This window comes from Musca domestica, unplaced genomic scaffold (assembly GCF_030504385.1).
Source record: "Musca domestica strain aabys unplaced genomic scaffold, Musca_domestica.polishedcontigs.V.1.1 307, whole genome shotgun sequence".
NCBI classification, from domain to species: domain Eukaryota; kingdom Metazoa; phylum Arthropoda; class Insecta; order Diptera; family Muscidae; genus Musca; species Musca domestica.
Window position 1 is genome coordinate 377,869 of NW_026712306.1, and position 72,089 is coordinate 449,957.

At 34.1% G+C, this 72,089-nt stretch overlaps 5 protein-coding genes and 1 long non-coding RNA gene across 8 annotated transcripts in view; 4 read left to right on the forward strand and 2 right to left on the reverse strand.

The window, feature by feature from the left end:
• Window positions 1-16,119: 16,119 nt before the first annotated feature.
• LOC101900089 (mRNA export factor GLE1-like) lies at window positions 16,120-20,120 on the forward strand. Its single transcript, XM_059124892.1, has 5 exons — window positions 16,120-16,684; window positions 16,742-16,914; window positions 16,975-17,159; window positions 19,664-19,876; window positions 19,937-20,120. The coding sequence occupies exons 1-5, from the start codon at window positions 16,182-16,184 to the stop codon at window positions 20,033-20,035; spliced, it is 1,173 nt and encodes a 390-aa protein (XP_058980875.1). The 5' UTR covers window positions 16,120-16,181; the 3' UTR covers window positions 20,036-20,120.
• A 2,276-nt stretch (window positions 20,121-22,396) lies between these two features.
• Window positions 22,397-23,113, reverse strand: LOC131803543 (uncharacterized). The gene is made up of 3 exons (XR_009342643.1): window positions 22,955-23,113; window positions 22,668-22,811; window positions 22,397-22,607 (listed from the first exon to the last, which is right to left on the reverse strand). It is a non-coding gene; the product is annotated as an uncharacterized LOC131803543 (long non-coding RNA).
• A 10,024-nt stretch (window positions 23,114-33,137) lies between these two features.
• LOC101899131 (uncharacterized) lies at window positions 33,138-37,249 on the forward strand. 3 transcript variants are annotated; one of them, XM_059124893.1, is made up of 5 exons: window positions 33,138-33,296; window positions 33,420-33,512; window positions 36,758-36,796; window positions 36,895-36,933; window positions 37,011-37,249. In XM_059124893.1, exons 1-5 carry the CDS (start codon window positions 33,240-33,242, stop codon window positions 37,155-37,157), a joined length of 375 nt encoding a protein of 124 aa, XP_058980876.1. In that variant the 5' UTR covers window positions 33,138-33,239; the 3' UTR covers window positions 37,158-37,249. The 3 variants fall into 3 exon arrangements, with proteins under 3 accessions (XP_058980876.1, XP_058980877.1, XP_058980878.1); XM_059124894.1 differs by having other exon boundaries at window positions 36,895-36,924; XM_059124895.1 differs by lacking the exon at window positions 36,895-36,933.
• Window positions 37,250-46,219: 8,970 nt separating this feature from the next.
• Window positions 46,220-55,347, forward strand: LOC131803544 (coiled-coil domain-containing protein 170-like). Its single transcript, XM_059124891.1, has 6 exons — window positions 46,220-46,349; window positions 51,413-51,526; window positions 51,586-52,401; window positions 53,615-53,986; window positions 54,141-54,671; window positions 54,731-55,347. The coding sequence occupies exons 1-6, from the start codon at window positions 46,260-46,262 to the stop codon at window positions 55,247-55,249; spliced, it is 2,442 nt and encodes an 813-aa protein (XP_058980874.1). The 5' UTR covers window positions 46,220-46,259; the 3' UTR covers window positions 55,250-55,347.
• Window positions 55,348-65,109: 9,762 nt separating this feature from the next.
• Window positions 65,110-65,914, forward strand: LOC131803546 (uncharacterized). The gene is made up of 2 exons (XM_059124898.1): window positions 65,110-65,196; window positions 65,291-65,914. The coding sequence occupies exons 1-2, from the start codon at window positions 65,110-65,112 to the stop codon at window positions 65,912-65,914; spliced, it is 711 nt and encodes a 236-aa protein (XP_058980881.1).
• A 3,629-nt stretch (window positions 65,915-69,543) lies between these two features.
• LOC101900431 (cytochrome P450 6d3-like) overlaps window positions 69,544-72,089 on the reverse strand; it is a 4,906-nt gene continuing 2,360 nt past the window's right edge. The window contains exons 3-5 of the mRNA XM_005184128.4: window positions 70,404-70,852; window positions 70,098-70,346; window positions 69,544-69,762 (exon numbers count right to left, since the gene is read on the reverse strand). Of these exons, the coding sequence (XP_005184185.2) occupies window positions 69,599-69,762; window positions 70,098-70,346; window positions 70,404-70,852 (862 nt within the window). The 3' untranslated portion in view covers window positions 69,544-69,598. The remainder of the gene's footprint in view (window positions 69,763-70,097; window positions 70,347-70,403; window positions 70,853-72,089) is intronic.

Below are 72,089 nucleotides of genomic sequence, written 5' to 3' on the forward strand. Positions count from 1 at the left end.
CACTTGTTCCAGATCTTTTAGAGATAGAAAACCTGATCCAGCTCTTTTAAAGACATGAGGACTGCTTCAGGTCTTTCGGAAAATATGCTCCAGATCATCTATAGACAGCTCTTCTGTAGACAAAAGACTTGCTCCAGCTCTTCTATAGACAGAATACCTATTCTAGCTCTTCTAAAATTGAAGACCTGCACCAGTTCTTCTGGAGATAGAAGAGTTGTTCCATCTCTTCAAGAGATGGAAGACCTTTAGCTCTTCTCAAAACTCCAAGTCTTCTATAATTCGAAGACCTGCTCGAGGTCATGTATAGTCAAAAATTTTTCAATAGACTGGGGACCTGCTTCATGTCTACTATATATAAAAGATCTTCAGGTCTTCCATAGACAAAATATCTTCTCAAGGGCTTCTATAGTTGGAGAACCTGAACCTGCTGTTCTGTTGACAGAGCACTTGCTCCAGCATTTCTAGAGATAGAAAATCAGCTTGAAGTCGTCTAATGAAAGAAAACTTGATCTAGGTCTCCTTAAGTTTTTCTAGGGGTAAAATACTTGTTCCGCTCTTTTGTAGACAGGAAACCTGTTCCAGTTCTTCAGTTCTTCTGCTCAGACCTTCCGTAGACAGGACACCTGTTTCAGCTCTTCTCTTGGCAGAATACCTGTTCAATATCTTTTAGATATGGAAGGCCTGCTTCAGGTCTTCTAAACACAGAATAAATTTTCCAGTTCTTGTAAAGGCAGAAAACCTGCTCCAGGACTTTTAAATAGAGAAAACCTGATCCTGCTCTTCTATAGACAAAATACCTGGTCCAAATAGTGTATAGCGAGATAGAGAAAATGTGATCCAGGTCCTCTATAGACACAACACCTTTTCCAGACAAAAACTTGATCTAAGGACAAAAGACCTGATCCAGGTCTTCTATTGACAGAAGATCACCTCCAGGTCTTCTATAGCCAGAAGACGAACTGCAGCCCCAGTTCGCCTGTAGATAAAATACCTTCTGAAGCTTTTCTATCGGCCTGCTTCAGCTGTTTGTAGACATAAGACCTGCATTTGAATACAAAATCTTTTACAAGTTTTCTGTAAACAGAAGACCTTGACAACTCTTTTATGGGAGGAATTTACAGGTCCTCTCTGATTAAAGAGTAGAAGTAGTGGACCGATGTTGCTTATATCCGAACTCGATCTGTGTTTTATAATAACATTACGATGTACCAAGTTTGGATAAAATCGGATACTTGTCGTGGGCACCAGCCAGGAAGATGGACGGACACCCCTAGATCGACTTCAAATGTCGGATTTTAGTTCAAAAATACCTATGATCTAAAACCGAAGAGGCACGTTATTTATGATATAGTATATACCCTATGTATGTACATAACTGAGTATATAAACAGATTTCTTTCAAATTCTCTAAAAAGAACGTCACTCTGTCTATGTAGGCCATCTACACCGTGGATAAATGTATTTTTAAATCCATTCCATACCTTTTCCTTTTTTGGTCCAATTGAAAACTTATCCCTACAACGTAATGTGACACAAAGAGAAGGATGTGTGGCAGAGTCACGTATAAAATTATTCGTCATCATGCCGTGTAACATTTCAGGATATTTGAATCACAATGGAAAATAAGACATTTTACAATGAAAGGGAAATTTTTTGATGCGAAAAAGGATGCGAAGATGCAATAAACCCCAGTTTTATTAGATCAATATGTTTGGAAAATAACAATGAAAACACCCCTTCCTGTCGTCGAAGACAGGAAGAAATATCAATTTAACCCGGAGATATTCATTACAACTCACGTAGACGTTAAACGGAATAGGTGTACCATAATCGGGTTATGGTAATTTATTTCGAAGGGTTTTTGGAGATAGTGTGTGTTGATGATTTTGAAGCGGAAACGGAAAAAAACGTTCGAAGGACCGGTTAAGTCATCAACATGGGTTGTTTAAAGAATATTTTTTTTTAAGTCATCAAAGTGGATTCATAGATGTTTTCGTACAACTCTCTCAGATTTTTAAAGAATAGTTTTTTGAAATATTTTTTGTGGTTTAAATGCTGCATTTTCCAAGAATACTTTAAAGGGATGTCAAAGCCCGAATTGTGGATTTTTAAAAGTGTTTTTATGGGGCCGTAATCGGGGTTTTTAAGACTATTTCTTTTTGTTAGGGATTATCAAAGCCATAACCCTGGATTTATACATAACTCTCTTTAAGAATATTTCAAGGGATCGTAATCTCAGGTGTCTTTAAATGTTTTTATGGATTTTTGGATATGGATACTTTGGGGTTTATCAGAATAACTTTCCAAGGCAAAAATAGTGATTTTTCAAACAATGTATTTAGGAGCAATTATCGTGAGTTTTCAAGATTAGCTTTGAGAGATGTCTTTGTATCGGATTTTTTTAAGAATATTTTTAAAATACTATTGAAGAGATAATTGTGATTTTTTTTAAAATATATCGTCTTTCAAATATTCGACACAGTTTCAAATAAAAAAATAAGACTTTCTGGAGAAATATTCGTGAATTTTTTAAATATTTTAAATGTCGAGAAGGATAAATTCACTTTCGAGTCGTATTCAGGTAATTTTAATAACAAGTCATAGTGACCTGTGATTTTTAAGTAGATTTTTTGAAAATCGTTTAGGTTTGAACTAAGGAAATTTTCATGAACAATTCTAAATATCCCATAAAGGCTTGGGACCGTCAGATTATGGGGAGAACATTTTTGGAAGGACTTTTAAAAACATTTTTGGATGCGACTTGGGAGTGGCGGATTTTTAAGGAAAAAAGACCCTTTAGTCGATTTTTGATTTTTTTAATTATAAAGTTTTGAAGATTTGTGAAAGAAATTAAGAACATCTAGAGAGTTTTGGATTTTTTGCGGACTTTTAGTCAGAAATTTTTTAAGACTCTTTGTTGTGGAGATTTAAGACAAATTTTAATGGTCATTATAGACATAATGAAGGGTTTTTAGAAGAATTTTTTAACAGACCTCTGAGGACATAATGGAGAATTTAAAAAAAAATAAATTTTAAGGACATTATCTTGGATTTTTTAAAGGACCTCTGAAGGGTTAAAACACGATTTTTTAAGATTCACATAATCGTGGATTTTTTTGAATAAACTTTCGAGGGACATCTGAGGACGTAATCAAGGATTTTTAGATATATATTTTAAAGTATCTCTGAGAACATAATCGAAGATTTTCTATAGGAAATTTTCAAAGGACCTCGTGGATTTTTTTTAAATTAATTTTTAAATTCCCTTTGAAGACATAATCATAATCGAGGATTTTTAAAATTAATTTTTAAAGGAAATCTGAAGTCATAAATTGATTTCTTAATATTATTTTTTAAAAGCCCTCTGATGATATTATCTTTGATATTTTAAATAACTTTTAAAGGACTCTGAAAATATAATAGTCCATTTTTTAAAATAAAGTTTCAAAGGACCTCTGAGGACATAATCTATTAAAAGACCTCTGAATAAATGATTGCGAATTTTTTAAAAATAATTTTTGAAGGACCTCTGTAATCTTTAAAATTAAATTTGAAAGGACCTCTGAGGTCATAATCGTGGATTTTTTAAAAAAAAAATTTCAAAGGACCTCTTAGGACATAATCGTCGATTTTTTTAAATAAAACTTTCAAACGACCTCGGAGGACATAATCGTGGATTTTTTAAAAATAAACTTACAGAGGACCTCTGAGGACATAATCGTGGTTTTTTTAAAAATAATTTTTGAAGGACCTCTGTAATTTTTAAAAGTAAATTTTAAAGGACCTCTGAGGTCATAATCTTGGATTTTTTAAAATAAACTTTCAAAGGAGCTCTGAGGACATAATCGTGGATTTTTTAAAAATAAACTTTCAAAGGACCTCTAAGAACATAATCGTGGATTTTTTAAAAATAAACTTTCAAAGAAAATAATTTCTACAAGACCTCTGTATAAATGATCGTGAATTTTTTTGAAAATCAATTTTTGAGGGACCTCTGAGGACATAATCGAGTATTTTTAAAAGTATATTCTAAAGGGCCTCTGAAAACATAATCGAGAATTTTTTAAAAGTAAATTTTAAAAGACGTTTTTGATAAATTGTTGATTTTTTAAAGAAACTGTTAAAAGAGACGGTTAATTTTTGAAGGACCTCTGAAATCTTTAAAAGTAAATTTTGAAGGTCCTCTGAAGACATAATAGTTGAAAGACTTTGGTTTTTATTTTTGGAGGCATGGGTTTTTCAATGTTTTAAAGGACCTTTGAAAATATATAATTTTTTTAATACCTTTCGTGAATATTTTCAGACATATGATTTCTGGGGACATTATAGTGGGCTCTTCAAGATTTTTTTTTAAAAGGAACCTTAGAGGCATAAATATGCAAATTTAAAAAAAATATAATAAAAAATCTTAAAATATTTTTAAGAAACATTTTTGAAGGATCATAAGAGGCATGTCATGGAAAAAGATTTTGAAGAACATATCCGTAGATTTTTTAAGGTTTCTAAGGACATTGTCGTGATCTACAAAAAAAAAAAGACTTCGACAGGCATAACCGTGCATTTAAAAAATGTCTTAAGATTTCTTAATTGAAAAAAGTATAGATTTTAAGTAACATTTGAAGGAATTTTAGTTGTGGGATGGTAAGAAAAAAATTTTAAGGACCTTTAGAAATATAGTCGTGGATTTTTAAGAATCTTCATGGTCTTTAGTTTCTCTTTTTTTAATTTTGTAAGAATCTTTAGTTTTGGACCTTTAAGGATCATTTTTTGAGATTTTTTTACAAATTTTAATGGCCTTGGTAGACAAAAGAAACAAAAACTATATAGACTTTATATACACTGTTTTGGATTTTTAAAATATTTTTTGAAGGACGTTTGTGCGTAGATTGATAAGAAAAAACTTAAGGGACCTTTGAAGATATACTCCTAAATTTCTAAAAAATATTAATGTACTTTTAAACCTGCATTTTTAAGAAGGGACTTTTAGAGACATTGTCTTGAATTATAAGATGAACTAGACGTGACTTTTTATTGACAAAATAGCTTAAGTAGTGGATGCTCAATATTTTTTTTAAAGAACTATGTCTAAGTCTTTTGAAAAAAAAAAAAATGGAAGAACTTTTGGAACATACATACACATTTTTATTTTGATACCCTACTTTTAAAGGAGTTTTTAAAAAAGTTTTTTTTTTCTTTTTTACATTTCATAGGTCTGGTCATAGGTCTGAAATCACGACTTTCAATTTTTCTTAGAATATTTTCGATTTTAAAGAATAATAATAATTTTTAAGTATTTTTTTAATATTTCCGGAAGAACTATTTGATCCGCAATCCTGGGACACAGACCCCCTCTTTTATGCCACTGCTTACTGTCTTTCCCCATCGGTATTTTTTGCGGCAAGTTCTAAAGCCTATATATTAACCACAAAACCTTTCATTATCTGTTGGTAGTCTTGCGGCAGCCTCAGCAGCGGCATACAACTGCAACATGTTGAACAAAAGACAACAATGCAAGCATCTTGCAAATATTGTTTACAGTTCACACATGTTGATTAAATGGTTGGATGGATGAATGGTAGGTCGTAAAGAGACAACAATAACAACATCATAATGGTGACCCTGTCTATTAGACCTTGTTTACATCTTCTTCGTATATTCTTAAGACCACAGACGTGCCTCCAGGTTGAAATTGCGAATTTATTTTTATGGCGTAAAAAGGGATGGGGGAAAACTTTAGCTATTTAATAACATGTAATGCAATATTTTGCAGCAGCAGCAATTGAATGCAACAAAACGTGCAAAACACCCGCCATCCAGCAAACAATTGGAGATCTGAACCAGAGACTCTACTCCATGTTTTATTCACGTTTTCTTCTTGTATTCAATTCATTTCATTATTGTTCGAAGCATAACATGCTCGAAATCGGTTTGCCTGCTACACCATCCGCAACCATTCATCCATCCTGGCTGATATTTTTGCAATGATGTTGTTGTTTTTGTTTTTGGTATTCCTTTGCCAAGCAGCCACATGCTGCGGGTCTGTTCAAAGATATTCAGCCAAGTCGTCTTCATCTTCGTGGCAAAAATAACTCTGCACCAGAACTTCTTCTTCTGCATGTCCTCAACATCCTTGCAGTGTTGTTCTCTTGTCTGGCAAAAGGGTTGGTATTTCTTTCATTTCGTCTTGCTGCCATGGCTGCTGTTCTTTGTCTGTACACACATACATATTGCTCCACCGAACTTCTTTCAATTCGGACGATATAAAATAAAGAAGGGACTGCCTGCTTAAATATTATCTGGAGTATACCTACTGCCTCTTGCTGCATTCCTGCTGAAATTTCTAATCGCTGAAACCTTCAGCCCTATTGTTGCCTGTGGCAGCCAAACAAATTTCATTGTGTGTCACGAACTTGCAACATGCAGCTTAGTTGCCACACAACTTCGTACACACTCTGAATGTGGACTATCGGTTCCTAATACCGCCAACAATTATGTGCTTGCAGCAAATGTTAGCTGAAAAAATATCATCTCTTGGTCGAAAGGAAGAAAAAAAAAACTTGGCTACAAATTGGTTTCATTTTTATTCCGAAGAGGAGAGGGTGATGGTGGAAGAAGTAAGAAGAGGGTACATAAAGTAAAAGGCCACTATAAAGGACTGTCCTTATATAGATTTCCAATTTGCAGACAAGCAAGTACAGCGATGGTGTTGTAAATGGCCATGAATGTAGCTGGTATAGTTTTAGCGAGGGCAGCGAAGTAATGAGGGAATATATAGATTCCATGTAGGCACATTCTTGAGATATTTTCGAGGAAATTTTTCTTATTATCAAAATATTTATGATATTTTTATCGGCAATATTGCCGAAGTCACAACACATTTAAAATGGACGGCTTCCGAGGAATATGTTGGATTTCTGGATTACATTACAAAAACTTTATATCTTAACCACAGACACCAACAGTGACATCCATATCAAATTTCAGGATTTCTGCACTATCTCTACACCTAATATCCAATTTAGTACCACTTAGTACTTTTCGTATAATTTTTAGTACAAATATTAAAAAACACATCCAAATCCCAAGACCAAACCACCTCCATACTTTACCCCAGACACCAACAAATCTGCCAAATCTCAAACACAGATACCATCAGTAATCTAAATATCAAATTTCAGAATTTTATCCCCATCCTTTACCCAATTCACTCAATACCAAATTGTACCTAATATAGTACTATTTAGTACTTTTTGTGCATTTATAGCACACATTTCCGAAATTACCCATTTATCACAAACTTACCATCAACGTGGACCCCAAATGGAAATTTCAAAATTCCAGCTTCATCCGTTCATCCTAAACCAAACTATTTCAAATTAACATCCATTTATATTACAGATCGCACACTTAGTACACATTTCCACAACCACCCACTTATATCAAACTTTCGTTCCAACCTTGATTCTCATGTTAAATTTCAAGGTATATCCGTGCGAATAATACCAAATAGTACCATTTTGGAGGTTAAGTAACGTTTTAGAACATTTCCTAAATTCTAAGATCGAATTTCCAATAACCCTTTGGTGCATCTATCCTGCACTCCATTAGTGACTCTCATTCCAAATTTCAGAATTCCAGCTCAATCGGTTAATCAAAATTACAATTTGTACCATATTTAGTACAATTTATTACACATAAGTACGAATTGCCAAAGCTTCCTACATACTCCATTCCTAAAATCCCACAGTAATCCCAATTCTAAATTTTAGGATTCCACCCCTGTTGCTTCGCTTAAATGCAAATTGTACTTCATTTAGTTCATTTTAGTACATATAAGTACAAATTTCCAAAACTACCATAACCCAATCCTACAGGCCGACAGAAATCTTATTTCCAATTTTTAGGATACCAGCTCTTTCATCCAAGTCTATATTGTTCCAAATTTAGTACCATTTAGTACACTTAAGTACACATTTTCATAACTACCTACACAATACAGTCCAATAGAAATCTTATTTTCACATTTCAGGATTCCAACTCTCTTGGTCTCCAACAAAATTTAAATTGTACCAAATTTAGTGCCATTTAGTACACATAAGTACGAATTTCTAAAACTGCCTACCATACCCCAGTCCTACAATGCAATAGTAATCTTTTTACCAAAATTTAAGGATTTCAAATCTATTAATTTACCCAAATCTTAATTGTACCAAATTTTGTACCAATTTTAGTGCTTAAGTACAAATTTTCATAACTACCTATATCATACAGTCCAATAGAAATTCCAATTTTCAGGAATCTTACTCTACCGGTTCTCCCAAAATTTAAATTGTAAGAAATTTAGTACCATTTAGTACACAAAAGTACGAATTTCCTAAATTACCTATATTCCTCTGTCATGGAATGAAATAATCTTATTTTTCTCATTGTTTCCAAATTTCAGAATTTCAGTTCTATCGGTTCAGTCAAATTGAAATTGTACCAAAACCAGTACCATTTAGTACTTTTCGTGCACACAAGTACAAATTTCGAAAATTTCCTCCATATCCCAATCCTACACTCTGTCAGTAATGTTAATTCCAAATTTTAGGATTCCAGCTCTACCCGTTCCTCCAAATTCAAATTGGTCTAAATTTAGTACCGTTTAGTACTCTTCTTATATATGAGTACATACCTTATATATGATTACATACCTTCGACTCTACTCTTCAACCTTGATTCCATTCCAAACTCCATGTTTTTAGCACCAACCGATTAGATGGCAAGAAATAGTACCAAATGTACTAAATTTAAGTAATTTTCGTACCAAGAATAATTTGGCTGAATTTCCCAATTTTAAAGTATTTTGAAGATTCCATCTCACATTTCACATAAAACAAATAAAAAAGCTGTAAGTTCGGCCGGGCCGAACTTTGAATACCTTCCACCATTTGGAATGAATTTGGCAATTCTCAAACCAAAGGAAATCAAAATATTGGATGAATAAAAAAGGAAAAATTCAAAAATAAAAAACAGAGTTTTTTAATGACCTTAAGCCAAGCAATTAACCAAATAAGAAAAATTCTCAAAAACAATTAAATCCGTTAGAAATTCTGTTCAAATCTTAAAAATACCGAATGTAGCTGTCATATTAGGGCCTATACGACGACATGGACCTACACAGGTGACATTTGTCATAAGCCATTACAATATGCAAATGCGAAACTCAAAAAAATCGAATATCGGAAGGTACCGTTATATGGGGGCTAAAAGAAGACGTGGACCTGCACAGACAATTTTCTGTCTTAGACTGCAGTATCCATTATGAACTTCAAATACCAAATTTGAAACAATTCCGGTTAATAGTCTCGCTAAAATCATCAAAATACCGAATATCGGGAGGTACCGTTATATGGAGGCTCAACGAAGACGTGGACCTGCATAGACAATTTCCTGTCATAGGCTGTACTATCCATTACGAACTTCAAATACCAAATTTGAAACAATTCCGGTTAATAGTCTCGCTAAAATCATCAAAATACCGAATATCGGGAGGTACCGTTATATGGAGGCTCAACGAAGACGTGGACCAGCATAGACAATTTTCTGTCATAGGCTGTACTATCCATTATGAACTTCAAATACCAAATTTGAATCAATTCCGGTGAAAAAGGTCGCTAAAATCATCAAAATACCGAATATCGGGAGGTACCGTTATATGGGGGCTATACGAAGACGTGGACCTGCACAGACAATTTTCTGTCTTAGACTGTACTATCCACTACGAACTTCAAATACCAAATTTGAAACAATTCCGGTGAAAAATGTCGCTAAAATCATCAAAATACCAAATATCGGGAGGTACCGTTATATGGAGGCTATACCAAAACGTGGACCTACATGGCCCATTTAAAATACCAAACGTCCTGCAGACATAACATATATTTGACTAAAATTTTATCAATGTACTTCAATTCGTTCGGAAGCTAGAGTGATTTCCACAGACGGACATCGCTAAATCGACGTAGAATTTTATGCTGATCAAGAATATATATACTTTGTGGGATCTAAAATGTGTATTTCGAGGGTTTACAAACGTAATGACAAACTTAATATACCCTCCATACCATGGTGGAGGGTATAAAAATTATTATATATATTTTTTGGTTGTGAAATCTCTCATACTTGATTCGAAATATAAATCTGGATACGTCGTTGGCCGTATCTGGGCATTTCAGGATATCAAGGGCCTAGATTTCCTCTTTATATATTTTTTGCATTTATCTTTGGCTAATTTCATGTTAATAATTCCCCTTTAACTATTTCTTGTTCATATTTCCCGTAAAGATTCATACTCCCCTCGTTTCTTTTTCTTTCTTATGCTCTCGATAAAGCAAACAATTGTTATAGAAAAGTTCTCTTTCTCCCTCATCCAATGCTTGGATGGCCAGCCATCCAGTCAGTTGTTCTTGTTTATGCCATTCATTCGAAAAGGGCTATGTTATTCTTTCATCGTTTTTGTTTTTTTTTTTTTCAATTCTGTTCTTATTATTATGTTGTTCCCTTTAAGTACACCTTCTCCAGCTAAAAACGAAAATTGTTTCTGCCACAAAATGCTGATTGCCTGGTTGAAAATGTTTTATTAAAATCTGTGCTGCATGATGATGTCATCATTAAAAAGAGTGAAGCAACAGCAAGCGATGTCGCAAATGTTGCTTGCTCCAACTTATGGTTGAGGAAGAATGCTGCTTTGTTGGCGAACAGAGTTTGGAGGAATAGCAGAAAATAATGTGTTTTAGAAAATTTACTGTTAAAGTTTGAATCGCTGTTTGCTGTTGCATGCAACAAATGTTTGCCATCTTCCTTCCAGAACCCAAAATATGCCATAGAAGGTGGAAACTGTGCGTGGAAATATATCTTGTCAGGACACAATTAGTGTGAAATGATAAATTAGTTAAAGTCTTGTGTTAATGGCAAGGACATACCCAGCGTTTTTTTTTTGCGGGCCTAGTAATTAATGATGTGTCTCAACGTGATAATTAAGTGTTAAGACAATTAACAAATATTTTTGTAGGTGTTGATAAAACGATCAAATATGTTGGGTAAAAGGAAAGTGATGCAGTAAGAGTCCTTGAAAAAAAAAACAAGTAAAAAAAAAATAAGTTCATGCGGTCCGAACTTTTAATACCCTCCACCATTGGGTAAATAAAATGTTGAAGATTTACGTCAAATAACGTGGGCTGTATCGTGATTTCAATAGAAAGACATATGGACAGACCGACGGACATTGTTAAATCGACTTAGAATTTTATGATTATATTATTAATACATATACTTTATGGGGTCTACGACGAATATTTAGGGATGTTACAAACGACAAAAATACCTTTTCAAGTTGGAGGGTATAAAAATAGCCTTTTACATCTTTTTGGTGATAGCCCTGGTAGTGTTGAACAAATTATAGTCCTAGTAATTCTTAAAAATCTACGATTATTTCCCTGCTTGTCTCCTAAAAATAAAATGTCCTGCTTGTCCAAAAGAATATTCCATAAAATATGTAAAAATTATAAGAAAATATATTTTTATTGTCCTGATAGTCCTTAGAAAAAAATAATATAAAAAACCGAGATTACTATTCTAGGTATCGTTGAAGAATATTCAATAAAAATCCTATAATTGTCCAATATGTCCTTGAAAATCTTTTTTTAAAAATATCCAAGATTATTGACCTCCGTGGAATCCTTGGAAAAATATCCTATGAAAATTCCAAGGTAGTTGTCAAGGTTTTCCTTAACAAAGTGTTTAATAAAAAAATCTATTGAAGAATATTCTATAAAAATCCTATTACTGTCCTACATGTCGTTGAGAAAACTTCTTTAAAAAATCTAAAAAAATCCTTGTAACCTTGGAAAAATATTCTATGAGATCTGACTGATTATTGTTAAGGTTATCCTTAGACTTTTTTTTTTATAAAAAATCCACATTATAATCCCTGTTGTCCTTGACAAAATATAATTCGTACTAAAAGGGTACGAAAAGTACTAAAATAAACTAAAAATTTAATAATTTGTATTGGACCAACGGAACGAGCTAGAAAAATATGGATTGAGAGCTAATGATAAAGTGCAGCATAGATGTACCCAACGGTTTCTGGAAATTCGAACTTTGAGGTAAAAAAAGTTTTAAAATTGTACTAAACTTCTAAAATGGCACTATTTGGTATTATGTGAACGAATAGAGCCAAACACGTGAAATTTTGTATGAAAATCAAGGTTTGAAATACGAAGGTGGTTTTGGAAATATGTACTAAGGGTGCGAACTGTACTAAATGGTACTTAATAAGGAACAATTTAGTTTAGGGTGAAAGGATGAAGTTGGAGTTTTGAAATTTTGCATTGAGGTCCCTGTTGGTAGTAGGTTCGTGAGAAAGAAGTATTTTTGGAAATGTGTACTACAAGTGCACGAAAAGTACTAAATAGTACTATATTGGGTACACTATGGTATCGGGTGAATTAGGTGCCTGAAATTTGAAATGTTCGTATTAGGGTCGCTGTTTATGTGTAGCCAGGACATATGGAGGTGCTTTCGAAAATGCGTCCTATATTTGTACGAAAAGTACAAAATAGTACTAAATTTGGTATTGGGTGAAAGGATAGGGCTAGAATGCCTAAATGTGATATTGAGCTCTCTGTTGGTGTCGGTGGTTAAGATATTGCGGGGGTTTTAAAAATGTGTAAAATAATTGCTCGAATGGTACGAAGTGGTATTGTGTGAAGTGATAGTCCTGGTGATAGTCCTGGAATCCTCAAATTTGAGATTGAGGTCTCTGTAGGTATCTGGAATTGAGATATGGAGGTGGTTTTCCAAATGTGTCCAATGGTTGTTCGATAAGTACTAAATTTGGTACTTGTTAAAGGGAAATCCCAAAATTTCATATGGATGTCACAGATGGTGTATGTGGTTGAGAGAAGGAGCTGGTTTTGGATTTGCGTACTATAATTGTAAACTAAATTTGGTAATGGGGAAAATTACGGAGCTAAAATACATAAATTTGAGATTAAGGTCACTGTTGCTGTCTCGGTTGAAGTAAAAATTAAAAAAAATTATTGGTCCAAGATGACTTTTAAAAATATTCTTTAAAAATCCACGTTTGCTGGCCTAAGGGTCCCTGGGCCGAGAGGTCCTTGGAAAAGAGTATTTAAAATAATCACGTTGGTTTCTTAAAAAATTCTTAAAAACTCTAAAAAAATTTTTTTGTAAAAATCCACTTTGGTTTCTCAGAGCCCTTGAAGAATTATTCTTTAAAAAATTTGGCTGAGGGTTCTTCCAATAAATATTTTATAAAAATCCACGTTTGAATATTCTTAAAAATATCAGTTTTGTTTGTCTTTTAAAAATATCTTTAAAACATCCATGTTGATTGGCCTGATATTCCTTGAAATATAATCCTCACAAACCCACGTTGTAGACGTGAGGGTCCTTGAAAAATATTTTTTTAAGAAATCTAGTCGGCATTTTCTTTAAAAAATCCACGTTTAATGGTCTGAAGGTCCTTGAAAAAATATTGTTAAAAAATCCACGTTTATTGGTCTGTTGGTCATTGAAAAAATATTCTTTAAAAAACATGTTTCTTGGTCTGAAGTTCCTTGAACAAATATTTTTTAAAAAATCCACGTTTAATGGTCTGAAGGTCTTTAAAAAATATTTTTTAAAAAATCCACGTTTAATGGTCTGAAGGTCTTTAAAAAATATTCTTTAAAGAATCCACTTTTAATGGTCCGAAGGTCCTTGAAAAAATATTCTTTAAAAAATCCACGTTTATTGGTCTATTGGTCCTTGAAAAAATATTCTTTAAAAAATCCGCGTTTATTGGTCTATTGGTCCTTGAAAAAATATTCTTTAAAAAATCCGCGTTTATTGGTCTATTGGTCCTTGAAAAAATATTCTTTAAAAAATCCGCGTTTATTGGTCTATTGGTCCTTGAAAAAATATTCTTTAAAAAATCCGCGTTTATTGGTCTATTGGTCCTTGAAAAAATATTCTTTAAAAAATCCACGTTTATTGGTCTATCGGTCCTTGAAAAAATATTCTTTAAAAAATCCGCGTTTATTGGTCCTTGAAAAAATATTCTTTAAAAAATCCGCGTTTATTGGTCTATTGGACCTTGAAAAAATATTCTTTAAAAAATCCGCGTTTATTGGTCTATTGGTCCTTGAAAAAATATTCTATAAAAAATCCGCGTTTATTGGTTTATTGGTCCTTGAAAAATTATTCTTTAAAAACTCCACGATTATTGGAATATTGGTCCTTGAAAAAATATTCTTTAAAAAATCCGCGTTTATTGGTCTATTGGTCCTTGAAAAAATATTATTTAAAAAATCCACGTTTATTGGTCTATTGGACCTTGAAAAAATATTCTTTAAAAAATCCGCGTTTATTGGTCTATTGGTCCTTGAAAAAATATTCTTTAAAAAATCCGCGTTTATTGGTCTATTGGTCCTTGAAAAAATATTCTTTAAAAAATCCGCGTTTATTGGTCTGAAGGTCTTTGAAAATATATTCTTAAACAAATACGTTTATTGGTCTGAAGGTCCTTAAAAAAATATTCTTTAAAAAATCCACGTTTATTGGTCTGAAGGTCCTTGAAAAAATATTCTTTAAAAAATTCACGTTTATTGGTCAAACAAACAAATACGTTTATTGGTCTGAAGGTCCTTAAAAAAATATTCTTTAAAAAATCCACGTTTATTGGTCTGAAGCTCCTTGAAAAAATATTCTTTAAAAAATCCACGTTTATTGGTCTGAAGGTCTTTGAAAAAATATTCTTTAAAAAATCCAAGTTTATTGGTCTGAAGGTCTTGGAAAAAATATTCTTTAAAAAATCCACGTTTATTGGTCTGAAGGTATTTGAAAAAAATATTCTTTAAAAAATCCAAGTTTATTGGTCTGAAGGTCTTGGAAAAAATAGTTTAAAAAATACACGTTTATTGGTCTGAAGGTCCTTGAAAAAATATTCTTCAAAAAAACCCCCTCGTTGTTCCTTGAAAAAATATTCTTCAGAAAACCCCCCTCGTTGTTCCTTGAAAAAATATTCTTTAAAAATCCACGTTTATTGGTCCTTGAAAAAATATTCTTCAAAAAACCCCCCTCGTTGTTCCTTGAAAAAATATTCTTTAAAAATCCACGTTTATTGGTCCTTGAAAAAATATTCTTCAAAAAAACCCCCTCGTTGTTCCTTGAAAAATATTCTTTAAAAAATCCACGTTTGTTGGTCCTTGAAAAAATATTCTTCAAAAAACCCCCATCGTTGTTCCTTGAAAAAATATTCTTTGTAAAATCCACGTTTATTGGTCCTTGAAAAAATATTCTTCAAAAAAACCCCCCTCGTTGTTCTTTGAAAAAATATTCTTCAAAAAACCCCCCTCGTTGTTCCTTGAAAAAATATTCTTTATAAAATCCACGTTTATTGGTCCTTGAAAAAATATTCTTCAAAAAAAAACCCCCTCGTTGTTCCTTGAAAAAATATTCTTCAAAAAACCCCCCTCGTTGTTCCTTGAAAAAATATTCTTTATAAAATCCACGTTTATTGGTCCTTGAAAAAATATTCTTAAAAAAAAAACCCCCTCGTTGTTCCTTGAAAAAATATTCTTCAAAAAAACCCCCCTCGTTGTTCCTTGAAAAAATATTCTTTAAAAAATCCGCGTTTATTGGTCCTTGAAAAAAGTATTCTTTAAAAAATCCACGTTTATTGGTCCTTGAAAAAAGTATTCTTTAAAAAATCCTTGTTTATTGGTCCTTGAAAAAAGTATTCTTTAAAAAATCCACGTTTATTGGTCCTTGAAAAAAGTATTGAAAAATATTATTTAAGAATTCCACGTTGGTTGACCAGAGAGTCACTGACAAAAACATTTTTTAAATAAAAAATCCACAATGCATGGGTCCTTGAAAAAAAATCAGAAAAAAATACACGTTGGGGACTCCGAAGGTCCTTGAAAAATATCCCTAAAATATTTTTCAAAAAATCCGCGTTGGTTTAAAAATATCCTTTGATATCCACATTTCTTAATTTGAAAGTCCTTGAAATAATTTTCAATAAAAATTGAAACAATAAAAAAATCGGGATGGTGACTCGGTTTTCCTTTTTTTTTTTGTTTACTTTAGTTGTTTTGAAGTTTGTTAATTAATTTTCTTTATTTCGTAGCATGTCCTCCTCTAACGACATAAACCTAACAAGTCCCCTTGAAAAGGCGCGCTATGACCGCCAATACTACTCCGCTAAAGGAAACAAGCCACCACGTTTTGATTTCATTAATCCCAAACACATTGAACAGCTATTTGACAAACGTCCATCATTCTCTCACATCAAACAATTGGCATTGAAACGGTTGCATCAAACAATTCGGGAACAATTGAAATTTCTCACGAATATCGATTATTGTCCGGAGTACGATTTGTCCGATGTGGAAAAGATATCCCATAATGTCTTCAGTTGGTCACATCAGGATTTCCTGGAACGACGAAAATTGCCAAATTGTATTTGGGTTGATGTACTGCTAATGGAAAGCAACGCAACATGTTTGGAGAAGCAAAAGGTTGCAGCTGATGTTAGGGAAATTGAAAAATTCATTGATTTAATATTCCAAACGGCTGTAGAAACCGAAAAGGATGAATCTTTGAAGGAGGAGGATCTATGGAAGTATCTGAGGTAATTGTTCGATTTTCTTCGAAGAAAATGTAAATTTAAAATTTCAATCCTATTTAGAAATGTCCAACTATACCACAACCTCCCCGAATCTCTTGCCAGTGAGAGGGAAGAATTATTAAAAACCCTCAAGGAAACCCAGAATCGTGTCATGGTGGAAAATGTCAATGATTTTTTGGAAAAGCAGCAAAAACGTTTAACGGCCCTTGAAGAGATTTTCATGAATTCCGATGGTATTCCAGAAAAAAAAAAACATAATTTCAGTTGTAAAATTTTATATTAATTCTCCTTAGTTTTCGATCCCATTGAGGTCCGCTATGAATTGAATTGGTATCGTTCCATGGTCAAACAGAACCAATATCGCATGGACCAAGCCGTATCGGGTTATACGAATGAAATTGAAAAACTAAAGGAGAAAATATTGACGGAAAAACATTGTGGCGATAGCATAATGGATACCTACTATTCGCTGGTGGAGGTCAGTTTAGGATTTAGTTTAATGATACTTTTTATTTCTATGGACAAATTTCTTAAAAATCGAATTTGGGGGCTCTAATGGTCTTTGAAAAAATACTCTCTAAACTATCCACATTTGTGATCGCTTCGAAATATGTTCCGAAAAAAATCTTGTCCATGTATGTTGAAGGTCCTTAAAATATCCCTTAAATAGGTGCAAGTTGCTCCATGGTTCTTAAAATAATATTATTTAAAATATCCATATTGATTATCCTGAGGATGCTCGAAAAATACTCTTGAAAAATCCAGGTTTACAATTCTGATGGTCATTGAAAAAATATTTAAGAAAATAACAAAGTTGATTTTTTTTTAAATCCTCTTAGGGACTCTTCAAAAATATATTTTTACAAAATCTTAAGTCGATGCCACTGATTATCTATTCTACATTCCATAAATAGCCACGTTGATAGCCCTGATGATCGTTTAAAAAATATTTTAAAATATCCAAGGTCCAACAATCATAAGCTTTGGAAAAATATTCTAAAAAAATGCTCTTTAAAATATCCTTTAAAAAATCAACGTTGATGGTTCTAGTAGTCCTTAAAAAATCCTCGTCGATGGCTCTGATAGCCATTGAAAAATATTTTAAAAAATCCACTTTGACGTCTATGCTTCTCATTGAATATATATGTATTATAAAAAGCCACATTGATGGCTCTTATAGTCCTCAAAAGATATTCTGAAACATCCGCATTGTAGGCCCAGATATCCTTTGGGAAAATGAAAGAAATATTCTAAAAAGTCCAAGTTAATGAAAATGGAATAAAAAAACAGCAACAAAGTCAAACGCCATAGTTTTTACATTTTTTTTTTAATTTTATTGAATAAAAGCAAAAAATGTCGGAAATAGCATCAAATTTTAGAATAAGTTTAGATTTGCTCGATTTAGTTACCTTTGGCACGATTTATGGCCTTCAAACGGCCAATGAAACCGTCACACGCTGCCCGAATGTTGCCATTTCGGCGAAGCGCTTGCTTGAGGTGATCGACACTTTGGTTTTTTTTTTTTGCACCAACCTTACTTTCCAAAATACTCCAGAAACAATACGGATTGGTAGCCGGAGATGTTGGTGACCGTTTTACGCTCATTTTCGCCATTCTTGGGTGGCGCGAGCTGAGTCCTGTTGGAATGTCCAATGTATGTGGCCAAAATGTTTGCGTGGCCTCCAGAATATTTTCGCGATAATATTCGGCATTTATTCTGATGCCACGGTCGATTAATAAGAGCGTGGAGTGACCATCGGCTGTTATGGCGACCCACACTCTCACCATGGCCGGCGCTTGAGTTCTGGTGTCCAACCGAAGGTGCACATTTTCTGCTGACCTCTTTGCCAAGCGCCGATCACACGATCATTTTGTTTGTTTACAAACTGCTGGACAACGAATGTTTTCTCATCGGAGAAAACCAAATTCGGCAGTTCACCACTTTTGGCTAAGGGAAGCAACTCTTTAGCTCTTTTGAGCCTATTTTCTTTCTGTGGCGGTGAAGGTTCTTGCACTTTTGGGAATTTCAATGGCTTTACCCCAAGCTCATTTTTCAATATTTGGCGAATGAAATATTGCGATAAGTTCAGCTCACGAGCCATTTTTCGGTCACTGCGACGCGGGTTTCGATCATGTCGCTTCTTTACTTTTCGAACCATTTCTGCAGGTGTTGCTATTTTCTTCCGTCCACTTCCTTCCACGTCGGTCTACACTACCAGTATCACGGTAACGAGCGATGGTACGAGACACAAAACATATATTCACATTTAAATGCTGGAGTGCTCTAACGATAGCCACTTGTGGTTTTCCAGTCAAATATAAAGAAATCACACTATTACGCTTGAATTCCATCACGAATAACTTTTTTTCTGGAAAATTCTCACCAAAATGCTTTTGTACGCTTCTAAAAACAATATAATGAGCTGTCATGACTGACATACTTTTAACAGCTGTCCGACGAGTGGCTTAGAAATGACAGTAGTCTGAAGTTGGTTGCAGTTTTTTCATCACACCCTGTATATTCTTGTTTTAAGTCGACTTAGCGATGTCTGCCTATTATAATCAATCAGCCTTTCGATCGAATAGTTATAGAAGACTATAATATTGAACTTATACCTATTTGGTCAGTAGGCATGGGCTATGTTGGTCCTCGTTTTCGTATAGACCCTATATTTTGATGATTTTAGCCATAGTTTTTACCGGAATCGCTTCAAATTTCGTATTATATGATCTTAATGGGTACTTCAACCCATGGTAAAAAGTTACTTATGCTGGTCCACGTCTTCGTATAGCCCACATATGACGGTGTTTTGAGGATTTTAGCGAAGTTTTTCACCGAAATTGTTTCAAATCTCGTATTTGAAGTGTGTAATGGATAATTTTTTTCCATATCCAATTCCAAATCCAATTTTATCAAAAGTTCGGCCCGGCCAAACTAAGCTGCTTTTTCAATTGTTAAACTTCCAAATTCTCCATTTGTAGCAATACAAAAGACGAATCAATGAACTTCAGGAACGTTTCGATAACGAATTTGAGGTAATGGAAAATAAGAATAACTACATTCAAGCTCAAATAGATAAGCTACGAGATGCCAAGAAAATGCATCTCCAAGAAATTGAAAGATTTCATCGGGATATTGAAAAACGTCTTGAAAAGGAGGAACGTGAACGTCAGCTAGCGGAATTGAAGAGACAGGTATTTCAAACTAAAATGATTTTTATTTCTTATTTCAATTTAATGTTAATGGGGTTCTAGGAAGCTGAAGCCGAGGCCCTGGCTCTATTGGAAGCGCAAAAATTGAAAAAACGCAAGAAGGCCCAGAACAAAGGTGGACAAAAATCCAAGCCACGCTAGAAATATTTTTTTTTAATTTTTTGCTCAAATATGAATTTTTTGGATTTTTAATCGAAATAAAAATTGACATTTTTGCATCTGGAAATTATTGATTATTATTGCGCTGCTTCCATATTACAAAGGGTCACATTAGACTGGGTTTTTCGAAATTCGTACTAGAACGGTACGAAAAATATTAAAAGGTACTAAATATGGTACCCCTTGTAATTGAAGAAACAGTAGAGCTACAAATATTAAATTTAGAATGAGGATCACTGATGGAGTGTATGATAGATGTACCAAAGGGTTTTTGGAAGCGCGCACTATAAGTGTACGAAGAGTACTAAAATATACTACATTTGGTGCCATTTCGTATCATATAAAATTTGGAATGGGAATCAAGGTTGAAGAGTATATTCAATGTAAGGAGGTAGTTTTGGAAATGTGTGTGTGTATCCGAAAAGTACTAAATGGTACTAAATGTAGTACAATTTGAATTTGGAGGAACGGATGGAGCTGGGATCCTGAAATTTGAGATTTACATTACTGTCGGAGTGTAGAATTGGAATATGGAGGTGGTTTTCGAAATTTGTACTTATGTGCACGAAAAGTACTGAATGGTACTAAATTTGTACAATTTCGATTTCGGTGAACCGATAGATTGCTATTGTATTATAGGATTGATGAATTTGGGTAGTTTGGGAAATCCGTACTTTGGTGTACTTAATGGTACTAAATTTGTACAATTTAAATTTTGGGAGAACCAAAAGAGTTGTAATACTCAAAGTTGGATATAAGATTACTGTCGGAGTGTAGGATTGGAATATGTGGGTAGTTTTGAAAATTTGTACTATATGTACTAAATTTGGTACAATTAGGGTTTTAGTGAACCACTAGAGTTGATATCCTGAAAGTTGAACTTGAGATTATTCTTGGAGTGTAGGATTGGGTTATGTGAGAAGTTTTGTAAAATCTTATTTATCTGTACTATATGGTACTAAATTTAGGACAATTTAAATTTAGACGAATTGTGGTTAATGTAGGATTGGGATATGTGGGTAGTTTTATAAATATGCACTGTATGTACTAAATTTGGTACAATTTGGATTTCGGTGAACTAATAGAGCTGCTTTGGAAATTCGTACTTAAGTGTACTAAACAGTACTCAATTTAGTACTTTTGGATTTGGATATACCGATTGGACTATAATTCTTAAATTGAATCTATTGGATTGTATGATGCAGATTGTTATGGAAATGTGTACTTATGGGTAATAAATCGTACTAAATTTGCTTCCATTTGGATTTTTTGGTACGCATTTCCAAATCCCCGCCATGAATAAACCAGACCGCAAAAATTGTGATTCTAATTCCAAAATTTTGGATGTCTACATTCTACATTCACTCAAAGCACAAAAGTACCAAAAAAGTACGAAAAGTACTAAATTGTATTAACATTTGCAATTTGTGGAAGAAAATCTGAAATTTGGAATAAGAAAAAATCGAGATAGACCCACAGTAACTTTTGAGGACCTTCATAGAATCACTTTCTGAGTCGATTTATGCATGTAAGTCCGTGTACAAAATGCATTCATGTACAGGTCGCATTTATTATCCGATTGAGAACAATATTTATTTGGCCCGACCGAATTCAGTCTAGAAGTTAGTACATCAAATTTGGTGGAAATCGGTTCAGATATAGCTATGGCTCCCATATATATTGTTCATCCGATTTAGTGTCTAGGTCCCTCACATGCATAAGTGTCTAGGTCCCTCACATTTATATAGCTGCAGCATACATCTTTATCCGATTTTACGGTTATTGTCCACCTTATATGTAATATCAGCCCAAATTGAATAGATGTTTTCATATTCAACCGAATTTTTCCATTTGGCAAAACTTTGTCCGCTATTTTCATTGCTCCAATACATATTTTTTAATATGATTCTTATCGAAGTCATATCATGTACTATACATTCATGTTATTTGGTAATAGGGTACAAAGGCATTCGTCAAATTTGTTAGAAATTGATTTGGAGTTGGAAATAGTTCCCAAAGTATGACTACTTCAAAGCCATGATACGCAATCAAGTAAGGTTCAATGTTGGTATGATCTACTACACATAAATTCCCAGTATACACTTTTTTGTTATGGGAGCTCTACTAAATACGCATAGTGGTGTAGGGTCGGCTCCGCTCGACTTTTGGCCTTTCCTTACTGGTTTAGAAAAATATAAATTCATTTAATAATAAATTCCATACTCCGCATACGAAGTAGCGGGCATTTGCAATTAAGTTACATAAACGCTTACCAAGTTTTCGTCCTAACCGATAATTTAAATATTCAATTACACATCGTCTTAATTATAAAACCGAGAAAAATTGTTTAAAGAATCGATACTTAATAGGTTTTTTTATTGAATATATTGAAGATCATTTCGTTTAGTACTTCAACAAAAAAATAAAGCCTACTTTTAGGCATTTCCACAATTTACATTTCTAAGATCACTCACGATCACACAGCCTAAGCAGCAGCAGCAGCTGCATTATTAGCATATTGTTGGAATGAATTAGTAGCGACATCAAGAATATTCTAAAAATTATACAAAATAATAAAATCAATCTTTAATTTGGAACAATTTCAAAAATTTACCTTCAACGTTTCATCGCCATTCTTTAAGCTATCCTTCAATTTATCCAAGATCATGTTGCCCAAGGCATTGATATCTATACTATCCATCGATTTTGCTTTATCAGCTGAGGTGTCTTCACGTCTCAAACGGGCCATAAAGACAAACTTCAAAGAATTCAAAAAAAAAAAATAATAATAAAATATTAAATTATTACTAAATTTTATAAATTAAAATAAATTATTGTAATTTTATTATAAATCATTTCTATTTTATGTCCTTGAAATTCCATTTTATTTCAAATTCTTACCTGCAAACAGCAGACCAACATGAAAACGACAAGGACAATTTTTGCAAGGAAAGACATTTTTATTTTTTTCCGATAATGAACTGCCGTCACTTAATAACTGTTGTTGCTTTTTGAAAATGCTCCTTGGAACTGATGACCAGTAAATGAAAATTGTCAATAAAATAAATCATTTTCTGACCCTAATCGACAATTGAATCTTTCATACCCTGATTAGAGAATATTTTTTGCACATCTCGATTTTTTAACATCGCAAATTTTGTTATCAGCAAAAATTCCTGAGAAAAATTCAAAATAAATTAGCAAAGTTCAAATAGGAAAAAAGTTGTCGGTTACACTGAAGAGCAAAATTTTGAAGAGAATATTATTAATCGATGTAGTACGAAGTGTACCCGGAAGTATAACCTCTTTAATGTTATACAGAATCTCTTAACCGAATCATATGTAAATTAAATCGAATTTCGAAATTCGTACGAAATGGTACAAAAAGTACAAATTGCTACTGCACGGAGTTTGAACAACTGGTAAGATCTTGATAGCCTGAGCTATCAGCTACAAATAAAGGTTTGAAAATTTGCATTGAGATCGAATAGGTACAATTTTCATTGAGCCAGAGGGTATATATCATTTGATACGGCTTAAACGTGTCACATCGAAATAACGGTCTTGGACCCTGGGTCTCTTTGGGCCGTTTCTAGACACTTGGCGTCGATTTAACGGTTTCCGTACGACCGTCTGGCTGGCTGGTAGTATCCGATTTGGTTCAAACGTGCTACATCGTAATGCTATTATTAAACTTAGATCGAAATCAGAGATAGGAAATATCGGCCCACTCATTCTGGTACATCCCAAACAAAAGGTCGAAATTTTCAAAGAAAATATTTTACTGCACAGAAAATGAAAGGATGATCCAAGTTTACTCCAACTTTGAAAATCCTAATATGTCAGGTGCGAAAATGGACTTCAAGTACCTCCCCCACAAAGAGTCAAAATTTGGAATAATTATAACTTTAATAAAATGTGACATAAGAGTTCGATTGTCTTCAAATTTTACACATCACAATATTTTTATTAACCCAAGATCTGGAGTAAAGATGGGAAATATCGGGTCACTCCCTCTTGAACCTCCCCCACAAACGGTCAAAATTTTGAATATCCAAGAGGATCATAAAACGCGAAATTATTATTCGATTCCATTCAAACTTGCCACATCTCAATATTTCTATCAACACAAGGTCTGTTATAAAGATGGTGGAGATCGGGCCATGCCTTCTGGTACTGCCTCGACAAAGAGTCCACATTTCACGCATGTCATAATTCAAAATTTTGACCTTTTGGGGGGAGATACTTGATGGAGTCGACCGATACTGTACAGGGTGGTCTCTCTCCGTTGGCCTATTGTGTCTGGAGTATTTTGAAAACTAAGGTTGACACTAAAAATACCAAAGTGTCGATCACCTCAAGCAAGCGCTTCGCCGGGAATGGGCCAATATACCGCACAGCAACATTCGGGCAGCATGTGACGGTTTCATTGGACGTTCGAAGGCCATAATTCGTGCCAAAGGTGGCCAATTCGAACAAATCTAAAGTTATTTTAAAATTTGATGCTATTTCCGACAATTTTTGCTTACATTCAATAAAATGTAAAAAAATGTAAAAATTATGGCGTTTGACTTTGTTGCAGTTTTTTTATCTCACCCTGTATATTCTTGATCAGCATAATATTCTATGTCGATTTAGCGATTTCCGTCCGTCTGCGGAAAACACTCTAGTTTCCGAACGAAGTGCGGTAGGTTGATAAAATTTTATTCAAATGTATATTATGTCTGCTGGACTTTTGATATTGAAAATGGGCCATGTAGGTCCACGTTTGGGTATAGCTCCCATAAAATGTTACCTCCCTGTTTTCGGTATTTTTGCGATTTAAGCAACATTATTCACCGGAAATGTTTCAAATTTGGTATTTGAAGTTCGTAATGAATACAGGGACAGAAAATTGTCTGTGCAGTTTCACGTCTTCGTATAGCCCTCATATAACGGTACCTCCCGATCTTCGGTATTTTAATGATTTTAGCGACATTATTCACCGGAATCATTTCAAATTTCGTATTTGAAGTTCGTAATGGATACCAAAGCCTATGATAGAAAATTGTCTGTGCAGGTCCACATTTTGGTATAGCCCCAATGGTACCTCCCTATATTTGGTATTTGATGATTTTAGTTACATTATTCATCGGAATCGTTTCAAATTTCGTATTTGAAGTTCGTAATGGATACCAAAGCTTATGATAGAAGACTGTCTGTACAGGTCCACGTTTTGGTATAACCCTATATCCAGAATTTTAATAAATTTAGCTACATTATTCGCCGATTTTTTTTCAAGTTTCGCATTTGAATATTGTAATGGCTTATGAAAAAAGTTGTCTATGTAGGTCCACGTCGTTGTATAGACACGTCTACATTCGGTATTTTTAAGATTTTAACAGAATTCTTAACGGATTTTATTTTTATTTTTAAAATTGTCAAATTCGTTCCAAATGGTGGAGGGTATTCAAACTTCGGTCCGGCCGAACTTACAGCTTTTTACTGGTTTTTTGTGAACTTTTGACGAACGAAGGGTTGCGGGTATTTTTTTATTAGCCTCAGCCATACGTCTATATTTGATATGGCCGAATGTGTCCCATCGAAACAACGGATTTAGATCCTAGTTAACCATCTGTCTGTCTGAGCGTCCGATAACTCTGCAAGGTAGTATCCTATTTGGCCCAAACTTCGTACATACCAAAAAATAATAATTCTCTCTTTTCTGTACCTCTCCGACAAAAGGTCAATATTTTAAACCGACAACAAGTAAACAAGCTGTAAGTTCGGCCGGGCCGAACTTAAAATACCCTCCACCATTCAAATTTTCCTCCAAATTTAGCAATTTTCAAAAAAAAAAAAAAAAATAAAAAATAAAATTCTGTTAAAATATTAAAAATACCGAATGTAGCCGTATATTAGGGTCTATACGACGACGTGGACCTGTATAGGCAAATTTTCTCATAAGCTATTACAATATTCAAATACGAAACTGGAAAAAATTGTTTATAATGTACCTAAAATCATCAAAATACCGAATATAGGGAGGTACCATGGGGGTTATAAAACGTGGACATGCACATACAATTTTCTGGCATAGACAGTAGTATCCATTACTAACTTCAAATACAAAATTTGAAATAATTCCGGTACATGATGTCTCCAAAATCATCAAAATACCGAATATCGGGGGATACCCGTGTATGGGGGCTATACGAAGACGTGGACCTGCACAGACAATTTTCTGGCATAGGCTGTAGTATCCATCGCAAACTTCAAATGCGAAATTTGAAAAAAAAAAATTCGGTGCATGATGTCTCCAAAATCATCAAAATACCGATTATCGGGAGTTAACGTTATATGGGGGCTATACGAAGACGTGGACCTACATGGCTCATTTTCTGTATTAGGCTGTAGTATCTCTTACGAACTTCAAATAACAAATTTTACACAATTCCGGTGAATCATGTCGCTAAAATAATCAAAATACCGAATATCGAGAGGTCCCGTTATATATATATACGAAGACGTGGACCTACATGGTTCATTTTCTGTATTAGGCTGTAGTATCTCTTACGAACTTCAAATAACAAATTTTACACAATTACGGTGAATCATGTCGCTAAAATAATCAAAATACCGAATATCGAGAGGTCCCGTTACATATATATACGAAGACGTGGACCTACATGGTTCATTTTCTGTCTTAGGCTGCAGGATCTATTACGAACTTCAAATACCAATTTTGAAACAATTCTGGTAAATAATATCGCTAAAATCATCAAAATACCGAATATCGAGAAGTACCGTTATATGGGGGCTATACGAAGTCGTAGACCTTCATGGCCCATTTTCAATACCAAAAGTCCTGCAAACATAATACACATTTGAGTAAAATTTTATAAACCTCATTTCGTTCGGAAGCTAGAGTGATTTCCACAGACGGACGGACGGATAAACGGACAGACGGACGGACATTGCTAAGTCGACATAGAATTTTATGCTGATCAAGAATATATATACTTTGTGGGATCTAAAATGTATATTTCGAGGTGTTACAAACGGAAAGACAAACTTAATATACTATCCATACTATGCTGGAGGGTATAATAACTCTCTCAAATTAAAAAAGAAATATCCGATTTTATTGACATTTTGTACATCTTAATATTGTTGGCTATATTGATGCAATTGTAAAAATCTTGCATTTTCCATCGTTCGGTCCACTCTTTTGAATTCCTCCACCACAAAAGTTCAAAAATTTTGAAAAAATATGAACTGTACAGAATTTCCAATGTATATATGGACAAAGGCATATAATAAGAAATACAATATTTTCAATGACATTATATTTGGTGTAAATTGGCTTACTCTCTATTTAGCACCATTTTGACTGTGATCCCCCATTGTCTGAGTTGTGTTTATCAACGTTCATCCCCATGCAAAATATGCTAGATTCCAGCTTGACCCATTTTGTCTCGTCACTGCATAGTCATCCATCATATCGATGTAGACTTAATTTTATATTAATTTTATTTTGAAATTACCTTTTCTTTATATATACAATGTTAGGACATTAGGACCGGAAAATACTATCACTTCAATTTCAAGTCAAAGTTCACAATTTAAACTCGAACTTTTCTTGGCAAAGATTTTCAAAACCAGTCAAGTTTCTTATCTCCTAATGAGAAATATTAAATTTGCAAACATTAGATGAAATTTCATAATTGCCAAAATTAGAATTAATTGTATAATATTTTTGTTTTAACCAAAAAAAAAAAAAAAAAAGAAAACGTTTCTTACGCGTGTTCATGTCTTCCAGTTCACTGATAAGAATTTCGCCTTGGCTGAGGTTAAAGAGTTCAATGTTGAAGATTATAAACAGAAAGAGATGTGTTCAAAATGTTTCTTTTTTTGTGGAGGAGGTAAAAAATATAAAAATATATTGAAATTTAAACAAGTAAACATAGTGATATGTTTGACTTTCCATCATAGAGGAAGCATATTTTTCGAGATACGGCAAAAACGAGCTAAAGCGTTTTTTTTTGTGGGAAAATTGAAATTTGAAAACGTACATTAAATTGGCGATTCCCAATGGGAATTTCAAATTACTATGATAGTAATAAAATATGGTCCTCTTTTTATTAGTATGATGTGTTTGTTTTATCCATGAATTGTAGGTATTACCAGTTTGACCAAAATTGCGATCAGACATTATTTTAGGAAACATAAGTTAAAAAGTCGGTTTCCCCGAAAGATGTATACCCTCAGCCAATGTCCGTTTATTTAAATATATTTTGACTAGCGTTATAAATATTCTAAAATTTTACCCTTTATAAGGGGAAGTACTAGATGGAGTGTGCCGATATTCTCATATGCATACACATACATATTCGGATTTGTAAAGTTTGAACAAAATTGGATAATCCTTTCTGGTTGTGTAAAATTAATTATTTTCTGAAAAAAATTGAAAATTGGTACCGATATTTCCACATCTGAACTCGATGTAAATTTGATAATTATATTATGATGTACCAAATTTGGATCAAATCGGATATTATCTTCTAGAGTTATCGTGCGCACAAGCCAGGCAGATAGGCAGACGACTTCAAATGTCCTGAAAAGGAATTGGTCTAGGACGTTTTGGCATATCAAATTATACTCTCTGAACATTTAATGTTGATAAAGCAATTTTTTACAAACCAACTATACTTATACTACGTTATAATTGCTAAAATTCGGATAAGGAAAACAAGTAAAAAATTAGGTTCGGCCAGGCCGAAATTTTAATGCCTTCCTCCTAATAAAAGGGGAAAAAAATTGCATACGTATCTGAATTCAAACGCTTTCCACTTTAAACCACAAATACCAGTACGACCGTTTGGATAATGATGTTAAACCTAAAAAAAAAAAACATAAAGAGGATGAGGCCGTTATATGGCCAAAACGGGAAACTGCATAGACAATTTTATACATCGATGATTGTCATCGACCAAATCTTCTTAAATGCCAAATTTGAAACAATTTCGTGGGTAAATGTGATTAGGATTATCAAAATACCGAGTATCGGTGGGTATATGTGTATATGTGCGCCATAGGAAAACGTGGACATACATTTTCAATGTTCTGCCACGGAAGCTAGAACATATTATAAACTACAAATACAAATTCTTAGACAAATCTGTGGAAAAATGTGGCAAAAATCATCAAAATACCTATATGTGGTATTTTATACAGGGGCTATACGAAAACGTTGACCTATACATACAATGTTTCGTCATCAGAGCTAGAACCCATTATGACTAACAAATACCAATTTTTAGACAAATCCTTGAAAAAATGTGGCAAAAAACATCAACATACCGAATATCGGGAGGTACCGTTATATAGCGGCTATACCAAAACGTGAAGCGATATATCTCATTTTACAAATTGTTCTGCCAAATTTTGAAGCTCTACGTCAAATAATGTAGGCTGTATCGTGATTTTAACAGACAGATAGAGGGCAAACAAACAGACGAACATGGTTAAAGAATTTTAGAAATTTTAAAATTTTTTGCTGATTATTATGGGGTCTACGACGAATATTTAGGGATGTTACAAACGGAATGACAAAGTTAATATACCCTCCTTTTCAAGGACATTCTCTGCTTTGGGTTGCCAAATGCGGGTTTAAAGGCAAAAAAGTAAAAAAAACAACTAAGTTCGGCCGGGCAGAACTTTAAATACTTGAAATTAGAAAAAAAAATCCGAAAACTACTATTTAACTGAAAACCGATATACGAAATATTTTTGTCATTGGCTGTAGTGCCCATTACGAACTATAAATACGAAATTTGAAACAGTTCCACTGAATAATATCGCTAAAATCATTAAAATATCGAATATCGGGAGGTACCGTCATATGGGGGCTATACATAGACGTGGACCTACATACAAAAATTTTTGTTATAGGCTTTAGTAGCCATTAAGAACTTTAAATATGAAATTTGACAATAATTCCGGTAAATAATGTCGCTAAAATCATGAAAATACCGAATATCGGTAGGTACCGTTATATGGGGACTATACGAAAAGGTGGACCGATATGGCCCATTTACGAACATAACCTGCCTACTGGTAAACTATGCATGTGTGCAAAATTTTAGCCTTTTATCTCAATTCATTCGAAAAATGGTGTGATGGACAGACAGACTGACGGACGGAGACCGCTAGATCGTCTTAGAATTTCCAGAATATATATACCTTGTAGGGTCTATTATGAATACTTCGAGGAGTTACAAAAGGAATATACCCTCCATAGAATATACCCTCCATAAAATGCTGGAGGGTATAAAAATATTGTTGGAATATAAAAATTTGATATTGAGAATTGAGGATATTTACAGCGCTAAAGTTAAAATTTGTTGTATTCAGTTTTTTGATTTTTATCATGGCTAGAATGTTCAAAACACCGAATATCGGAAGGTACAATTATATGGAATCAATTCGAAAACGCGGACCGATATAGCTCATTTTTAAGACCAATCAACCTATAACCCAATCCCAAAAAAACTCTGCGTCAAGTAATATGGGCTGTATCTTGATTTCAACAGACAGGCGGACAAGCCGAGGAACGGACATCATTGAGTAAACTGATGACAAGTATATTTACTTTTTAGGATCCCCGACGAATATTTGGGGCTTAATGACAAATTGTATATATCGTCCTTCCTATTGTGGAGGGAATAAAAATATTCTAATCACATATCGCCTTGGTAACGGTGTTTCAAGGACCTTAGATCTCTTAGTAAAAGGTGGACATATTTGTGCTTCGTCTTATATTTATTTATTTATTTATTTTATTTATTTCGTCAAAGTTAAATAATCACTATTTTTATATGTATGTTTTGTAAACACGAGACTTATGTTTAATAATGAGAAAAAATCATCCGATTGTTGAATTGTGAATAGACTTAATGGAATACTTAATCGCTTGTAATGTCTATTTTTTATTTTTGGCGATAAGAACCCACCCAAATATACCAAACTGTCTACAATATACGGAAGAACTCTATTCGTGTGTATGTATGTACGCAGTATTAAATTTTCTTATTTGCCGAAAGGTTAATTAGGTAATGCCAAACCTTGATTTTTGTTTGAGCCAGTGAATGAACTTTAATCGCAGAACTATTTTTGAAGCCCCCACTGATTATCAATAACCCAGTATAGATAATGTATGTGTGTGAGCTTAAAGTAGTGTGTGTGGCCCAGTATTTAATCCATATTTTAAATTTTTAATTTTTTTCAACAAAAATTGAAAAGAATTGAATATCGAAATTAAATTTCGATATTCTTTTGGGGTTGGACACAATATATCCGTTCAATTTTCAAAAAAAAAAAAAATGTATTGAATTAACATTGAAAGGGTTTTATTTTCAAAATAAATACTATTTTAATTTTCATCTAATCGAAAATACTCACACATACATTCTCAACACATAAAAAATCTACACCTACACAAGCGAGCTGAATAGTATAAGTAGCTCAAAAATAAAAATAAAAACCAGTAAAGAAAGTCTTAAAGTCGGGCGAGGCCGACTTTATGATACCCTACACCACTTTGCTAATTAAGTAGAGCTCCAAAAGTTTTTATGGGAGTATTCAATAATACACGCTATGATTATAACTATAATTTAAAGTTCAAAAGACTAAATAAGCCGAAGCATTTGTATCGGTTAAATTCGGACATGTATTGCCCATTTGATATATATGGGAGACATATCCAAATCTGAACCGATCTTGATAAAATTTGGCAAAGATATTTCTGACCTGTATTGTATATATTTCCCTGAGTATCGCTGTTACGGAGTGCATATTACGGCTGTGGGTAACAAATGTAAGAAATATCGGATGAACAATATATATGGGAGCTATAGCTATATCTGAACCGATCTTCACCAAATTTGACATACTAGCTTCTAGACTTCGGGCTTCGGTCGTAAGTGCCAATTTTCATCCCACTTGGGCAAATATTAGACGTTTAATGCACAATAAAATGTAAATCGGACGAAGTTATATATGGGAGATATATCCAAATACGAACCGATCTCGATAAAATTCAGCAAAGGTATTTCTGAGCTGTATTTGATATATTTCCCCAAATATTGTTGTTGCAGAGTGCATATAACGGCTGCGGAGGACTAAAATAACAAATCGGATGAACAATATATCTGAACCGATTTCGATCAAATTTGACATACTTATTTTCAGGCCTGATTTGGTTGTATGTTCAAAATTCCATACTACTCGGGCTGATATTACATGTTTGGTGCACAATAAAAGGCAAATCGGACGAAGATATATATGGGAGCTATATCTAAATTTCTACCGATTATCTCCAATTTCAATAGGGTTCGTCCATGGGCCGAACAAATGATTTGTGCAAAATTTCATCTGGATCGGGTAATAAATGGGAACTGTACTTTGTTCACAAAAGTACATGGACAGACGAATGGGCGACAGACGGACGGACATGCATAAATCGACTCAGAATGCGATCCTATGCAGATCATCAAAAGGAACTATGGGTCTATCTCGTTTCCTTTTGTCAGTTACAAACAAATGCACAAAAACATAATACCCTGCCCACCTTGTGGTGTAGGGTATAACAAATATTGTTAACCAAATCTAAAAAAAACATAATATTTGGTTTTATAAAGAAAACATGGAAATACCCATACATTGACAAATAATTTAAAATGCATAGATGCAATACACAACTACACCTTAAATAAATACTCATTAGAGAAATGTTTTCTTATTTTCAAAGCAAATACTAATGTTTACTTGAGCTCAACTATTAAAAAAATAAAAAAAATGCTTAGAATAAAATCTGCCTGTGGCTGCCACCAGAACCAATAATAGCCCCGTATTCATAGTTCAAGAAGTTATCAATGGGATGGTCTCAAACTCACACTCAAACACAATGAAAAAGAAAATCGAAAAACTGAATAGTTATGCCGCGGATTTCGTTGTCTATTTTTTTTTTTTGTTTCCAAAACATTTTTGGTGATAAGAACGACCCCATGATTGAATCATAAAATCTGCATTTCCAATGGTTGTGAGTGGTTTTTCGACAAAAAATTTGAAATAAAAGTCAGTGTCAAAATTTTAAGCACTCAGAGTTAATTCCTCTTCAGACCTTAACTAAACTCGAAAGAAAAAAATGGCCGGTGCCTTGAAATACGTTTTCGTAGCTGTAGCTATCTTCTGCTACATGCAGGTATGTTTGGAAAATAAAGTGAAGTGAAAAATGGAAAAGTGAAAATGTCCTGCCAGGATAACTGTGATAATGAAAATGTAGAAATGAAACATTGGATAATTGGAATTTCTTTTGTAATTTTAGCAAGCTGAGATGGCCCGTTTGCCACGCAACACCGGTGCCGAACCAGCTCTGCCCGCCAACATCTTCGAGGCTTTCACCAAGCCTGAATTCTGGGTAAGTTGTGAAAAAAAAAGTGTCTAGTTTCAAAATAAGAGAAAACCTCATATTAGGAAGTGATTGATTTTGAAAAGCTAATATTGAGTGGAATATGTGAAGAAGGTATAAAGTAAATTTTTTTAAAAGGAATAAAACAATAACATCTGAGAATTAATATTAAATTTAATTTAATAAAAATTAATTTAATTTTAATTTAGTAAATATTAAAAAATGTTCGAATTTCAAAATTACAAAAAAACTTTAAATTAATTTAATTAAATTCAAAATAAAATTAAAAAAAAAAACCAGTAAAGAAAGTCTTAAAGTCGGGCGGCGCCGACTTTATGATACCCTACACCACTTTGCTAATTAAGTAGAGCTCCACATAACAATTAAAAGTTTCTATGGGAGAATTCAATCATACACGCTATGATTATAATTATAATTTAAAGTTCAAAGGACTAAATTCGGAATTGTATTGCCCATTTGGTGCACAATTAACTTGAAATCGGATAAAGATATATATGGGAGTAATATCCAAATCTGAACCGATCTCGATAAACTTTGGCAACGATATTTCTGAGCTGTATTTGATATATTTCCCTGAATATCGTTGTTACAGAGTGCATATTACGGTTGTGGGTACCAAATATAACAAATCGGATGAATAATATATATGGAAGCTATAACTATATCTGAACCGATCTGAACCAAATTTGACATACTAGCTACTAGACTCAATTCGGTCGTAAGTGCCAAATTCCATCCCATTTGGACAAATATTAGACGTTTGGTGCACAATAAAAGGTAAATCGGACGATGTTATATATGGGAGCTATATCCAAATCTGAACCGATCTCGATAAAATTTAGCAAATGTATTTCTGAGCTGTATTTGATATATTTCCCCGAATATTGTTGTTGCATAGTGCATATTACGGTGGCGGTGGACAAAAATAACAAATCGGATGAACAATATATATGGGAGCTATAGCTATATCTGAACCGATTTCGATCAAATTTGGCATACATATTTTCAGGCCTAATATGGGTGTATGTGCAAAATTCCATACAATTCGGGCTGATATTACACGTTTGGTGCACAATAAAAGTCAAATCGGACGAAGATATATATGGGAGCTATATCCAAATTTTGACCGATTATCTCCAATTTCAATAGGGTTCGTCCTTAAGCCAAACAAAAGACCTTTGCAAAATTTCATCTGGATCGGGCAATAAATGCGACCTGTACTTTGTTTACAAAAATACATGGACAGACGGACAGACGGACGGACGGACGGACGGACGGACGGACAGACGGACGGACGGACATGCATAAATCGACTCAGAATGTGATTCTATGCAGATCATCAAAAGGAACTATGGGTCTATCTCGTTTCCTTCTGCCTGTTACAAACAAATGCACAAAGACATAATACCCTGACCACCTTGTGGTGTAGGGTATAATAATACATTTAGAACAAAAAACTTAAAAAAAAACTTTAAACTGAATTTGAATACGACATGAAAATCAAAAAAAAAAAAATAATAAATTCAGTTATCACTTTTCGTAATTTTTAGAGCTAACTTCCATCCAGACTTTCCACTTTTAGAATAAGAATTTAACAAAATAGAAGAGCTTTAGCCTTCTACTCATAGAAGATCTTCCGGAGGCCTTCGATTCATAATATGTGAAGAATGTATAAAGTAAAATTTTATAAAAAGAATAAAACAATAACATCTGAGAATAAATATTAAATTTAATTTAATAAAAATTAATTTAATTTTAATTTAGTAAATATTAAAAAATTTTCGAATTTCAAAATTACAAAAAAAAAACTTTAAATTAATTTAATTAAATTCAAAATAAAATTAAAAAAATTGAAAAATTTAGAACAAAAAACTAAAAAAAATTTTAACTCAATTTTGAATACGTCATGAAAATAAAAAAAAATAAATTCAGTTATCACTTTTCGTAATTTTTAGAGCTAACTTCCATCCAGACTTTCCACTTTTAGAATAAGAATTTAACAAAATAGAAGAGCTTTAGCCTTCTACTCATAGAAGATCTTCCGGAGGCCTTCGATTCATAAAAGAGCTTCTGTAGCATTCCTATGGCTAGAAAGGCTTCAGAAGCTCTTCTATGGCCTTCTGAAGCTCTTCTATGCGTAGAATACCTTTTGAAGCTCTTCTGTGCGTAGAAGAGCCTGTGAAGCTCTTCTGTGAGTAGAAGAGCCTCTGAAGCTCTTCTGTGCGTAGAAGAGCCTCTGAAGCTCTTCTGTGCGTAGAAGAGCCTCTGAAGCTCTTCTGTGCGTAGAAGAACCTCTGAAGCTCTTCTGTGCGTAGAAGAGCCTCTAAAGCTCTTCTATGGCTAGAAGGCCTTTAGAAGCTCTTCTATGGCTAAAAGGCCTCAGAAGCTCTTCTATGGCTAGAAGAGCCTCTGAAGCTCTTCTATGGCTAGAAGAGCCTCTGAAGCTCTTTTATGGCTAGAAGAGCCTCTGAAGCTCTTCTATGGCTAGAAGAGCATCTGAAGCTCTTCTATGGCTAGAAGAGCATCTGAAGCTCTTCTATGGCTAGAATAGCCTCTGAACCTCTTCCATGGCTAGAAGAGCCTCTGAGGCTCTTCTATGGCCAGTAGAGTTTCTCAAGCTCTTCTATGGCTAGAAGAGTCTCTCAAGCTCTTCTATGCCTAGAAGAGCCTCTGAAGCTCTTCTATGGGTAGAAGAGCCTCAATAGAAGGCCTTGTGAAGCCTTCTATCAATAGAAGGCCTTCCGAAGCTCTTCTATGGCTAGAAGGCCTTCTGAAGGTTTTCTATGGCTGATGGTTAGAATGCCTTCTGAATGTCTTCTATGGCTCGAAGACTTTCTGAAGCTCTTCTATGGCTCGAAGACCTTCTGCAGCTCTTCTCGGGCTAGAAGACCTTCTGCAGGTCTTCTCGGGCTAGAAGACCTTCTGTAGCTCTTCTCGGGCTAGAAGACCTTCTGCAGCTCTTCTCGGGCTAGAAGACCTTCTGCAGCTCTTCTCGGGCTAGAAGACCTTCTGCAGCTCTTCTCGGGCTAGAAGACCTTCTGCAGCTCTTCTAGAGCTAGAAAACCTTCTGAAGCCTCTCTTCGGCTAAAAGACCTTCTGAAGCTTCTCTACGGCTAAAAGACCTTCTGAAGGTTTTTTAGCTACCCAAGGTCTTCTACTTGTTTATGTTTATTCAGATTCTAAAATTTGATTTTTAATAACCCATTTTCTTTCTTCTCTTTTCATGACTTTAGAACTCCCTCTCCAAGAACATTTCTGATGCTTTCACTGAAGTAAGTATAGCCTTTTGAAGATAAATTATTTAAACTAAAAAAAGTAGAAAGTACCACTTTTACTAACGTATTTCTCTCTCGTTTTTCTTTCTTTGTAGGAAAACTTGAAGAAATACGGCATCCGCCCGGTAACTCTTGTAATTTCCTTGTTTTAACCCCTTTTCTTTTGACATTTATTTATTTTTGCTTTACTTCTTTTCGTTGCGCTCATTAGGAGGATGTTAAGGAAGGTTTCGCTAAGGTCCAAGAAAATGTCCAAACTGGCTTCGCTGAATTGCAAAAGAACGTCAACAACTTGCTCGAACAAAACCAACCCGCTGCCGCCGCCGACGCCAAGCCCAAGAAGCAAAGGACCAAGTAAATCATTTCACTCAAGAGGCTAAATGTTTGTTTATAGATTGTTTTTATGAATAAATGTTTATTTTTTTTTATAAAATAAATTACTTTAGTTGATTTTTTTATCTTTTATTCAGTTGGTTTTTAGAAAAATTACAAAAAAACGTCATTCGAATATTTTATTTAATTTCTAGTTTTTAGTTTTTCTTTTAAGTTAAGAAAAAAAATAAGAAACAAAAAAATGTCTTTTATAAATATGTTTGTTAAATAAACTTTTGTTTAATTACTACTAGAATTTACTTGTTTTATTATTAAAGTCCTATTTCAGGACCATCAGAGCTATCAATGTGGGATTTTTAAGGATATTTTTTCAAGGACCAATTGACGTGGATTTTTTAAAAAAATATTTTTTCACGGACCTTCAGACCAATAAACTTGGATTTTTAAAGAATATTTTTTCAAGGACCTTTAGAGCAATAAACCTGGATTTTTTTAATAATATTTTTTCAAGGACCTTCAGACCAATAAACTTGGATTTTTTAAAGAATATTTTCTTCAAAGACCTTTAGACCAATAAACGTGGATTACTTAAAGAATATTTTTTCAAGGACCTTCAGACCAAAAAACGGGGATTTTTAAGACAATTTTTAAGGACCTTCAGACCAATATACGTGGATATTTTAAAAAATATTTTTTCAAGGACCAATAATTGTGGATTTTTTAAAAAATATTTTTTCAAGGACCAATAATCGTGGATATTTTAAAAAATATTTTTTCGAGGACCAATAATCGTGGATATTTAAAAAAAAAAATTTTCAAGGATCAATAGACCAATAATTCTGGATTTTTTAAAGAATATTTTTTGAGGACCAATAGACCAATAAACGTGGATTTTTTAAAGAATATTTTTGAGGACCAATAGACCAATAAACGTGAATTTTTTAAAGAATATTTTTTGAGGACCAATAGACCAATAAACGTGGATTTTTTACAGAATATTTTTTGAGGACCAATAGACCAATAAACGTGGATTTTTTAAAGAATATTTTTTGAGGACCATTAGACCAATAAACGTGGATTTTTTAAAGAATATTTTTTGAGGTCCAATAGACCAATATACGTGGATTTTTTAAAGAATATTTTTTGAGGACCAATAGACCAATAAACGTGGATTTTTTAAAGAATATTTTTTGAGGACCAATAGACCAATAAACGTGGATTTTTTAAAGAATATTTTTTGAGGACCATTAGACCAATAAACGTGGATTTTTTAAAGAATATTTTTTGAGGTCCAATAGACCAATATACGTGGATTTTTTAAAGAATATTCTTTCAACATCCAATAAACGTGGATTTTTTAAAGAATATGTTTTCAACATCCAATAAACGTGGATTTTTTAAAGAATATTTTTCAACATCCAATAAACGTGGATTTTTTAAAGAATATTTTTTCAACATCCAATAAACGTGGATTTTTTAAAGAATATTTTTTCAACATCCAATAAACGTGGATTTTTTAAAGAATATTTTTCAACATCCAATAACCGTGGATTTTTTAAAGAATATTTTTTCAACATCCAATAAACGTGGATTTTTTAAAGAATATTTTTTCAACATCCAATAAACGTGGATTTTTTAAAGAATATTTTTTCAACATCCAATAAACGTGGATTTTTTAAAGAATATTTTTTCAACATCCAATAAACGTGGATTTTTAAAGAATATTTTTTCAACATCCAATAAACGTGGATTTTTTTAAAGAATATTTTTTCAACATCCAATAAACTTGGATTTTTTAAAGAATATTTTTTCAACATCCAATAAACGTGGATTTTTTAAAGAATATTTTTTCAACATCCAATAAACGTGGATTTTTTAAAGAATATTTTTTCAACATCCAATAAACGTGGATTTTTTAAAGAATATTTTTTCAACATCCAATAAACGTGGATTTTTTAAAGAATATTTTTCCAACATCCAATAAACGTGGATTTTTTAAAGAATATTTTTTCAACATCCAATAAACGTGGATTTTTTAAAGAATATTTTTTCAACATCCAATAAACGTGGATTTTTTAAAGAATATTTTTTCAACATCCAATAAACGTGGATTTTTTAAAGAATATTTTTTCAACATCCAATAAACGTGGATTTTTTAAAGAATATTTTTTCAACATCCAATAAACGTGGATTTTTTAAAGAATATTTTTTCAACATCCAATAAACGTGGATTTTTTAAAGAATATTTTTTCAACATCCAATAAACGTGGATTTTTTAAAGAATATTTTTTCAACATCCAATAAACGTGGATTTTTTAAAGAATATTTTTTCAACATCCAATAAACGTGGATTTTTTAAAGAATATTTTTTCAACATCCAATAAACGTGGATTTTTTAAAGAATATTTTTTCAACATCCAATAAACGTGGATTTTTAAAGAATATTTTTCAACATCCAATAAACGTGGATTTTTTAAAGAATATTTTTTCAACATCCAATAAACGTGGATTTTTTAAAGAATATTTTTTCAACATCCAATAAACGTGGATTTTTTAAAGAATATTTTTTCAACATCCAATAAACGTGGATTTTTTAAAGAATATTTTTTCAACATCCAATAAACGTGGATTTTTTAAAGAATATTTTTTCAACATCAATAAACGTGGATTTTTTAAAGAATATTTTTTCAACATCCAATAAACGTGGATTTTTAAAGAATATTTTTTCAACATCCAATAAACGTGGATTTTTTAAAGAATATTTTTTCAACATCCAATAAACGTGGATTTTTTAAAGAATATTTTTTCAACATCCAATAAACGTGGATTTTTTAAAGAATATTTTTTCAACATCCAATAAACGTGGATTTTTTAAAGAATATTTTTTCAACATCCAATAAACGTGGATTTTTTAAAGAATATTTTTTCAAGGACCAATAAACGTGGATTTTTTAAAGAATATTTTTTCAAGTACCAATAAACGTGGATTTTTTAAAGAATATTTTTTCAAGGACCAATAAACGTGGATTATTTAAAGAATATTTTTTCAAGGACCAATAAACATGGATATTTTAAAGAATATTTTTTCAAGGACCAATAAACGTGGATTTTTTAAAGAATATTTTTTCAAGGACCAATAAACGTGGATTTTTTAAAGAATATTTTTTCAAGGACCAATAAACGTGGATTTTTAAAGAATATTTTTCAAGGACCAATAAACGTGGATTTTTTAAAGAATATTTTTTCAAGGACCAATAAACGTGGATTTTTTAAAGAATATTTTTTCAAGGACCAATAAACGTGGATTTTTTAAAGAATATTTTTTCAAGGACCAATAAACGTGGATTTTTTAAAGAATATTTTTTCAAGGACCAATAAACGTGGATTTTTTAAAGAATATTTTTTCAAGGACCAATAAACGTGGATTTTTTAAAGAATATTTTTTCAAGGACCAATAAACGTGGATTTTTTAAAGAATATTTTTTCAAGGGCCAGTAGACCAATAAACCTGGATTTTTTAAAAAATATTTTTTCAAGGGCCAGTAGACCAATAAACCTGGATTTTTTAAAAAATATTTTTTCAAGGGCCAGTAGACCAATAAACGTGGATTTTTTAAAGAATATTTTTTCAAGGACCAATAAACCTGGATTTTTTAAAAAAATATTTTTTCAAGGGCCAGTAGACCAATAAACCTGGATTTTTAAAAAAATATTTTTTCAAGGGCCAGTAGACCAATAAACCTGGATTTTTTAAAAAATATTTTTTCAAGGGCCAGTAGACCAATAAACCTGGATTTTTTAAAAAATATTTTTTTCAAGGATCGATAAACGTGGATTTTTTGATGAATATTTTTTCAAGGACCAATAAACGTGGATTTTTTAAAGAATATTTTTTCAAGGGCCAATATACGTGGATTTTTTAAAGAATATTTTTTCAAGGACCTTCAGACCAATAAACGTGAATTTTTTTAATTTTTTTTTTCAAAGACCTTTAGACCAATAAATATGGATTTTTAAAAGATATATTTTCCAGGACCTTCAGACCAATAAACGTGGATTTTATAACGACATTTTTTCCAGGACCTTCAGACCAATAAACGTGGACTTTTTTAATAATATTTTTTCAAAGACCTTCAGACCAATAAATGTGGATTTTATAAGGATATTTTTTCCAGGACCTTCAGACCAATAAGTGTGGATTTTTTAAAGAATATTTTTTCAAGGATCATCCGAACAATAAATGGTTTCAGTATATACCCATTAAAACTTTTCAAATTGTTCATGAAATACTAACTCCAGACGCCTGTTGAGTAACAACAATTTCCTTGGTAACACCCCTCTATTATTTCCAAATATCCCATTATGTTAGAAAATGTTTCCCCCCACACAAATCCCGATAACAAATCGATTTTTTTATTGGCATTTATTGGCAAAACATAGAATAAATAAAACAAAAAAAATTAGCGCAATACTGCAATTTTTAAATTTTCATTTAAAAATTCAAAATTTTCTTTTAACCTTCCGTTACAATGTCCTCGCATTCCGGTAACACCGAAGAAGATTGGTTAATATTTGAAGTTCTGTGCGGTTCCTTGGCCTCCATTCCTCGCCAGTCAACGACAATTGACAAGGTAACAGTTTCACCGGTAAGTTTTTCTTCAAACAATTCTTTCAAGGCTAACAGCCGGGTGGTGCTTGTGAATGTCTTAAAAGAAAATTGTTCGTCATAAAAAATATGTTTTCCTTAAAACTGTTGTTGTTGTTGTTTTTGTGAAATTCCTCGAAATGGAAAATATTTTCTGAGTCACGTTATTTAATGTTCGTCTACTGGGTGTATATTTTTTGTTGTTAGTTTTTGGAAAATGGTTTTCCATTTCATTGTGTTTTGTTTTCTTTTTTGCTTTTTTTTCATTTGCGTATTGAACTTCCTTATTTGTTTGTAATTTGTAAGCAATTTGTTGCTTATCAACAACAACTAAGCAACAAAGGTAACAACTAACGAACAAACAAAATTGGTAAATTTGCAAAACTACATTGCCAGGCGATATCTTCAGTTAGGTGAAGTGTTTGGTACCTAACGTCGTTTGTCCGATGAATATGTGAAGCAGCATTAAGGTCATGTTCAAAGGTATGGAAAACTCCAATTGGATGAGATTGTGTTCAATTCGAGTAATAGTTCCAAACTCCCAAAAAGGCAATATCAGTCCAATCATTCTGGTACCTCCCCCACAAAAGTTCAATATTTCCACAGAAAATGATTTACTTTATAGAACAGGAAAATATCATCCAATTTTTTGAGGACTTTGCAAATCCCAATTTTTTTGTCAGTGTTAGATCAGGCACGAAAATTGATTATATTGGCCAAATTTCGCACATCTCAAGGTCTGGTGTAAAGGTGAAATATATCGGTCCATTCCTTCTGGTATCTCCCCCACATATCCAAAATCACCTCAATATCAAATTTTAGGATTCCAGCCTTATCCCTTCACTCAATACCAAATTTAGTACCATTTAGTACAAATATAGGTCGCATTTCCGAAACTAACTCCATATCTCTATTTCAGATACCGACAGAGACCTCAATGCTAAATTTCGTGATCCCAGCCCTTTACATTCAGGCAATACCAAATTTAGTAGCATTTAGTATAATTTTAGTACTGATTGTAAAATCGTTCCATATTTCAATTCTAGACACCAATTGTTATAAAATTCCATTGTTTCATTACTTTTCGTACAATCAAAGTACGCATTTTCAAAACCAATTCCATATTTCAATCTCAGGTACCAACAGTGACATCTACATTAAATTTCAGCCGTAAACTTTCACCCAATTTAATACAATTATAGAACGCATATCCACAATCAGCTCCTTCTCTCAACTATAGACACCAACAGTGACATCCACAAGAAATTTCAGGATTCCAGCTCTATTCCGTCACCCAATACGAAATCTAGTACATTTTAGTACTTTTCGTACAATTATAGTACACATTTCCAAAACAACCTCCATATCACTCCCAAATACCCAAGAAGCCTTAGTATCATGTTTCAGGTTTCCAGGCATATTCCTTCACTCAATACCAAATTTAGTAGCTTTGAAAACTTTTCGTATAATTATAGTACAAATTTCCAAAATCACTTCTCCATCTCAATTCCAGATACTAACAGAGACCTCATTATTAAATTTGAAAATTCCAGCTCTATACACTACCCAATACCAAATTTAGAACCATTTAGTACTTTTCGTACAACCATACTTCGCATTTCCAAACCCCCGCCAAATCTCAAACACAGATACCATCTAAATATCATATTTCAGAATCTTATCTCTATCCCTTCACCCAATGTCAAATTTAGTACCATTCAGTACTTTTCGTACACTTATAGTGCGAATTTCCAAAACCACATCCACATGTCCAGGCTACACATAAACAGCGATTCTAATACGAATTTTAAGATTTTAAGCGCTATCTGTTCACCCAATACCAAATTGTACCAAACATAGTACTATTTAGTACTTTTCGTGCACTTGTGGTAAATATTTCCAAAACCACCACTTTATCACCAACTTTATCCTTTTACCTAAATCCAAACTGTTCCAAATCGTAAGTCAAAGTTATTTTCCAACTTTGATTTTCATACCAAATTTCAAGTTTTTAGCTCTATCCGTTTACCAAATACTAAATGGTCCAATTTAGAAGTTTAGTACCAATTTTGAACTTTTCGTTTTATATACATATATCCAGCACTCCGTCAGCGACTCTCATTTTAAATTTCAAGATACCAGCTCTATTGATTCACCACAATTCCACAAATGTTCATAACTACCTACATCGTAGAATCAAATAGAAATTTTATTTCCAAATTTCAGAGATCCAACCCTATCGGTTCTCTCAGAATTTAAATTGTACCAAATTTAGTCCCATTTAGTACACATAAGTACAAATTTCCATAACTACCTACGTACCCCAATCCCACACTCCCAAATCCAAATTTTACAATAGAAATCTTATTTTCAATGTGTACCAAATTTAGTAAACATAAGTACGAATTTCCAAAACTACCCATATACCTGAGTCCTACAATGCATAGTAAACATATTTCAGGATTCCAACTCTATCGGTTTTCCTAAAATTTAAGTTGTACCAAATTTAGTATACATAAGTACGAATTTCCAATACTACCTACAAACCTCAGCTCCATGATGAAATAGTAATCTTACTTCCAAATTTCAGAATTCCATGTTTGGTACCATTTAGTACTATTCGTGCACAAATTACGAAAACTACATCCATATCCCAATCCTATACTCTGCCAGTAATGTTAATTTCAAATTTCAAAATTCCTGCTCCATCCGCTCCTCCATAGTCGAATTATACCAAATTTTGTACCATTTAGTACTTTAAGTATAAATTTTCAAATTTACCTCCTTTCATCGACCGTCAAATTAAATTTTATTCCAATTCCAAATTTCAAATTTTTAGCTCTATCCGTTCACATGATACGATTTGGTAAATATAGTACATTTTAGTACTTTTCATACACTTAGAGTGCGAATTTCCAAATAACCCTTTGGTACATTCATCATACACATCATCGATGACAATCTTTTAAAGAGTTCTAGCTCTAATGGTTTGGAAAATACGAAGGGTAAAAAATCTTTTTAGTATTTTGGTACCGTCCTAGTACAAATTTCCGAAAGCCCAGCCCTCGGACTAAGTATGACCCTCACCAACATTTCAAGATTATGGCTTCAGTCGTTTCGTCTGGGCGTTGATGAATCGTTAAATCAGTCAGTAACTCAATTACTTTAATGTTTTATTAATACCGGCATATCTTGAAGATAAACATCTGTCGACAAACCTACAGATATGTTCTAACTTGTTTTTACAGGTCTTAACCAGAATTTACCAGGATAAGACCTTTAATTTGCCATATCTTCATAAATGTAGGTCCACTCTTCGTAAAATCCCAATATAAGTAAGGGGAACTCGTTCGCGTAAAAATGTCAGTGTTACCATTTTCAAATTGGTTTTTGTAAGGGTACCAAAAGTTCGACCCAGTCGAACTAAATCCTTTGTTTATTTGTACTTTATGAACTCTAAATGAGCACCCCAATTATGCTCCATTTCGTATACATGAAATATTGTTACCAAAATTGCATTAATATTCATCCATTATGGCGATCCAAAGCATAACGTCTGACTTCCCTAACCACAAACTAAATACTTTACCGTTTAATCAGAAATTCTCTAACTCTTATCCAGGCACAATCAACATAACTTTATTTATGCTCTGGCAATTGTTTGTACATTTATCAAATTTCAGTGGAAAAAAAAAATAAACTTGGCTTTGCTTGGCATGTTCCGCCATGCTTCATTGTTGTATCCTTTTTTGCACTGGCGCTATTTTCACCAGTTGTTGATTTGTGCCTCCTCCTTGGCGTTGCTATCGAGTGAATGACCCAAATAATTGTTGAAGTAATAAACAAAGCAGACCAAAAACCAACAAAGAAAAAAACGAAGCGTTGCCATTGAGCTTAATTTTTAGACAGGGCACCACCCCACCACTACTCATTTCTGGTTAAATATTTTGCCATGGAATGGCCAAATTACTCCAAACGAGAGGTAGTTTCTTCACTGACTTACGATTGTCTGTCATTCAAGGAAACGGAACCAACACAACATAACTTTACACATAACAAAGGCAACAACATTGTCAACAACGACAACAACAACATAATTGTGTGCTTGATATGTTGTTGTAAATTCCTAAAGTTAATTTTATGTGATTTTTATGCCTTTGGCAACCGATTTTTGTTTCGTTGTCGAGAAGGCCTTTGCAGGATATTTCCATAACTCTATGCAATTTTCCACACTACCATAGTTCCCAACAAACTATCATCGATGGCTGGTCGCCATCGTAGTCGTTCGCTTAGTGTCTGATATAATTTGTAGTTTTTTTTTTGTACCAAGCTTCGGCCTCTTCGGTGTAATTTCGTTTATGACCATCAAAAGATTAGGCAAGCCCCTTGGACGATAATTAAATTTCGCTTTCGTAATTTCGCTGGAATTGAAACGGAAAACGGTTTGGTTAACGAAGTGCTTGAATAAAAAGTCTCTTCAAAATGCCTTTGGATAATGACCACAATCATCATCTGCATCATCATCATGTGGATATCAGTGGATTATCACCGCATCATCATCACCATCATTTGGTAAAGTTTGTACATAAAAAAGAACAAGTGAAAATACATTGTGACCATTACTATCTCCTTAAAAAAGTATAAAAAAATTTTATTGAAAAAATATCTCTGAATATTTCCCGAAACAATAATCTTAAAAAATTAAAAAAAAAAACATATATTTTTCCCAAAAAAAAACAAAAAAAAAATATTTTTTGATATTTTTTTCGCTAAAAATATTGCTAATAAAATAAAGGAACTTTACCTAAACAAACATTTTTAGAAAGAAATTCCATTATTTCCAAAAAGAAGTGCTGTAAAAACATGGTGGTTATTGTTTTGAAAAAAAAAAAAACATTCTCAAAATGTCTTTAACTATTTCTTAGAAAAATTTAAATTTTTTTTTTTATAAGAAAAAATTTAAAAAAAAAATAAAATTCCGAAAAAAATCAAAAAAAAATTCTGGAAAAAATATTCTAAAGGAACCCAAAAATTGTTCATGAAAATATTCGTAATTTTGGAATTTTTCAGCTGAAGCCTTTAGTAAAATTTATTATAACGAGAGTTTTTGAAAAAAAAATTAAAATTCCGAAAAAAATTAAAATTCAAGAATATTTCTAGAAAAAATATTCTAAAGGAACCCAAAAATTGTTCATGAAAATGTTCGTAATTTTGGAATTTTTCAGCTGAAGCCTTTAGTAAAATTTATTATAACGAGAGTTTTTGAAAAAAAAAATTAAAATTCCAAAAAAATTAAAATTCAAGAATATTTCCAGAAAATATATTCTAAAGGAACCCAAAAATTGTTCGTGAAAATGTTCGTACTTTTGGAATTTTTCAGCTAAATCCTTTAGAAAAATTTATCATAAAACTAACGGGAGTTATTGAAAAAATAATCCAATCCAAAAAAATTAAAATTCAAGAATATTTCCAGAAAAAATATTCTAAAGGAACCCAAAAATTGTTCATGAAAATGTTCGTAATTTTGGAATTTTTCAGCTAAAGCCTTTAGAAAAATTTATCATAAAACTAACGAGAGTTTTTGAAAAAAAAAAAAATTAAAATTCCGAAAAAAATAATATTCAAACAAATTTCCGGAAAAAATATTCTAAAGGAACCCAAAAATTGTTCATGAAAATGTTCGTAATTTTGAAATTTTTCAGCTAAAGGTATTTAAAAAATTTATCACAAAACTAACGAGAGTTTTTGAAAAAAAATTAAAATTCCGAAAAAAATAAAATTAAAAAAAAAATTTCCGGAAAAAATATTCTAAAGGAACCCAAAAATTGTTCATGAAAATGTTCGTAATTTTGGAATTTTTCAGCTAAATCCTTTAGAAAAATTTAACATAAAACTAACGAGAGTTATTGAAAAAAAAATCCAAAAAAAAAAATAAAATTCAAGAATATTTCCCGAAAAAATATTCTAAAGAACCCAAAAATTGTTCATGAAAATGTTCGTAATTTTGGAATTTTTCAGCTAAAGCCTTTAGAAAAATTTATCATAAAACTAACGAGAGTTATTGAAAAAAAATTCCAAAACAATTAAAATTCAAAAATATTTCCAGAAAAAATATTCTAAAGGAACCCAAAAATTGTTGGTGAAAATTTTTGCAATTTTGGCGTTTTTCAGCTAAATCCTTTAGAAAAATTTATCATAAAACTAACGAGAGTTATTGAAAAAAAAATCCAAAAAAAATAAAATTCAAGAATATTTCCAGAAAAAATATTCTAAAGGAACCCAAAAATTGTTCATGAAAATGTTCGTAATTTTGGAATTTTTCAGCTAAAGCCTTTAGAAAAATTTATCATAAAACTAACGAGAGTTATTGAAAAAGAATTCCAAAAAAATTAAAATTCAAGAATATTTCCAGAAAAAATATTCTAAAGGAACCCAAAAATTGTTCGTGAAAATGTTTGCAATTTTGGCGTTTTTCAGCTAAAGGCTTTTTAGGTCAGACCTGTGTTTCATTTTTCATGTTTTTCATTCATTATCAGGGCATTATGAGAAAATAAAATTCCTCTAGGACCTTTAAATTTCCGAAAACTTTACCTAAAAATGTTAACCACTACGTCCTGAAAAACATTCATTAAATCGACACTTATTTCCTAAAAAAAAAATATTCTTAAAAAAAAAAATAAAAATGCTCTGTTTGTTCTTTAATAAATTATTCTTACGAATATATGTTTGTTCGTCCCTGAAAATATTCTTAGAAATCCATGAACATAAATGTGTTGATTTAAAAACAAAAATACACAAATAATTGTTCCGAAAATTTTTAATATATTAATTGTACTTAAACAAGTTTAAAAGTATCAGACGGTTTTGCCGACAAATGTATACCCTCGATTATTTAAATACATTTTGAATTCAGTTACAATTATTCAAATTGTTCACCCTCTATGGAGTACATTCCGAAGGAATGGAGTAATATTGTCCATTCGATATCGGACCTAAATAAATATGATAAAAATATTGCGACGTGCCAGGTTTGGACTATATCGAGTGCTTCCCTACGGATAATTATTTTTTTGGGGGACGCACCCGGGTATATTTGACCCACAAGTCCGGGCCCGAGACCCGGATTAGATCCGGATCTACTAAGCCAATATGAACAAACTAATGAAAATACCTATGCAAGAAGTATACCAATTAAGGGGTTATTCAAAACAATCCGAAATTTTATGAAACCCCCAAAAAGTCAAAATAGGGTCCATTTTGGTAGTCCAAAAAATACGCACTAAATTATAGCTTACACTCTAACCTAGCTACAAAATTTGCTATTATCATTCTTGGATCCAACCCGAGACCAGACAACCCGATTCTACATCGAACCTAAGTTTTTCCTAAATTTGATTCTTTTTTAAAGCAGGCTTCCTTCGGTCGGGGCTTGAGATTTTCCTCGTCCGTGTTCAAAGACCATTATCTCTCAATCCAAGAAATATAATAACACATATTTTGCCATTTTGGAAAATTTGTAGTGTCAACAATAGTCTTGCATATATTTCATGGACTCCAAACATGGGACCTTTTTCAACTTTTAAAGGATTTTTTAAAAAATCAGGTTACAAAAACTTACCTCAGGAAGAAATTAAAAAAAATCTGTGATATTTTACTAAACTAGAGGTAAGCCGAAAAAAGTAAAAAGCTCGTTACTTCGGTCGGGTCGAACTTTCAATACCCCTCATCATTGAAAAGGAACATTCAAAATGTTAAAAAGATTCCGTTGGAGAACGCCTCTGTAATTTTAAAAATTGTAAATATCAGGTGTTGCGCTTTTATGGGGATATAAAAAACGTGGTACTTTACAGTAAATTATCAGCCAGAGAAGGTGGTGCCTATTACGAACTTAAGTTTAAGTTAATTAGGCTGAAAAATGTGGTTAAAATTGTCAAAATAACGAAGGTACGGTATTGGAAGGTACCGTTTTATGCGTGACAATTTTCTGTCGTAGGAAGCAGTGCCCGTTGCGAACTTTAAATTCCGAATTTGAAATAATTCTGGTGAAAAGTGTGACAAAAATAGTCAAAATACCGAATAAAGGGAGCTGCAGTTATATGTGAGCGATACGAATATTGTAGATTCTGTCATAAGTGATAGTCCCTATTACGAAATCCAAGTACCAAATTTGAAACAATTCCGGAGAGAAATGTAACACAAATCATCAAAATGCCGAATATCTGGATGTACAGTTATATGGGGTCTAAACCACAACGTGGACATATATAGCCCATTTTCAATACCAAAAGTCCTGCAGTCAGACCTAAAACACATCTGAGTAAAATTTTTCCAAAAATAATAAATATCATATTCACATATCTTCTGAGAATGATATAGTTATACCAAGTTTGAAAAGCATTGCTGAGTATAGAAAGTTGTGAAACGATGTGGGTGGAGGTACTAGAAGAAGTGAATCGATATCTGCCATCTTCACACCTGATATTGTGTTGATAGAAATATTTGCCCGTGTTGGGTTAGAAAATAATCGGATGCTCACTTCAGGTTTTATGAACTTCATTTTTTTTTTTTTTTTCAATTTCTTGACCTCTTTATGGGGGAAGTAATAGAAGGAGTGAGCCGATATATTCAATCTTCAAAGCAAATCTTGTATTTGTAGAAATATCATCTAGCATTTCCATCTCCGAACTCGACTTTTTTTGTACCAAATACCAAGTTTAGCCATATCAGATACACCCTTCTACCAGCTAGACAGACAGGCGGAAGGACGGATCGGATTTGAACTTGAATCGGATTTGGTCTAAAGGGACATAGGATCTAAAACCGTTATTTCGATGAGACACGTTTTGGACGCATCAATTGATATATTCCCTCTGAAGCCATATGGCTGAGGATATAAAAAGCCAGGAATCGATAGTTAAAATAAATTTGAAAAAAACGCAAAAAATGATTTTAGAAAAAAATATTATTAATAATTATCAATTGAATATTCATAAATCGCATATGTATAACTATTCTTACAAAATATTTTATTATATATATTTACAAATATTTATTTTTAAAACTGCACGACTTTTTTTAAAAAATCCATTCTGAAAATATATTCATAAAAAGTATCCACCAAATTGATTTCAAAGTGTCCAGGAAATGGATATGCTAATATAAATCCAGGAATCTGTCCCCAAAAATTATTTGAAGAAGCTATGAATCGTTCTTTAAAAACTATTAGAAAAACAATCGCAGACACATTTTTTTAAAAATTCGTGAAAATCCCTGAAAATATCATAAAAATATATTCTTAAAAATATTATCTACAATAATTCTATTCTTCAAAAATATATTTAAATAAATCCATAAATTATAAATACTTTACCTAAAAATCTGCAAAAATATTTTTGAAAAAATAATCGAATATATCAGGGAAAAATGTGAATAAAAATCCCAGAAAAAAAAAAATATATATTTTTTTTTCAAAATATTAAAAAATAACAAATTCTAATTTCAAAGAATTTCCCGATTTTTTAAAGGCAATGTTCTTAAGTATTCTCTTCCACGAAAGTCCACGAAAATTGGTCTTTTTTAAATTGTAAAATACATTTTTACTCTTCTTTTATCTCTTATATTCTATTCCTCTTTAGCTTGACAACAGCTGTGGAAATGCTACGGATCATCATCACAACATTGACTTGGTTACCACACTGCGCAGTGAAATAGCAGCCTTGTCATACAAAAAGGAGAGACTGTCATCAGAGGTAAGTTTATACTCTTCTCCAAAATATAATTTCCTAATTCTCTCCCTATGACATTTTAGCTTTCCGAGACCAAAGCTTCACTGTGCAGTCGTGAATCGGAGGTAGAAAATCTGCGAGCTCAGGCGGCGCGACAAACTGCCCTCATTTCTTCACTACAAAGTCGGCTGCATGCCTCGGAAAATCGAGAAGAATCTGTACAGCAACGCTGCGATTCCACAATACAGACCATACAACGTGAAAAACGATCCGCCGATGAACGCAGCAAGGAATTACTTTCCAAAATTCAACATTTAGAAACCCATTTGGCGAATGAAGAAGCTCAAAAGGAGCAGGCTCGCAACCAACTGTGTGATTTTCTTAAACGTCTCAGTATTTGTTTGGGGATGGAAGCTTGTGACAGTGCCACGCTGACAACAGATTGCGTTATTGCCCGAGGAGAGGAGCTGATGACGGAACTGCAAAGGACCAAAGCGAAACTGGCATCAACTTGTGACACTTTGAGCAGCTGTGAAAATGAGTTGTCGAATCTAAAATCGCTATCGAATATTGAAAAACAACGTTTAACGGCTCAGCTGGATAGTACCACGAATCATGAACATGAATTGGAGTCACGTTGTCGCCAATACGAGAGGGACTTGCATTTGAATCGTGATCGCCTGACAGAATCGGAAATTAATGCTGAAAAATTAAAGGAGGAGTTGAGAGGTTTTGAGTCGCGTTGTCATCGCCTGCAAAGTAATTTGGATCGTGTTCAGAGTGATCGGCTTTCGTTTTTGCGATCGTTGGCAAATACTTTGAATATTCCAGAGCCCTGTGAGACCTTGATAAAGGATAAGACGAGAGAAATTTTGAATGACAATAAGGCCATGCATTCGGTGAGTATGAGGATGGGGACTTTCCGAAAAAAGATTTTGTAAAATATATTTTTGAGGTTATTCCAGATATAGAAGAGCTACAGAAGCTCCTCTAGTCAAAGAAGAGCTGCTGAAGTTCTTCAAGTCATAAAAGAGGAACTGAGGCTCTTCTAGCCATAGAAGAGCTGCTGAAGCTCTTCTGGTCATAGAAGAGCTGCTGAAGCTCTTCTGGCCATAGAAGAGCTGCTGAAACTCTTCTGGCCATAGAAGAGCTGCTGAAGCTCTTCTGGTCATTGAAGAGCTGCTGAAGCTCTTCTGGTCATTGAAGACCTTTTGAAGCTCTTCTGGTCATTGCAGAGCTGCTGAAGCTTTTCTGGTCATTTCAGAGCTGCTAAAGCTTTTCTGGTCATAGAAGTACTGCTGAAGCTCTTCTGGTCATACAAGAGCTACTGAGCCTATTCTAGCCATAGAAGAGCTACTAAGCCTCTTCTAGCCAGAGAAGAGCTACTGAGCCTCTTCTAGCCAGAGAAGAGCTACTGAGCCTCTTCTAGCCATAGAAGAGCTACTGAGCCTCTTCTAGCCATAGAAGAGCTACTGAAGCTCTTCTAGCCATGGAAGAGCTACCAAAGCTCTTCTAGCCATAGAAGAGCTACTGAAGCTCTTCTAGCCATGGAAGAGCTACTGAAGCTCTTCTAGTCATGGAAGAGCTACTGAAGCTCTTCTAGCCATGAAAGAGCTACTGAAGCTCTTCTAGCCATGGAAGAGCTACTGAAGCTCTTCTAGCCATGGAAGAGCTACTGAAGCTCTTCTAGCCATGGAAGAGCTACTGAAGCTCTTCTAGCCATAGAAGAGCTACTGAAGCTCTTCTAGGCATAGAAGAGCTACTGAAGCTCTTCAAGCCATGGAAGAGCTACTGAAGCTCTTCTAGCCATGGAAGAGCTACTGAAGCTCTTCTAGCCATAGAAGAGCTACTGAAGCTCTAGCCATAGAAGAGCTACTGATGCTCTTCTAACCATATAAGAGCTGTGGAAGCTCTTCTAGCCATAGAAGAGCAACTGAAGCTCTTCTGGTCATAGAAAAGCTGCATAAATTATTCTATAGGTAGGAGAGCTAAAGGAGATCTGCTATTCATAGGAAAGCTGGTCTTCCTTTTGCAAGAAAACCTTTAAACCCCGATCTCTCAACTATTAACCTCGTTTAAATCTCCTTCATTCTTTGTCTTTCTTTCCATTAGCAAATCCACTCTCTCCGCGAGCAAATCTCCTGCGAACACAGCAAACTGAAGGAAACCCAGGAGACAACTCAGTGCCGTTTGCGTAACGAGGAGGCTCAGAAATGTGAGCTTGAAGAGCGTTTGGAAAAATGTCATGCCGAGATACATAGCCTGCGTAATGACCACCTGGGGTTATCGGAATTCTTGCAGCGTTTAGCAAAGGCATTGCATTTTGGTGAATGTTCGACACCACCAGCTCTGGGTACCGATACGAATATTATGGCTGAGAGTCTCTTGGAGAGGGCGGAACGTTTGGCAGCCGATCATCATCATTTAGTAGATCATGGACACAATCATCACCATCATTTGCCGCACATAAGGAGTGCCGAAAAGGTAAGCGGTTCAAGTTTTTTAGATTTAGCCAATATCCTTCTTAAAGAGAACAGATCGGAACAGGATTTATTTCGATTTTATTTTCAGAAGTTTGGCATTTTTTCAAGAATTAAGTTTTGCTTCAACCATTTACCATTCTCCCCTCTTTATCCAGGGTTGCTGTGACCACCATCACCATGTCCATGCCACAACCAAATTACGCCGAGAACGTTCCTGCCACGATATCCCGCTGAAGGAAACAACCAGCACCCTCTATAATCTGCAACGTAAGGTACGTGTCCTCAAGGAACAGGTACAGAGACGCGATTTGCATTTGGAATTACTCAAACGAAAATTGGCCATTATTGAAGATGGGGCTCGGGGTAAATGTGTCTTGCAGGGTGAGCGGGATGAGGCGGTGTGTCGTGCCAAAAAGGCCAGTAAAGCTGTGGATAAACTTACAGCCCAGCTGGCAGATGCTCGCACCCAGATAGCCGAAGCGAAGGCCCAGCTGGCCGAGGCGGCTGAATACAAAATCACTGCTCTGGAGAGGGCTCGGAAAATCGATGATCTCACCAATCAATTGTGCGATTTGGAAGAGGAAAAGACTCGACTCATGGCTCAAGTGAGTTCGTTGAAGGAACATCTGGAATCCATGGAGGAATCAAATCGAAATAGACGCTGTCGTGATGAGACCCTGATAAATGTAAGTTTTGATTAAGACCTCTTTAAATGGATTTTTATTAAATTTTTCTATATTTCAAGTCACTCCGCGACGACTTGGAACATGTCCAAAGCCAACTGACCGATGCCAATCATCGCCTGTCGCTTTTACAAAATTTCCGCACATCTGTGGCCCGCACGCTGCATTTGCGCGATTTACCCGAAACGGATTTGCTACAGCGCTTGCAGGCCTTGTGCTCCGCCCATCAAGAATTCACTATGCTTTCGAAACGCTATGAAACAGCCTCCCCCATCGGGGATCACCCCTGTCCCCGATTCGATGATCCGGTGCCGCCCTCAAGTCATTGTCGTCCACCACGTTATGATAGTGGAGGACTAGCACCAGCACACCCGGCAACAACATCATTGGAACCACCCCATCTCAGCAGCAGCCATCACACTCACACTCATGGACGCCTACGTTCACACAGTCACTCACGCAAACACTCCAAACATTGTGAGGAAACCGAAATAAGTTCCGATGAGCATTTCGATCATCATCGTCTCAACCGTCATCAACCGCATCACAATCATCGAGTTCATCCCCACCGTTATCATTAGGCAGTAGAATTCTAAGTTTAGTTTGTATTTTGATATCTCTGTTAGGTTAACATGATTTTGTAAGATAATAAAAATATTTCTGCTAATTTACAGTTACTCACCGACCGATGCCATCTATTGGCGAAAAGTGAAAACAAAAATAAAAGCTGAATGTATAGCAAAGACAAGACCCTGGGTTATTTATGTAATTGAAATATGGCAACACGGGAGTGGTGAAATGACGTTAACAGCCGTTGGGAATGTAAGGAGGTGGATGTTGAGTAAGAAATAGGGTAGGATATGTTGGGTATGAAGATATAACCGTTTTACCCAGCAAATATACTCATTAAAAATCGGGTTAACAAGGATATATCGCACGAAATTAGTTCTTATTTTCTGGCTACGAAAATCTGATAATTAAGTAATCTAATATAAACGACTTAAGTGTAGATCTTTCAACTTGGACCAGGTAGGAAAGATCAACAGTCGGACTGGGCTGACTACATTTAACCCTATACCACCATGGATATTTAGCAGAACTCTCATAAAAAATATATGATCCAGTATGGCTTCTGAGCAAATAATATTTAAAAACGGATGGAACTAACATATTAGCGCAAGATCTTAGTCTGAATCGATTGAATTTGGCAGAGGATTTTATACCCTCAATCATATGGCTAGAGAGGGTATACATATATCACTTGATACGGTCAAAACGTGGCTCATCGAAATAACTGGCTTAGACCTTAGGTCTCTTTGGACCAAATCCGTTTGACGCCATTTGGAGTCGATAGTAGCGATGTCCATCCGTCTGTCTGTCTGGCAGATGCTCACGATAACTCTCGAAGCGGTTATCCGACCTGGTCCAAACTTGGTTCATCATAATATTATTATCAAACTTAGATCGAGTTAGGAGATGGGCAATATCGGTCCTCTCCTTCTGGTACCTCCCCCACAAAAGGTCAATAATTGCATAGAAAATAATTTATCTCATAGAATAAGAAAGGATCATTAACATTTTTCTCAACTGTTGCAAATCCCAATATTTTCATTAGTGCTAGGTTAGGTACGAAAATTGTTAATATCGGTCCACTCCATCAAGTACCTCCCCCACAAAGGGTTAACATTTTGAATAATTATCAATATCTATAAAAAAGGGAAATGTTTGTACGTTTGAATGTCTGTTTGTAATTTATTTACTCAAAAACTGCTGAACAGATTTGCCTAATATTTTCCAAATATACTACAGCATAGCATGAAAGTAACAAAGGCTATATAAATTTTTGAAATACCACTTTGAATGGGAGATATAACATCAGAGGGTAAATTAATTCAGTCATATGTTCAATTTTTTTTTCAAAATTATTCATTTCACAACATTTCGCTGTCAAAATTTATATTTACAAATCCATAGTATATACAGAAATCAGAGATGGGAACCAGTTTTTTATGTAGTGAAATTTGACAAGGTAAATATCACTTTAAGCCCTTTTTGTTTCCTGGGTTGTTAAGAACATATAGAATGAATGTAATAATAATGCAAGAGCGCCATCTAGTGGTGAATAGCTTCGCATCATGTTGTTTAATAGTTAACATAAAACTCTCTGCTAAATATATTAGTTTACAGAATTTGCAAGAATGGATAATTTCCATAAACCTTCAATGGACATAAGTCTTGTTTAAGGTATTCCTTAGTTATCTTCTGGTGGTATAGAATAGATTGATACAATTTTTTTTTGTTCAAAACTTCACACTTCGTACCAAATTTATTTTTTTGGAAAGAATAATAGGAGAATATTTACAGTGATCTAAATGCCAAATATTAACTCTGTAATTTCCCCCATTAAATAATTTAGCTTTTTAATATTCCCAATTAATAAATTGTGTACATTACAGTACAATTATAGTACACATATCCAAAACCAGCTCCTTTCCCTCAACCACAGGCACCAACAGTGACATTAATATTAAATTTCAGGGTTCCAGCTCTATTCCATCACCAAAAACCAATTTTCGTACCATTAAGTACTTTTCGAACAATTATGGTACGCATGTACAAAACCACCTTCTTATCTTAACCACAACCAGAAACAGCAACTATATCAAATTTTAGCATTTCCAATTTTCACCATATACCAAATTTAATCATATTTAGTACTTTTCGTACGATTATAGTACACATTTCCAAAAACAACCTCCATACCTCAATTCCAGATACCAACAGAGACCTCAATATCAGATTTCGGCGTTCCAGCTCTATCCCCTCGCACAAAACCAAATTTCCTACTATTGAGTACTATACCCAATACTAATACCAAATTTAGTACAATTTAACACTTCTCGTAAAATTATAGCACACATTTCCAAAAAAAACCTCCATATCTCAATCCCATGTACCGACAGTTACCTCAATATCAAATTTTTGGACCCAGCTTCAACTCTTCACCGTACCATATTTTACTTTTAGTACAAATATAGAACCCATTTCCGAACCACCGCCAAATCTCAAACACAGATACCATCAGTAATCTGTAAATCAAATTTCAATTTTATTTCCATCCCTTTACCCAATACGAAATATAGGGCCATTCAGTAATTTTCGTACAGGCTACACATGAAAAACGATCCTAATACCAAATTTCAAACACTATCTGTAGTGTAGCACTAATTAGTAATTTTCGCGCACTTTTAGTACGCATTTTCAAAGATCCTCTTTACCACAAGACTACCTCTAACCTTCAAAATTGCAGCTTCATCCGTTTACCCTAAACCAAACTTTTCCAAATATAGTACTATTTAGTACAGTTCGCATACTTGGTATACATTTCCAATACCAATTCTCATACCAAATGGTACTAAATGGTATCATATTAGAAATTTAGTACCATTTTTTACTTTTTCGTACCATTTTAAACTATCCTGCACTCGATCAGTGACTCTCTTTGCAATGCAAAGTATTACATTTTAAGTACATTTTGTTACTTTTTGTACCCTTTTAGTACGAATTTGTAAAAATCCATCCTTGTCAATATGCCTTCGCACAAAGACAGACCCTCGAGAAGGCAGTAATTTCACTACTCTTTTATGTATAAATTACGATGTGCCTTTTTTCGAATTTGATTAAAAAAAAACAAGCTGTCCAAACAGTTGATTCGAGCCTATCAAATGACATATAACCAAGTCCCGATCATTCTTTTCTCGAATTCGGAGAAGTATCCCAGCGGCTGAAAAGAGAACACCCTATTTTTTCTATGCCACTCGAATAAGAGCGAGTATGCTTGGTTCGTTTTCGAGTGGAAATAGTATTCACTCAAAATCGAGCTGATTCGTACCTCTGATACATTTGTAAATATGTGTATTTTTTCAAACCAAGGCTGCATCGTCGAGAATCTCTTCCAACGAAGCATGTGGTAGTGTGCCTACTCTTGTTCTTGTTGTTTTCGTACACAAAAAAGACTTCTCTCAATAGAAGACCTGCAGCCGTAGTTGACCAAAATTTGTTCTATCCAATTAATGTGCAAACGTAACTTCTCTCCGAAGAAGAAGAAGAAGGTTTCTTATATTTGCAGAACACATGTAAGTGTATTCTATGGATAGATGACATTTAAGGTCTCAAAAAGACATATTAATCGACCATGGCATCAGAATAAATGCCGAATATTATCGGGAAAATATTCTTGAGGGTGTATTAAAGCCCTGGGCACGCAAACATTTTGGCCGCAGACCTTGAACGTTCCAACGGGACTCAGCACTATCGCACTCAGCACGCGCCACCCAAGAATGGTTAAATAATGAGGTTCCTCGCTTCATTTCCAGCGCACAATGACCACCAAAATCTCCGGTTACCAATCCGATGTGTCTGTAGTATTTTGGAAAGCAAGGTTGGCACTAAAAAATACCAAAGTGTCGATCACCTCAAGCAAGCTCTTCGCCGGGAATTGGCCAAAATACCGCAGAGCAACATACGGGCAGCGTGTGACGGTTTCATTGGTCGTTTGAAGGCCATAATTCGTGCCAAAGGTGACCAATTCGAACAAATCTAAACATATTCTAAAATTAGATGCTATTTCCGACATGTTGGCTTTCATTCAATAAAACTAAAAAAATGTCAAAATTATGGTATTTGACTTTGTTGCAGTATTTTTATCTCACCCTGTATTTTTTATAGATGATCTCTAAAGGGGTTTCCATATATAAAAAATGTATAGAAGTTAAAAAGAAATTAAGAAGTTCTTAAAATATAGATGACTTGCAGAGGGACTTCTGTCTGTAGAAAGTCTTTTATCTAAGGGAGACTTTTTTGTATGTTTTTTGTTATTTATAATTTTATTATGTCCTCTGTCAAAAATCCCCCCCCCCCCCCTTCCACCTCTCATTACTTTCATTTATGCTCAAAAAAATATCTTTCACATATAATCAACAAGACTAAGCTGTCAATACCTTTCAAGTACTACAACCATAAAAACCTATACGAAATATCGTATGTATGCCGTCCTTCGCAAAACGTACATTGTTGTAATAAAATCAAAGTAACAGGAACACCAACAACAACACCGACAACAATGTCCATGTCCATAACCATGCACAATGTCCCACTAACGAAGCGAACAAGGATTCTTACTCTCAACCATTTGTTTTGTGAGCTTTCGGTTCGATGACTTGATAACACATTGACATGACACCCGGACAACAATGGAACATCCATGGAGGGTGGTGAAGATGACGGTGTGGATGGGTGATGATGGTTGTAACATACGACCGACCAACTTCAACATTACTTTGTCCCAATAAATTCAAAATAAAAAAAGGACCCATACGAATGACATTCTAGCGTCGCTACCCCGCCATCAACATATTCAAGGAAAAATATCCTTGATTGAAGTTTTTGTTTTTTTTTTGTGCTGCTGCTGCTGTTCGCCTCACTTACTTGTGGACATGTTACCCACAATATAGCAAAGGATGTGGCAGGAAAATTGGGTTATGTCAGTCAAAGAGCTGAACTCAACAAGGAAGTATGAATGAGAAATTGGATGATTTCGGTTCAATTCAAGCAAAACAGTAGCAAAAACTGCAAAGCAAAAACGAATAGCAGAACGTATTGCCTTCATCAACATTTATTGAAAGGATATAAATAAATCCTTGTAGTAAATAATGATAACAATACGAGTGTTAAACTTTTGTCTACAAGTGACACAAATACGGTCTTAATTGTGCGAATGTGGTTGGAAAAAGTTCAAAAGAGTCGATTTTTATTGTTTTTGGTATTAGAGCGTTGGGAGTCAATACGACAATTGAAGATAGGACTCAATTGTTCAAAGTAGGTGAAGAAGGGTACATAAAAAATGTATAGAATTTAATTGTTAAAAAATGGATATAGAAAGTATCAAAAGTTCGAAATGCCTTTTAGCTACAAAGATTTCAGGAAACTTTTTTAATAGGTATGTGTAATCAAAATCAAAACTATTAAAGAAAGTCCTAAAGTCGGGCCGGGCCGATTTTATAATACCCTACACCACTTTGCTAATTTAGTAGAGCTCCGCATAACAATTAAAAGTTTTTATGGGAGAATTCGATCATACACGCTATGATTATAATTTCAAATTCAAAGGACTAAATATGCCGAACCATTTGAATCTTTTAAATTCGGACTTGTGTTGCCCATTTGGTGCAAAATTAATGTGAAATCAGATAAAGATATATATGGGAGCTATATCCAAATCTGAACCGATCTCGATAAAATTTGGCAAAGATATTACTGAGCTGTATTTGATATATTTCCCTGAATATCGTTGTTACGGAGTGCATATTACGGCTGTGGGTAACAAACACAACAAATCGGATGAACAATATATATAGGAGCTATAGCTATATCTGAACCGATCTTCCCCAAATTTGGCATACTATCTTCTAGACTCAATTCGGTCGTATGTGCCAAATTCCATCCCATTTGGGCAAATATTAGACGTTTGGTGCATAATAAAAGGTAAATCGGACGAAGTTATATATGGGAGCTATATCCAAATCTGAACCGATCTCGATAAAATTTAGCAAATGTATTTCTGAGCTGTATTTGTTATATTTCCCCAAATATTGTTGTTACAGAGTGCATATTACGACGGCGGAGGACAAAAATAACAAATCGGATGAACAATATATATGGGAGCTATAGCTATATCTGAACCGATTTCGATCAAATTTGGCATACTTATTTTCAGGTCCATTCTGATCGTACGTGCAGACTTCCATACTATTCGGGCTGATATTACACGTTTGGTACACAATAAAAGGCAAATCGGACGAAGATATATATGGGAGCTATATCTAAATTTTGACCGATTATCTCCAATTTCAATAGGGTTCGTCCTTGGGCCAAACAAATGATTTGTGCAAAACTTCATCTGGATAGGGCAATAAATGCGAACTGTACTTTGTTTACAAAAATTCATGGACAGACTCACGGACGGACGGACATGCATAAATCAGCTCAGAATGTAATTCTATGCAGACCATCAAATGGAACTATGGGTCTATCTCTTTTCCTTTTTGCCTGTTACAAACAAATGCACAAAGACATAATACCCTGACCACCTTGTGGTGTAGGGTATAAATAGACGTCTAAACTTTTTGTCGACTTCTAAGTGCATCTCCAACAAATATTATCTGGGGGTTGAGAAACTTTAAGTGGAGGTAATTGTAAGATATGTCACTACTCTCCGAGTAGCCTAAATATAAAATTTTAGATAAATTGGGCGCCACTCCGAAACTTTTGAACCTTCACATAAAATGTTCAACCCCTCGACATCGATAAGGAAAAAAATGCAGAATATTGGTGCGACAAAATTTAACTTCAATTGAATTGTTTAAATGTTTACTTACCCATACCTTTCTGTATTACATGCTCGATCCATAGGAAAGCGGTCTTAGGCATTAACTAAATATATAAAAGTGCACTGACTGACTGACAGAGAATCAACGCCGACGCGAAACGACTGACGCTAGAAACTTAAAATTTTGCACGAGTGCGTAGGCTTGTAATAAGCCTGGAAATTCGTACTAAAAGAGTACGAAAAGTACTACAATTTATTAAAAATTGAAGCTTTAATTCTGAAATTTAGAATGAGAGTTACTGATGGACGGTAGGGTACATGAATTAAACGTTCTTTTTTTTGGAAATTAGAATATAACGGTTAAGAAAATTTCCGAAATGATACTAAACTTTTAACATACAACATTTTGGTATGAGATTCAAATTTGGGGAGTTTGTTTGGTATATGAAGTTGGTTTTGGATATGTGTACTAAGTGTGCGATCTGTACTAAGTGGCACTAAATTTAGAACAGTTTGGTTTGGGGTAAACGGATGAAGCTGTTGTTGGTAGGTTTTGGAAATGCGTACTACAAGTGCACGAAAGACACTAAATAGTACTATATTCGGTACAATTTGGTGTTGGGTGAACAGTAAGTGCTTGAAATCTGAAATTTCGTTTTAGGGTCACTGTTCATGTGTAGCCTGGACATATGAAGGTTGTTTCGGACATATGTGCTATAATTGTATGGTACGGTAAATAGTAATACAGGGTGAGATGAAAAAACTGCAACCAATTTCAGACTGCTGTCATTTCTAAGCCACTCCTCCGACAGCTGTTAAAATTATACCAGTGACAGCACATTATATTGTTTACAAGCATACAAAAGCATTTTGGTGGGAATTTTCCAGAAAAAAAGTTATTCGTGATGGAATTCAAGCATGATAGTGTGATTTATTTATATTTGGCTAGATAACCACAAGTGGCTATCGTCAGCATTTAAATGTGAATAAGTCTTTTGTGTCTCGTACAATCGCTCGTTACCGTGATACTGGTAGCCTGACGTCAAGGAAGTGAACGAAAAAAAAGCAACATCAGCAGAAATGGCTCGAAAAGTAATAAAGCGACTTGATCGAAACCCGCGTCCCAGTGCCCAAAAAATGGCTCTTGAGCTGAACATATCACAATATTCCATTCGGCAAATGTTGAAAAATGAGCTCGGGGTAAAGCCATTGAAATTCCAAAAAGTGCAAGAACTTACACCGCAACGGAAAGAAGATAGACTCAAAAGAGCTAAATAGTTGCTACGCTTGCCCGAAAGTGGTGAACTGCTGAATTTGGTTTTCTCCATCTCCGATGAGAAAACATTTGTTTTCCAGCAGTTTGTAAACAAACAAAATGATCGTGTGATCGGCGCATGCCAACGAGGTCAGCTGAAAATTTGCACCTTCGGTTGGCCACTAGAACTCAAGCGCCGGTTATGGTGATGGTGTTGGCCGCCATAACAGCCGATGGTCCCTCTCCGCTCGTATTAAACGACCGTGACATCAGAATAAATGCCCAATATTATCGCGAAAATATCCTGGAGGGTGTATTAAAGCATTGGCCGCAGACCTTGGGCATTCCAACAGGACTCAGTACCATCGCACGTTACAAATTGAAGTTCCTCACTTTATTTCATTTCCATTTCCGCACAATGGCCACCAAAATCTCCGGATACCAATCCGTTGGACTGTTGTGTCTGGAGCGTTTTGGAAAGCAAGGTTGGCACTAAAAAATACCAAAGTGTCGATCACCTCAAGCAAGCGCTTCGCCGGGAATGGGCCAAAATACCGCAGAGCAACATTCGGCGTGTGACGGTTTCGTTGGCCGTGTGAAGGACACAATTCGTGCCAAAGGTGACCAATTCGAACAAATCTAAAAATCGCCAATCGCATTTTTTAAGATTGATATTTTAACGAAATTTTGTCCATTTGTGGGAAATCGCTAGAATATAATAAAACCGAAACGTTTTTTGGGGGGTACCATAAGGAGTGACCCTTTCTAGACTATCATCTTACAATAACCAGATTTGGTAGAAATATTGGGGTGTGCCAAGCCAATCGGATTCTTATTTCACATTTTATATGAGCTATGACTATTCAAAATTTTAGCCTTTTGTGGCGACGGAATGGACCAGTATTGTCCATAATCGCCTCTGATGCTTATAAAATATTAGGATTAGCAAAGTTTAAATTAAATCATATGGCCCTTTCTTATTCTCTGAGGAAAATTATTTTCAATAAAAAATTTGATATTTAAGGGAGGTACTGGAAGGAGAGCCCCATTTGGTGATCATCGAACTCTATTTAAATTTGAAAATAATATTACAATATACCGAGTTTTTACGTAATCAAATACTTCTTCGAAAGTTTTGGAAACATTAGCAAGATAGAGGGACGGACACCGCTAGATCGACTCTAAATGCTCTGAAACTGATTTCGCCCAAAGAGGTTCTAAAACCATTATTTCGATGAGGCACGTTTTGACCGTATCAAAAGGTATATCCTCTCTGCAAACACATGGATAAGGGTAAGAACATTCCTTTTCCCTCAAACCCACGAAGTGAGGTGTCACAATTTTTACTTAGCCATGGCAAGACAAAATTTCCGACATTTATACCCATCTGCGTTCAGGAGCAAAAATTTACTTTGAAGCGAACTTTTGCAAGAACCTGATGGAAAGGTTTGCTTTTTTGTTTTTGTTTTTTTTTTCTCCATTCAACAACAACACCAAGCAATGTAGCTGTTGTTGTTCTTAGTTGTTGACTGAAGTAATTTTCGCTTAACCTGCAACAAATTGCAGCTGACAGGATAGGATAGCCAACACAAATGCTGTGCAAATGGCAAACATGCATTTAGTTGCCATTCAACATCGGTGGAACTTAGAACAAAACACTGTCTTGTAAGGAAGGCCAAAGAACAAAATAGAATCCGACTCGTTTGGACAAGGAACATCCGGAGTAACAACCACAACATCAACGACACAAAACACGAGAGTCACAGAGTCAACAAAGTTGTTTTTGCAGCGGACAAACAATGCCAAGTGATGCTGATGCTCGTGCCATGTGGAAAGTGAAGCTGCAACATAAATGGCTTATTCTGATGTGGCTGTGGCTGTGGCAAGTAAGTGTGCAACAAGAAAAACAAAATAACTTCTAACCAAATCGGTGCGATGGTGTTGTTCTCTTTTTCCTCCTACCTTTATATGGTTTTATAGGTTTTCGTAACACCATGCGCTGCTGCTGCAGAAGATGTGCATTTTAGGGAATTCATAAACGATGTTGAACATTTGGTCATGTCCACCGAAGATGAAGCTCTGCGAGCAACCATTACCATCTATCAGCATTTGGCGAATGGGGCTATGACACCTGAACTGAAACGGGCAATGCGACCACTTATGGCCAATTATGTGGAAATGGTGGAACATGTGTTGGCCAACACCACAGCCTCGAACACGAGCTACAGCGACAAACGTAAGCTACTTCGACACTTTCGCATCAACAATTGGAAATTGGAACAATTACGCCAGCGTTTAGCTCCCGACAGCAAGAAATTCCAATTTGAAGTCATTTCACCGGAATTCTATTACAACGGCAGGAATACAACTCAATTTGATAATATTTATTTGAGATTTATGCAAGAATTCCAGCGGGCATCGCAAAGACTTTGGGATAATTTGTCGGAGGGTGTTGTCGAGAGGCAGGAGGAAATGTTGGAGCTGTTGGATGAAATTTCGAATGAGAAAAATTTAACAGAAAAGGATAAGCTATACGATGAGTTTATTGAAATGTTTTTATTTAAGAGTCCAAAAGATTTGGTGGAAACTAGAGAATTGGAATAAGTTGAAGAGGAGATATAAGAGTGCAGTATTGTCGATTAACATACGAAATAAAATAAATGTAACAACAAATTTAATAATTTTTATTTAAGGAAACCACTATATAGGAATGGCCGCAGAACTTTCAGTGAAAAACATAAAACCGGACAAAATATTAAAAAACAGGTGAAAAGCAGCAAAGCTCGGTCGGCCGAACTTTTAATACCCTCCACCATTTGGAAGGAAATTGAAAATTTTCAAAAAAAAAAAAATCCGAAAATTACTACTTAAATTAAAACCGTTATATGGGGACTATACGAAGATGTGGACCTGCATACGATTTTTTTTGAAATAGGTCATAGTACCCACTACGAACTTCAAATACGAAATTTTAAACAATTCCAGCGAATAATGTCGTTAAAATCAAAAAAATATTGAATATTTGGAGGTACCGTTATATGGGGGCTATATGAGAACCTGGACCTGCATACGAAATTTTTTTGTTATAAGCTGTAGTACCCATTACGAACTTTAAATACGAAATTTGTAACAATTGCGGTGAATTATTATGAGAGGTATTAGGGAGGTATCGTAATAGGCTGTAGTAGCGATCTTAAAATACGACAATCGACAATCTTAAAATACGAAATTTGAAACGATTCGGCTGAAATATCATGAAAATGCCGAATATCCGGAAATACCGTTATAGGCGTTATACAGACAGGCTGACATCGCTAAATCGTCTTAGAATTTTACGCTGATCCAGAATAAACAAACTTTGTAGGGTCTATCATGAATATTTCGAGGAGTTACAAACGGAGAGGGTGAGATGAAACAAGTTAAAAAGCAGTAAGTTCGGCCGGGCTGAACTTTGAATACTCTCCACCATTTGGAACGAATTTGGAAACTTTCAAAAATTTCAAAAATACCGAATACAGCTGTTATATTGGGGTCTATACAACGTGGACCTAAATAGGCATTGTATGCCATTAGCCATTGCCATATTCAAATTCGAAACTTGAAACAAACGGCGAATAATGTAGCTAAGATCATCAAAATATCGTATATAGGGAGGTACAGTTATATGGGAGCTGTGCAAAGACCTGGACCAACATAGACAATTTTCTGTCACAGGCTATAGCATCCATTACTAACGTCAAATACGATATCTCAAACAATTTCGGTGGGTATTGTACCTAAACTCGTCAAAATACCGAATATAGGGAGGTACTGTTATATGGGGACTATACGAAGACCTGGACCTGCATAGACAATTTTCTGTCACAGACTGTAGTTCCCATTACGAACTCTAAATACGTAATTTGAAACAATAATTACGCTAAAATCATCAAAATACCGAATTTTGGGAGGTACCGTTATATGGGGGCTATACGAAGACGTTGTCCTGCACAGACAATTTTCTGTCTTAGGCTGTAGTATTCATTATGCACTTCAAATACCAAAGTTGAAACAATTCCGGTGAATAATGTCGCTAAAGTCATCAAAAAACCGAATATCGGGAGGCACCGTTATATAGGGGCTTTATGAAAACGTGGACCTATATGGCCCATTTATGAACTTAACCTGCCTACTAGAAAAATAAAGACGTGTGCAAAATTTTAGCCTTCTATCTCAATTCGTTCGAAAGATAGTGTGATTACAAAAGGCAGACAGAAGGACAGACAGACAAACAGACAGACAGACAGACGGACATGGCTAAATCGACTTAGAATTTTACGCTGATCAAGAATATATATACTTTGTTGGGTCTGACATGAGTATTTCGAGGAGTTACAAACGGAATGACAAAGTTAATATACCCTCCATAGTATGGTGGAGGGTATAAAAACTGAACCAACTTCAGACTGCTGTCATTTCTAAGCCACTCGTTCGACAGTTTGGTGAGAATTTTCCAGAACAAAAGTTATTCATGATTGAATTCATGCGTAATAGTGTGATTTCTTTATATTTGGCTGGAGAACCACAAGTGGCTATCGTTGGAGCACTCCGGCATTTAAATATGAATTAATCTTTTGTGTCTCGTACCATCGCTCGTCACCGTGATACTGGTAGCGTAGTCCGACGTCAAGGAAGTCGACGGAAGAAAGCAGCAACATCAACAGAAATGGTTCGAAAAGTGAAGAAGCTGCTTGATCGAAACCGGCGTTGCAGTGGCCGAAAAATGGCTCGAGAGCTGAACATATCGCAATATTCCATTCGGCAAAAATTGAAAAATGAGCTCGGGGTTAAGCCTTTGAAATTCCAAAAAGTGCAAGAATTTACACCGCAACAGAAAGAAAATAGACTCAAAAGAGGTAAAGAGTTGCCGAAAGTGGTGAATTGCCGAATTTGGTTTTTTCCGATGAGAAAATATTCGTTGTCCAACAGTTTGTAAACAAACAAAATGATCGTGTTATCGGCGCTGCCAAAGAGGTTAGCTGAAAATGCGCACCTTCGGTTAGCCACCAGAACTCAAGCGCTGGCCATGGTGATTGTGTGGGCCGCCATAACAGCCGTCGCTCTCCGCTCGTATTAATCGACCGTGGTATCAGAATAAATGTCGAATATAATCGCAAAAATATTCTGGAGGGTGCGTCAAATCCTTTGGCACGCAAACATTTTGGGCGCAGACCTTGAACAGGACTCAGCACCATCGCTCTCTGCACGCGCCACCCAAAAATGGTTACAAAATGACGTTCCTCGCTTCATTTCCACAATGGCCACCAAAATCTCCGGATACCCATCCGTTAGACTATTGTGTCTGGAGTACTTTGGGAAGCAAGGTTGACACTAAAAAATACCATAGTGTCGATCACCTCAAGCAAGCGCTTCGCCGGGAATGGGCTAAAATACCGCAGAGCAACATTCGGGCAGCGTATGACGGTTTCATTGGCCGTTTGAAAGCCATAAATCGTGCCAAAGTTGACCAATTCGAACAAATCTAAACTTAATCTAAAATCTGATGCTATTTCCGCCATTTTTTGCTTTCATTCAATAAAATTAAAAAAAAATGTAAAAATTAAGGCGTTTGACTTTGTTGTAGTTTTTTTATATCACCTTGTATAGCTCCAATTGTCCTATTGAATTTTTTATCAAAATTTAAATTTTTTTAAAAAGTCCTTCTCATAATATTCTCATCATGTCATACGAAAATAATCGTAACAAATAGAAAAGCAGTTAATTTCGACCGGTCCGAATTTTTAATATACTCCTCCATTTTGAAGGATCTTGAAATTTTTCAAAAAAAAAAATCCGTCGAAAAGTACTATTTAATGAAAACCGTTGTATGGGGACTATACGAAGACGTGGACATATTTTTTTGTCATAGGCTGTAGTACCGATTCCGAACCTCAAATACGAAATTTGAAACAATCCGTTGAATAATGTCGCTAAAATCTTCCAATTTGAAGCAATTCTCTTCCAGGGGCTAAAGTACTCAGAAGGAACTCCTGGTGTGGATTTTGAAACAATTCAATGTGGCTAAAATCAGGAAAATACCGAATATAGGGAGGTACCCTTATATGGGGATATATACAAATCTTTCAAAGGGAAAGGGAAGGGAAAGCTACCAATTTTGATATGAAAGCAGAAAAGTCTGAATCCTTATTTGTTTAAAAATAGCATTTTTTATTGTTTACTAAAGCTGCGCACTTTTTTAATTTTATGTTTGAATTTTCCTTTCAATTCAATCTCTTCAGAAAAAAATTTTCAACATCTTTTTGTGAGTGTAATTTTCAAGGTTTCCTTAGGCATTAAAACGGGTGTTGAGTGAAATTTAAACTCCACCTCCTTGCGTGGCTGTATTTCAATATTGAAATTTGCCAAAATTTTTACCAGGGCAGCTTTGACATTTATAACGCCCATTCGCTTAGCTGAAAAGAGAGGAACAAAAAAAATAGTATAAATAAATAATTTAAAGAAATTATTGATCTGTTCCAGAACTGCAAGAATATAAAAAAAATGTAACAGTATTTTCTATAATAAAATTAAAAAAAAAAATAAAATCTAGTAGATTCTTGCAGGTTCTAGAACAGAGGGTATATGTTAACAAAAGTTGAAATATTTGGGACTCCAGAAAATTACACTGGCCATCTTTGACTTTGAAAATCAAAATTTCGATAGCCTCATTGAGATTTTGTTAAATATAAAAGGACATCATCTTTTATGATGTGGGTCCTTATATAAAATTTTAGAGAATTTGACTTACCAATACAATATCTGGGACCATCACCGAATGGCATAAAGGCCACCAAATTATTCTCCTCCTTTTCCTCAGAATAACGTTCCGGCTTATAATCCATGGGCTGGGGGAAGTATTTCTCATCTCTGCCAATACCCATTATGGGTATAATAATGGCCGTACCCTTCTTAATGACAAAATCATTATCCGCTAAGCGATAATCTTTGGTGCATTCACGATTCCATACGGGTAGGCCAGGATATTTCCGAGCAGTTTCTAAAAAACAACAATTAAATTATCCAAAAATTATTTTAAAATATTTTTTTCGTATACCATTAATACACAAATCCATATAGTGTAAATCCTGCAAAATGTCATATGTCAAATGATCGGACGGCTTGAGATTATGTTTTGCCAAACAATCAAGGACTTCCGCCTGAGCACGCTGCAATATTTCCGGATACATTGCCAACTCGTAGAGGGTATATGCAATTGTCGATGATGTGGTCTCTGAACCGGCAATATAGAAGAGAAGTAAATTTCCCGTAATCGTATCAATGGACAGTGATTTTAGATTTTCTGCAACAGTTTCAACACGCCATGTGGCAGCGTTATCATCTTCACTGATTTGTCCGGAATTTCTGAGTTGCAATAAAAGCTGTAAGAGATCCTTACGAACCACACCATGTTTTTCGCGATATTCAATGGTACGTTTGACAATTTCCCTTAGGTCAGCTGTGATGGGGTCCAAGGTGCCGAAAAGTGCCAGGAATCGGGCAATGCTGAAATTAAATGAGGGAAGGGTGTGATAAGACTGAGAGAATATATTTAAAGGCTTTAAACTTGGATTTTTTAAAGATTTTCAAAAGGCCTTAAACTTGGATTTTTTAAAAATTTTTTCAAAGGCCTCAAACTTGGATTTTTTAAAGATTTTTTTCAAAGGCCTCAAACGTGGATTTTTAAAAGATTTTTTCAAATGCCACAAAGGTGGATTTTTTAAAGATTTTTTCAAAGGCCTCAAACGTGGATTTTTTAAAGATTTTTCAAAGGCCTCAAACGTGGATTTTTAAAGATTTTTTCAAAGGCCTCAAATGTGGATTTTTTAAAGATTTTTTCAAAGGCCTCAAACGTGGATTTTTTAAAGATTTTTTCAAAGGCCTCAAACGTGGATTTTTTAAAGATTTTTTCAAAGGCCTCAAACGTGGATTTTTTAAAGATTTTTTCAAAGGCCTCAAACGTGGATTTTTTAAAGACTTTTTCAAAGGCCTCAAACGTGGATTTTTTAAACTTTTTTTCAAAAGCCTGAAACGTGGATTTTTAAAGACTTTTCCAAAGGTCTTAAACGTGGATTTTTAAAGACTTTTCCAAAGGTCTTAAACGTGGATTTTTTAAAAGATTTTATAGAGGCCTCAAACGTGGATTAAAGATTTATTTTCAAAGGCCCCAAACGTGGACTTTTTAAAGATTTTTCCAAAGGCATTATACGTGGATTTTTTGAAGATTTATCCAAAGGCATTAAATGTGGATTTTTTTGAGATTTTTTCAAAGTAATCAAACGTGGATTTTTTAAACATTTATTCAAAGGCCTCAAACATGGATTTTTTTAAACATTTTTTCAAAGACCTCAATCGTGGATTTTTTAAACATTTTTTCAAAGGCCTCAAACGTGGATTTATTTTTAAAATATTTTCCAAAAAATCAACCGTGGATTTATTTTTAAAATATTTTCCAAAAAATCAAACGTAGATTTATTTTTAAAATATTTTCCAAAAAAATCAAACGTGGTTTTATTTTTAAATACATTCTAAAATAATCAAACGTGGATTTATTTTTAAAATATTTTCCAAAAAAAATCAAACGTGGTTTTATTTTTAAAATATTTTTTAAAAAAATCTAACGTGGATTTATTTTTAAAATATTTTTCAAAAATAATCAGACGTGGATTTATTTTTAAAATATTTTTCCAAAAAAAATCAACCATGGATTTCTTTTTAAAATATTTTCCAAAAAAATAAAACT

What these genes read in the sequence shown, in the direction of transcription:
- LOC101900089 (XM_059124892.1), top strand. Translation starts at nt 16,182, where the DNA reads ATGTCCTCCTCTAACGACATAAACCTAACAAGTCCCCTTGAAAAGGCG. An exon ending in GATTTTCATGAATTCCGATG is followed by an intron (nt 16,915 to 16,974) that starts GTATTCCAGAAA and finishes AATTCTCCTTAG; the next exon opens with TTTTCGATCCCATTGAGGTC. An exon ending in TAGCGGAATTGAAGAGACAG is followed by an intron (nt 19,877 to 19,936) that starts GTATTTCAAACT and finishes ATGGGGTTCTAG; the next exon opens with GAAGCTGAAGCCGAGGCCCT.
- LOC101899131 (XM_059124893.1), top strand. Translation starts at nt 33,240, where the DNA reads ATGGCCGGTGCCTTGAAATACGTTTTCGTAGCTGTAGCTATCTTCTGC. An exon ending in TCACCAAGCCTGAATTCTGG is followed by an intron (nt 33,513 to 36,757) that starts GTAAGTTGTGAA and finishes TCATGACTTTAG; the next exon opens with AACTCCCTCTCCAAGAACAT. An exon ending in GCATCCGCCCGGTAACTCTT is followed by an intron (nt 36,934 to 37,010) that starts GTAATTTCCTTG and finishes TGCGCTCATTAG; the next exon opens with GAGGATGTTAAGGAAGGTTT.
- LOC131803544 (XM_059124891.1), top strand. Translation starts at nt 46,260, where the DNA reads ATGCCTTTGGATAATGACCACAATCATCATCTGCATCATCATCATGTG. An exon ending in ACATAAGGAGTGCCGAAAAG is followed by an intron (nt 53,987 to 54,140) that starts GTAAGCGGTTCA and finishes CTCTTTATCCAG; the next exon opens with GGTTGCTGTGACCACCATCA. An exon ending in GTGATGAGACCCTGATAAAT is followed by an intron (nt 54,672 to 54,730) that starts GTAAGTTTTGAT and finishes CTATATTTCAAG; the next exon opens with TCACTCCGCGACGACTTGGA.
- LOC131803546 (XM_059124898.1), top strand. Translation starts at nt 65,110, where the DNA reads ATGCCAAGTGATGCTGATGCTCGTGCCATGTGGAAAGTGAAGCTGCAA. An exon ending in TGTGGCTGTGGCTGTGGCAA is followed by an intron (nt 65,197 to 65,290) that starts GTAAGTGTGCAA and finishes ATGGTTTTATAG; the next exon opens with GTTTTCGTAACACCATGCGC.